The sequence below is a fragment of the Enhydra lutris genome, unplaced genomic scaffold (assembly GCF_002288905.1).
Source record: "Enhydra lutris kenyoni isolate GAN:26980312 unplaced genomic scaffold, ASM228890v2 scaffoldscaffold18, whole genome shotgun sequence".
In the NCBI taxonomy this organism is placed as follows: Eukaryota; Metazoa; Chordata; class Mammalia; order Carnivora; family Mustelidae; genus Enhydra; species Enhydra lutris.
Genome location: NW_019154102.1, coordinates 12,274,125 through 12,346,213, shown reverse-complemented (window position 1 = coordinate 12,346,213; position 72,089 = coordinate 12,274,125). Strand labels below are relative to the sequence as shown.

Below are 72,089 nucleotides of genomic sequence, written 5' to 3'. Positions count from 1 at the left end.
AAGCTGCACATTAGAATGTCCCTCCCCACTCCACCCCCAAATACTAATGACATAAGTGAAAATTTCTCAAATTGACTCAAGAAGTGAGTTGGCTCATTCAGAGGTAGCTGAGTTTTGTCTAATTCAGTGACTAAACTAGAACAAACAACAGCTTCATATCCCTCTAAGGGGGGAGCCAAAAGGGTTTAATGCCATAAACTTTCCAAGCAAATACTTCAAAGTGGTGAAGTTTATGAACAGTTCACCCAAGCATGGTGTATCTTGGTAAGACTTCTTAAGACCAGACAGTTTCTCATGGACAATTACCTACTAGTTAGATTAAATCTTGAGCCAGTGAGAAACCTAGCATTTGTTTATGACTGATTCTTCCTAGAATAAAAAGATTTCAGTTTGGAAAGGACTCTATACCACACTTCCTGAATCAAATGCCTACTTTTCCAGTTTCATCCCAGTTGCCTATTTCCTTCTCAAGAGAGTAGACAGAGATAGGTAATATTCTAGTTGCTAAGACTGGCTTGAGTTAAAATGCCCATCTTGGGGCACTTGTGTGGCTCAGTCAGTTAAGCATCCAGCTCTTGATTTTGGCTCAAGTCATAATCTCAAGGTTGTGGGATTGAGCCCAAGTGTTGGGCTCAGCGCAGAATCTGCTTGTCCCTTTCCCTCTACTTCTCTCTCTCTCTTTCTTTCTCTCTCCAAAAAATAAATAAGATCTTTAAAAAAAAATTCAGGAATGTCATTTATATGATTAACACTTTTTTCCCCCATAGGGACATAGGCTGTCCCTGCCTTTTAGATTTATATTATAATCAGAAACACAATCATGAGCAACAAACCTTTACCCTTGTTTGTTTCCCTGTTGCCTTTGGGTCTACTTGTCACCGTAGCTGGAAGAAGTATGATGTGGTGCTTCTGCCTTGGGGTCATTGAAAGAGTGATTGAGTGGAGGAGAGGGGAAGTGGATGACTATAGAAGCCCAACCCTGACCCAGCCGATGGTTTCAAGAACACTGGAACAATGATCATGCCATGGTGATTCTCATCCCATAAACAATTATTCATTCAAACAAATGGAGACTTTAATGAGCCACATATTAGGAAGATATAAGGTCTGACCTTGAGCATTCACATTTCAGACTCTTCCCAAAGTGGGCCCAGCAAAGGTGCTGAAAAGGCCTGAGGCTCATCTACAGTCAGCGTCTGCTTTCTCTTTTCACATGACAGAGCAGATGTGTTATTTTCCATACTCCTCAGGCCCAACTTGCCTATAGTAGTGAACTATAAAGGAACAGACTCCCAGTGACTTAGACAAAAGAGGGGATTTATTAGAAGGGTCATATAACAGGAAGTTCAACAGCTCGGTCGCAGGAAGGGCAGGGCATCAGTTATGAGGGAACCAGGGAATCCATGTCTCCCTTATCCCTCTTCCCCATCCTACAATCCTCCTTCTCCAGCTAAGTCTTTGCAAAGGAGGCTTTCTTCTTTCTTTCAGACAGGGGTCCTCCCCATGATGGTGGTACCATAGCCTCGCACTTCACAGCTTCCAACCTTCTCTTTCTCTGTCTCCCTGCCAGGCTCAGCCAGTGGTGGAGTTCAACGTTGTATCCACGGTACTTTTACTCCCTCATTCAGAGATCTCATTCATGCCCACAGCTTTGACCACCATCTCTCCTTAGAGGATTCGTTACTTTATTTTCCATCACACACCTTTCTCCAAGCTCTCCAGCGTACCCAAATGCCCACCCGGCGTCTACCCTTGGGTAACCCAAAGGCATCTGAAACTTTCCCCTTCTTTCTTGGTAACAGAATTTCCATGTTGTTGAAAGTGGCAGTGTACCCAGCTGAAAAGACTATATTTTCAAGCTTCCCCTGCAGTGTAGGATGGACAATGAGATGTATGCAGAAATCATGAAGTTGAGCTTCTTGGGAAAGTCCTTTACAAAAGGCTGACTCTGCTGGAAGTTTTGCCCTTAGGCCTTCTTCCTCCTGCTGCCTGGAATGAGGATAGGATTGCTGGCGCTACAGTGGTCATCTTGAGAGTATGAGGAAAATGTGAAGATGGAAACTAACACTACAAATGGCAGAGAAAATGGTGGAAGCGGCCTGGAATAAAGATGCCTACTGTCTATAGACAACTTTCTGGGGAGAAATGATACATTTCTCTTATTGAAGCCCCTCCTATTTCGGGTCTCTCTAAGTAGAACCAAACCCCATTCCTAGCAGATAGAATGCATTCCTTCTTATGTCTCCATACTTGTTGGGCACCAGACCCCATTTCACCCTTCTCCCCTTTCCCTTTCCCCACTGTCCCCTCTCTGTATACTTGCCATGCTCTCTCCTGCCACTTAGACTTCTAGCTTGCCATTCACAATGCCTTAACGTTCCTTCCTCCAGGGATTTACCCTGGATCTGCTTCACCAGGCCAATTCCCCTGTTAATGCTCAAAGCATCACCAGTCTTCCCTTTGTGGTAACTGTCCCCACTGTAAGTTTACAGTCTAGCAGGATGGATTCTCCTCTGTCCCTCCCACCAGGTTACAAGCTCTAGGGAGCCAGGGACTGTGTCCTTTGCTTTTATTACCAACGTATCCCTAATACCCAAGCACAGTTGTATAAGTGCTCACCCCTCAAAGAAAAACAACTAAGTGAAGGCACCAGAAAGGATTTCCTCAGCAACAGCCCCCATACCCCTGGCCATATTTTAAAAATCCTGGAGAAGAATTCTGATGGCTTAGCTTGGGCCAAATTTCCATCTCAGGACTCTGGCTGAGAGCAGGGTTTGGGGGAACAAGGCAGCCTCTGTTCAAATTACATGCTTGAAGTAGGGAAAGGAACAATCCCCAAAGAAAGGTGAGGAGATAGATACATGTAACAATAAATGCTTACCCCTTTGAGGCCATCCTTGATGCTTATGGTGGCCTAACTTTATCTGAAGGAGAAGGTGGAGGAAGGAAGGCTCACGATATAATTTGGCTCAGGTCTTGCATGTTCTGGGAGAGGGTTTGGTCCCCAAACTCTTGTATGTAGTGAGGGGATGACCTTGGTACATTCCCTCAGGGCCTATTCTCCACTTGCTTTCAATAGAAAATGACAATAAGAATGAAAAACTTTGTTTTATCCAGTCTTACGACTTCCATTCAAGTCAACAAACACTTAAAATAGAAGCTCCTCACTTAAAGCCCTTCTCCTCCTCCTGGGCCCTGCTGCCCTCTCTGACTCCTTTCTCTCTCTCTGAACAACCCCCTCCCATGGCCCCTCCTGCCTTCATTGAGTTCCAGACATTCTGGTCTCCTTTTTCTCAATGCCTGAGCTCAGTTCTGCTTCAGGGACTTTGCATTGCCATTTTGTCTGGAACTCTCTGGTCCTAGATCGTGGCAAGGCTGGCTCCTAGGGAGGCTGAACCAGCAGGGCTACTATGAACACCAAGCACTCTACCTGAGATGCCAGACTATGGTCAAAATTCAGTCCCACTGCTGCCCACCAAGCTGTGTGGTCTGAGAAGAGGTGCATTTTTCATCACCAAAGAGCATTCTGTAGCAAATCCAAGAGCCCTTGGGGTTGTGTCTGGCTAGAGGGGAGATCTTGGTTTACTTTGAACACAGCCATGTAAGGCTGGCTAGCAATGGCCCATGGAAAATTATCTGTAGTACATGATGACCCTGTGGCTGAATTGACCACCCCCCCAGAGCCCCAAACCTTCAAACTGACTGAAAGTGAAGGAGAGTGAATGCCATGGTATAACCCTGAAAGGTAGTTCTGACTCTGCCCAGTGTCTGTGCTCTTTGGATTAGCCACTTCTTCACATCACATCTTCATTGTCTCACAAGAGTATGTTGTTGAGTTTCTGTCACGTGCTAGGGAGGGCTTAGTGGTGACCAGCCTCTATCTGTTAGAGGGAAGTTAGTTAGTTAGTCTAGAGGGAAGGAGATACAAATCAAAAAGTCACATCAAGAAGATTTACCATCAAACTGTGATGAATCTTTGAGAGCTCAGGGTAGGAGGATCTGACCTAGGTTCAGGTGGGGTGTTGGAAAGACTTCCTTGAAGTGACTCAAGCCAACAATGGAAGGCTGAGTAGGAGCTGACCTGGCAGAGAAAGGACAGGACCTGAGGACCTGGGCCCAGCCCTGAGTGCAGGTCACTGTAGTGCCCATACAATGCTTTTGAGCTTGTAAGATGATGCTGTTACTGGGATGCCTGGCTGGTTCAGTCAGGGTTGTGAGTTTGAGCCCCACATTTCAGGTAGAGCTTATTAAAAAAAAAAGTTAAAAAAAATATATGCTGTTGTTCACCACTGGGCTAACATTTGCAGATATTCTGGTAAATTGTCTCAGGGTCAAGGTAGAGTGTGATGCAGTGGTGTGCCAGGGCCAGCTGCTCTCTGGTTGGCCAGCTGATGATACATGCCTCCCCCAGCTCTGTGTTCAGTGGCCTCACATTGGTACTTTGAAATTGGTCACAGTGGAAGTATTTACTAGAAAAATTGGGAAACACATCAAGACTTTAATTTTTTCTCCTGGAGAGCTGATTTTGAACATTTACCAGCATGCCATAGAGCATGAATGACCTCTCACAGCCCTCAAGAAGTTACCTAATTTCAAAGAGCCCTCCAAGTTTTCTCGAAAAGGTTGGGTTTATGACCAAGTGATATGATGGCCTTTGGATCCCGAGATAGCTGGAAAAAGATGCTGCTAACCCACCTGAGATGGGGTGCAATTTTGATTGTTCATGAATGTTTCCTGGAAGTTGGCTTTCAGAAGAGCAGGAGCTCCTAAATGCTGTAATCTGAGGGTGATGGAGGTGGTTGGAAGTGGCTGGTTAGCTCTGCTGGCTGACTCCCTCCATCATCAGAGACTGTCCCCAGAACCCTGGAGCAAATCGTCAAGGCACCCAGGACGTCTTCACTACCTTCTCAGGACTAGCTGTTGGTTAGTAACATAGGACAAATAGAAATTATGTGTAATTCTCATCCAATGCTTTGTACCACCTGAGTGGTTTGGGGAGGGCTTGATTCAGAGGATGAGCCTCCTGAGAGCATGGACTGTCTTAGTCATTCTCAAGTTTCTCACAGTATCTGATCTGTTGCCGGGCACATAAGCTCTCACTGGATGGTACAGTGTTGTAATAGTTGAGATATACCGATATATAATAACATCGGGGGGACAAAGGTGATTAGGGAAAAAAAAATATATCTGACAAGGCTCCTTAGGGAGTGATAATGAAAACAGCTTGGGCAACACTAGTCTAAACCTAGATGGTCTCCTGTCTCCAAAATCTGGAACCTCAGGGGGTCTCCTTGCTTTTTGGTCAAGGAGGGTAAGTCAGGAATAAGCAGCGCTGCTCGGAGACGCCCAGGGGAAAACAGCCCAGGGTCGGTGTGTGTGTTGGGAGGGGCGGGGCTTGGATGTAAGGACACAATTAGACTTGAAAGGACAAGTCAGTAACCAGAGTCCATAGAGCTCTTGCTGTGATCAATACAGGGGCCAACTGGCCCATGCTTGAGAGGAAAAGTTTCTTTTATTAGCACCTTTTGTTGAGGGCGGAAGTGATGAATGTCTCCATCAGCCCTGCTGGGCGTAATGTAAGATCAGATCTTGCCTGGAGGAAGCTAAGGAACCACAATACAGCCACCATGCTCACGGCTTCCTCAGCCCAGCACCCATTGTGCTCCTGGAACTCATGCATGATGTTTCCGCCCCAGCAGGCCTTCCCTTGTGAGCAAATGGAAAGAAAGTAAAAAATCTGGAAAGAATGAATGCATCGAAGAGAAAGCAGACACCATGAATTGAGCCAGGGGGAGATGCCAGGGGCCCCTGCACACCAATTGGGAAGGAGGGGGGCTTGCAGAGAAGCCTCTGCCCTTCTTCTTAACTTGTGGTCTCCATCACCAGGGTCACTTGCTCCTGAGGGGTGTGTGGTCAGTGGGACTCAAGTGCAACCTGCCAAGCCCCTGGGGCGGCCTGCAGCCCTGAATCACTCACACCCCCAGGCCGGGCGTGGGCTCCACCCACTGAGCTGTGTGGCCCTAGCCAGCTTCCTACCCTTTCTCAAGCTTTCTGCGCCTGGGTCTCCTCAGGTGCAGAATGGGGGTGGTTATGTACCTACCTCATAGCGCAGGTTATGTGGGGACACTAGTGAGTATGCATAAAGTGCTCCAAGCCAGAGGTTGGCCCTCCGTCTCTCCCACGTGAGCTCTGACCTTCGCTGTTACTCAGGGCAACTGATACCTGTCCTCAAGCTGCTCTCACACTAGGGAGGGTCTCACCCTCTTTTCTTTTCTTTCCTTTCCTTTCCTTTTTCTTTTCTTTTCTTCTCTTCCTTCCCTTTCTTCCATTCATCCATTTTATTTTTTTTTACAAGCTGAAATTATTTGTTAGAAGAATCAATACACATAGAACTCCTATATCACATTGCAGTATGTTTCTTTTTCTATATATTTATTTTTTAAAGTTTCATTCATTTTATTTTTAAATTCTCTCTACACCCAGGTGGGACTCAAGCTCACAACCTCGAGATCAAGAGTTGCAGGCTCTATGGACAGCCAACCAGACACCCCTAATTTCTTTTTTTTTCTTTTAGATTTTTATTTAAAAAATAATTTTAAGTGATCTTTACACCCAGTGTGGGGCTCGAACTCACAACCCTGAGATCAAGAGTTGCATGCTCCATCAACTGAGCCAGCCAGGCATTCCCCTAACTTATTCCTTCCTTCCTCCTTCCTTCCTTCCTATCTTTTTCTTTTTTGAAAGATTTTATTTATTTATTTGACAGAGAGAGATCACAAGTAGGCAGAGGCAGTCAGAGGAGGAAGCAGGCTCCCTGCTGACAGGCAAGTGTGATTTTAATAGTTCTTTAGACTTCAGGCAGAGATATTGCTGCCCCCTTGGGGTTGTCACTTCTTGATTGACTTGTTTCCCCCTTCCCACTTCTCCCCCACTCAGCAGCCGCTATCCAGAAGGGGAAGGTGGAGATAACCATTGGCCTTGGGGTGGGGGCGGGGTATGTAGCCCAGAGGAAATTTTGATTGAGCCTGATGACTTATGAGTCATCGTCCACTTGGCTCAGCAGGGTGAGGTCACAGCACACACAGCCGAAGCTCAGGTCTGCTTAACCAAGATGGGGCTGTTTTTCACGTGAGGGATGCTCCAGGCCTGTGGAGGGAAACCTGGGCTGTGTGTACCACATTCTCTTCCTTCCCATGTTATTGTGGTAAAAGGGATATGACAGCTGGGTTCTTGGGGATACGGGTAGGATTGGTTCATCTGGTTGTTCTGTGGCTTTCAGAGGCCCAGCTTATTTGTTCTGCGCCCAATTTCCCAAAGATCCTTCTGCCTTGCAAAAAAGCCATTGGATGATTTGTTCTGTGGATCACAGGTTGAGCTCCCCAGGAAGCAGGCTCTGTGAGACTGAGGTGCCCCAATCTTCCTGGGGAGTGCTCTCGAGATCAACACCCGCGGGGAGGCAAGGAAGCAGCATGGACACCGGGAAAGTGGAGCTTTGATGCTGTCACAATGGCTTCAGCTAATACTGCAAGAGCTCTGAAGCTGGGATGGCCTTTCTTTATTATTATTATTTTTCCTTTTGCATCTGGTTTATTTCACTTAACAAAAGGTTTTCAAGGTTCATCCATGTTGTGGTGTGTATCAAACTTCCATTCCTTTTTAAGGCTGAATAACATTCCATTGTGTATGTATAGCCCACATCTTAAAAAGTTTTTAACATACAGTATTAATTTCAGATGTACAATATAATGGTTCAACAATTCTGAACAGTGCTCAGTGTTCATCATGATAAGTATACTCTTTTTTTGGTGGGGGGGAGTGGGGGCAGAGAGAGAATCTTTTTTTTTTTTTTTTAGATTTTTTTTTTTTTTTTATTTGACAGATCACAAGTAGGCAGAGAGGCAGGCAGAGAGAGACAGGAGGAGGCAGGCTCCCTGCTGAGCAAAGAGCCCGACGCGGACTCGATCCCAGGACCCTGAGATCATGACCTGAGCCAAAGGCAGAGGCTTTAACCACTGAGCCACCCAGGCGTCCCGAGAGAGAGAATCTTAAGCAGGCTCCACACCCAGCACCGAGCCCTGTGAGGGGCTTGATCTCACAACCCTGAGATCAGACCTGAGCCAAAATCAAGAGTTAGAGGCTTAACCAACTGAGCCACCCAGGCACCTGATAAATATATTCTTAAATCCGCTTATTTCCCCCATTTCCCCCACCCACCTACCTTGGCAACCACCACGTCTCTGGTTTTTGTCTCCTTTTTCCTTTTGTTTCTTAGATTCCACATATGAGTGAAATCATATGGTATTTTTTTTTTACTTATTTCACTTAGCATAATACTCTCTAGGTCCACCCATGTTGTCCCAAATGGCAAGATTTCACTTTTTTTTTTTTAATGTCTGAATAATATTCTATTCTCTCTCTCTATTTCCATATATATATGTATGTATGTATATATATCAATCACATCTTTATTCATCTACCAACAGGCACTTGGGTTGCTCCCCATATCTTGGCTATTATAAATCATGCTGCAATAAACATATGGGTGTATATATTTCTTTTTAGTTTTAGTTGACTTTGGATAAATACCCAGTAGTGGAATTACTGGATCATATGGGACGGCCCTCTTTTTTTTTTTTTTAATTATTTATTTGACAGAGAGAGATCACAAGTAGGTAGAGAGGCAGGCTCCCTGCCGAGCAGAGAGCCCGATGTGGGGCTTGATCCCAGGACCCTGAGATCATTACCTGAGCCGAAGGCAGAGGCTTAACCCACTGAGCCACTCAGGTGCCCCTGGAATGGCCCTTTAAAAATGGCATTCAAGGCAGCCTGTAACCCCTACACCGACCACTGGGTACAGGCTGAGCTGGAAAGGGGAAGTGGTCTTGGGTGAGGCGGTCTCTTTAGGTCACAGTGAGCCCCGAGGGTGCAGCTGTGGGCTGCTGGCTGCCAGCATTCCCAGCAGCAGTGGTAAGGCATGCCTCATCCTGACGGGAAAGCCAGGCGACCTACCTCAGCATCCACCGCACTGACGTGCACCGTAGACCTTCTGCCTTGTCCACTTGCTCAGATCCTTGCCTTTCTCCAAGATCTGCAGAGTATATTATTTAAGGCTATAGATTTTGAAGACTGGCCGACTCTTGTTCAAATCCTATTTCTGCCATTCATTGGACAATATTTTTAGAGTGTATTTCCCATGCTGCTCAAGGCACTAAGGGTACAAAAGTGATAACATCCCTGCTTCTGGAATTTCTATTCCATGGGTGTCAGGGAGACATAATTTAAAAGTATATATCAAATAAGTGATATTTATAGTTATGATGTATACTGTGATATATATTACACGTAATTATTAGGGATGTGGAAAAAATTGAGTGTGGGAGGTATGGGAATGGTTAGAGGGCTGCTTTATGTGGAGGTCAGGGGAAGGCTTCCTTGAGGAGGTAGGTGGCCCTTGAGCAGAGACCTTTAGAGGGGAAGGTGTGGCTGCGCAGAGATCAGGGGAGCGTGGCTTTTAGGCACAGGAGCTGCTGTGCAAAGGCACTGAGAAAAAGAGGGTGCTGGGAGTGTTCAGGTGGGGCAGTGTGGGGGAGAAGTAGGGAGGAGATGTCTGCGGAAGGGGGGGCAGGAGTAGGAGATAAAAATCAGACACGTTTATAGGAAACATCACAGTAGGCGCATTTATGACAGAAAACAGGGTGCCAAGACCAGGGAGAGGAGAGACTGAGGAGTACAGGTACTAGAATAAAGAGTTCTCTTTGAAAGGACGAGAGTTATTCAAAATTCACTGAGAGGATGGCTGCACAGCTCTGTGGACAGGCTGCAAGCCACACAATTGTACATATTACGTAAATCGTATATATGTGTTATTAAAGCTGAAAAAGCTATTATAATGATCGGAACAGCAACTGACAGGAGGTGAGATTGTGCAGGGCCCGTGGGCCCTCGGGCAGATGGCTGCTTTTCCTCAGATGGGGAGCACTACTGGAAGGTTTTAAGCAGAAGGGTGAAGGGGTTGGAGTTACATTTGGAAGGATCCCCCTGCAGCTGTGTTGAGAAGAGGCTGAAGGGCACAGGTATGGAAGCAGGAAGACAGGCAGGAGCTTTAATAATCCAGGTGGGTGGGGCTGCAGGAGGGAGGGGGTGGTTGCAGTTAGACACCCTGCGGTGGTGGGGCCCACAGGCGCTGACGGGCTGGAGTGTGGGTGTGTGAAAGAGGAGTCTGCTTTTTAGTCCTGACAGAGGGAAGTCACTCACTGTTCACCAGGATGAAGACAACTGGGGGTGGGGGGGGCAACACATTTTGGGGAGGAATCAGGAGTTTGTTTGTGACCATGTTGACGATTGAGAAGTCCAGTAGAGATGCTGCCTCGGCAGTCTGGGAATTGTTTCTAGAGCTCAGCGTAGGCACTGTCTGGGCTGGAGAGGATATCTCAGGGTCGTCAGCATGACCATGCAACCTAGACTTGAGACTGGTTGAGAACCTAGGGAGGAGTGAAGACGCAAGTCATGGACAAGTGTCTGAACCTTTGAGCCTTAGTTTCCCAAACTGCAGAAGGTCTACCCTGGTCTACGGTCGCTACCGTGCTGAGTGGAGAGTGGCAGCCTCCCATCGCCTCTTTGACCTCACAGTTCCTCTGGCAGACTCACTGTCTGCTCAGGGTCTTCAGCCTTATAATTTAACTGCTTTAAGCAGTTCAGAGCTGAGCGCGGACTGTGAATCAGCAGCTCTGCTAAGAACATCAGTGACTTCAAGATCCTGGCTCATGTTTTCTACCCTCCAAGGACGGACTTTCCAGTGGAGAAAACTGAAAACCCCATCAACCGAAGGATAACGTCTGCTGAGCCGTAGGGCTATACTGGGTGCAGCGCCAGGCTGGGGGTTGATTCGGACTGGAGATATTTGTGAGGACTCACTAAGGAAGCAGAATGTGAGCTGGAGCTTGAGAGTTGAAAAGCAATGCACTGGGGAAAAATAAAAGGGCTATGTTGGGGGATAAATGGGGGAGGAATGGAGGGCGATCCAGGCAGACATGGAAGAGCAGAACCCTAGGTGTGCTTAGTGGGGGAAGCATGGCATTCAGGGGGACGGGGTGGCAGGAGCTTAGGCTGGCTTGAATTGGGTGGGAGTAGCTGACAGGGGGCATTCCCTGCACTCCTGGGCACATCCTGAGTCATCCGGTTACCTAGAACCGCTCCCCTCTGAACCCAAGCCTGGGGCCTTTTGGTTTTCTCAGTCTTTACTCTGTCCATCAGCTCATCAGCTTCCTTGAGACCACCATCTTCTGCCCGTCTAACCATGACCTTCCAACCAACTCTTGTCTCCCGCCCACCCCCAGCTCCTGTGGTTCCCTAACTGCAGTCCAGCTCTTGTTGGCACCTGCAACTCATTCGCCTCTTTGGCTTTCTTCTCCGCCTTCTTATAAACTCCCCATCCTGGCCTCTTTGACAACCTCTCTCTCTGCTCTTTCAGAGCACAGAGGTAGCCGGACAGCAGTTCCTTAACTGCCTATTGCAGTAGCTTCAACTCTGTAGTCCCCAGTCCCAGATGGGTTTTTAAGAGTAGTGGTCCATTCTCGCACGCGTCCTTAGCCAGCTAAGTTTTCCCATCTTCCACGGCGGTCACACCAAACCTTTGTTCCTTTTGTCAGCTTGTTCTCAGCACAGAACACAGAAAGGTTTTCGGGTTCGTGCTCCCTCAGACGTTTGTCTTCCCTACACACCAGCTGATCTCCTCCTCCTTCGTTATCTACTGCTGCACTCAAAACACAGTGGCTCAAAGTAACATTTATTATCTTACGGTTTGTGGACTCTGCTGTGGTTTAGTTGGCTGCCTCTCCTTCAGGGCTTCTCGCAAGACTGCAATCAAGTGATTGGCTGGGGCTGCAGTCGCCCTGAGGCTTGCCCGGGCGGAAGGAGCATCTTCTGAGGTCACCACTGTGGGCGTCTCCAGAGGACTGCCTGACAAGTTGGCAGCTGATCGCCCCCTGGGCGGGGGGTGACATGATCCGAGGGAGAGCGAGACAAGAGGGCACAAGACAGAGGCCACAGTCTTTTTGTAACCTGATATCATAAGTGGCAATCCATCCCCTCCATGGCATTCTGTGTGTTAGAAGTGAGTCAACCAGTTCAGCCCCTATTATAGGGGAGGGGGTGACACGAGGGCACGCGTACCAGGAGGCCGAGGTCACCAAGAAATGGCCTCCAAAACTGCCTACCATGGCTTCCCTACTCCTTCCCACGTTCCTCCCTCCTGCCTGAGCTAGTTCTCCGTGTGTGCAAATGCTCCTATCCTCTCCATCTGGCTCTGCCGTGGTTCCGTCGGCTCCTTTCCCTCAACAAGAGGGCAGGTTCAGAAAGCTCCCGAGTTAAAAATAAGCCTTTCCTCCACCTTCATCTGTGACCCCTAATCTCTCCTCCTTCTGCTGCTCTTCTTGAGAACGTGACCTTTCTTCCTTGCATTGATTTCCACCTCCACAGCCCTCTCTGCTAAGGTCATCCTAAATGCCACATCACAGGCCTACGTTTCCATCCTTTTCTTCGCTGACCTCCAGAGTATTTCATGCTGGTCACTCTCCTCTTCAGAGGCTCTGGCCTTGCCAACTGTTTATTCTCAGCCCCCCTCTTCACTGACCACCAAGTCTGAGATTGTCTGGGTTTTACCCACACCTCTTGACTTCGCTCCGGAATTCCCACGCTGAGCCCTCCCAGCTACCTCTGTATTCCGAAGTCGACGTTGGAGCCATGAATCCTGGTCGTCCAACCCTGAGGTGAAGGAAGCACACTTTTGGGCTTTTTGTGACTCAGCTTCAGCCTGCACGGAGCCCCCCTTCTACTGAGCTGGCAAGAAAGTAAACTCAGTAGTTGTGGAATGCCCGCCCTTCCACCCCTGGCCTCTTAGGAGGCCCCTCTAGGCAGGAACTTGCTCTTTGGTTCTGGCAGATCAGTGCTGAGATGTTCCCTGGTCCTGCCACATGGTCCCTTCAGGTCCAGTGCCCTTGCAGCTTGGAACAGAGGGATCTTTGGCCAAGGAGGTGCTCCTGGACCCGGAGTCCAGCCTTCCTAATGGCATTGATCAATCACCCTCTCTGGAGACTTGACACAGAGCAGCATCCAGACCCCAGCCTTCGGGGACCTGATATTTCCCCTCTTCTCAGCCCCAGCCCCAGGGTCCATTCTCTGCTCCCTTCTCAGGAAGCTGGCATAGCCTCCACCCCAGGACACCAAGCACAGACAACCAGCCTGCAAAAATGTGTCAGGAAAGGGAGCCCTAGAGGCCTGACCGCCTGCTTGGAATGCAGGCGATGAAAAAGGGCGGCAAACCAAACCCACATTAATATCGCTGAGAGCTTGGAAGTGGTTTCAACAATTAACACTCTCTCCCCCGTGAGTCTGTAGGAGACGGATGGAGATCAAAACACTCACTTTATTCCAAATAAAGGTGATCAGAGGCCGTGGGTTTGGGTTTGCTCCAAGGGGCTCTCTCTCCAGACCAAGCCGCTGCAGGCCCAGGGAAGCCCTTCAGCGAGCACGGCCAGACCGATCAAGAGGGTTTGAGTCCTGGGGAGCCAGGCGGCGCTCTGTTCCTTCCCCGTGTTGACTGAGCACATGAGCCGCCCCCTCCTTGTTTCTGTATTGGAGACCCCCTCTCACGAGACCAGCTGCCCCCTAACAAATATTTCTGAACACAACCCTGCCGCACCGTGAGATCTGGACATCCAGACAAGGCCTCCCTCCTGGGCTCCAGGCCAGTGTTTCTCACCGTCCACTCTACTGGTCCACTGTACCCTCCCAGGACCCATCTCCCTGCCTCTGCCTCTCCCATCCCCAGGTCGGGGGGGGGGGTGTTCTGCCCCCATCTCCAGCGTCTTCTACCTTTTCCTGAAAATGCACCCAACACTCCCTTCACACACCCTTACAACAACAGCTGATCTCCAGAACCTTCGTCCTTTGCACTTGAGGTTTTCTCCTGTGGCCCTCCCACCGCCCCCAGCTTGCTGCCTTCCCGAACAACTCCTAACTGCCCTGCAGCATTCATCCCCAAGGTCCTTCTTCCTGACCCCACCTGTGCTCCCACGGCACAGTGTAACCAAGACCTCAGCCAGCTTCCCTGCTAGTCTGCAGTGTCCTTCCGCATAGGGACAAGTTTAATTCTTGTGTGTGTCTCCTAGATGCCTAGTTTGATGCCTAGTGAATATCAGGGTCTCTGTAAATATTGAGAAATGAATGGCCTCCTGGCTACTGTCTCCCACTGGCCCCATCAGTTGAGCCTTGTCAAACCAATGTCCTCCTTTCTTCCCTCCTTCCCCCCTTCCCCATCCCCTTCACCTGGTGACCTTGTTGCCGCTAATGGGCTCAGAGCTCACAGGGAATTTAGTGGTGCTTTCCCTCTGGTGTGCTCCCCGGGAGGCAGGCCCAGCGGGTGTCTCGTCTCTGCAGGCAGTGAGTGGGCCTCGCTGGAGGAGCCGCAGCTTTGTGCAACCTCAGGGCCTCCTGCAAATCAGACTCACTCGCCTTCACTTCCTGCGCTCAGGGAGATTAGATACGGCCTAATCAACGACGATTGTTTCTTCTTGTCTTCATGTTTGAAACTACCAAGTACCAGTTGCCATCCTAGTGGGTGGCTTTCAGAAATCCCCTCTTTTCTGGTGTTTGACTTCTTGTGAGTTTCAAGAAACCAATCTATTTGGAAAGAACCTGCACTTAGAAGTTCTTTGAATTGCTGAGAAGCCCGGGCAGGAAGTGACTTGGGATCCGGCTTAGACGGGCTGGCCTCACTCTCTCCCCGAGGGAGGTGGGAGTAATAATGAGGGTTAGGGGCATCTGGGGTTGTGTGTGACTTTAGAGCCCTGCTGTGGCCGGCTTTACAGCCGCAGTCTGAGCTGAAGTCAGAGGAAGGCTGTTGAGGCCTTCCTCAACAGGGCCAGTGCCCCCACTCTGCTGGGCGCTCTGGGCCCTGGGCTGGCAGGGACGGCCTTAATGGGCTCTCTTCTCAACCTGACCTGTGCCCACCCGGAAGCAGACTGAAGGTCACGCGTGTAAAACTCCATCAGAATTAAATGTGTCTTACACACTTTCTCCGAATAAAACGGCTGTTGTGAGAAGTATTTTTGGAGATGGGCTTGGTGGCCCAGCAGGGACCACTTACCCCACATCCTTGCATGGGAGGTAGAGATCTAGTACCTTCGTTGGCTGGGGAGACCAGCAGTGGCTTTCTTCCTGGATTCTTCTGATGTGTTTTTAGGAGAAGGGGGTGCCCACTGGGGGGCCAGGCACCATGCATAGTGGCTCGTTGTGTTATTCTGTGTAACCCTCCCCACGCTTCACAGGTTTTTGTTTGTTCGTGTTACTGAACTCCTCTATGTGCCAGGAGCATCTGGTTTGTCTCTCTCAGTCCATTTAGGAACTCTTTGAGGTAGGTTCTATTATAATCCCCATTTTTTCAAAAGAGAGAATAGGCCCAGAGATATGATTTTCACAGCTATTCACACTTAAATCAGTGAGAGCTGGATTCTGAGCCGAGCGGTCTGACCACAGAGTCTCCTAACCGCTTCCCTCTACTTCATCTCCTGTAAAGTAGGTGCTGATATTCCCACCTCACCCATGAGTAACCTGGAACCCAGAGAGTTTTAGCAACTTGCCCAAGGTCCCACATACAGTCGGAGGCAGAGCTGAAGTCTGTTCCAAAGCCCACAACGTTCTCTTACTGCATGCAGGTTAGAAGGTCACCACGTTCTGTCCGTCTTCCTTTTAAAAAAAGAAAAAAGTCCTCCTTCTCCTTCTTCCCCATTCCTGATTTCTGCTCTCCAGAGGGAGCTGTTTTCAACTTTTTAAGACTTTTCTCCTGTTATTTCTAAATCCTATGCCTATGGTATTCTAGACTTTTCAGTTTTAGGAATTACCTACTTACTACCACCAAAGATGAGGATGTCACCGTCTTCCACCCCCTCCTCCCTACCTCACCCCGCTTCTCAGTGTAGATACAACTGGGGGCTAGTTCGTTGTTCTCTGTTGATACTATTATGACTGTGAATATTCACAACAGAGCCATGTGATATAGTCTAGTCACATTTCATTTTCATTTCCCTGAAACTAATGTGTCATTTTAAAAAGTTTACTTGATTGTGGGTGCCTGGGTGGCTCAGTGGGTTAAGCCGCTGCCTTCGGCTCAGGTCATGATCTCAGGGTCCTGGGCTCGAGTCCTGCATCGGGCTCTCTGCTCAGCAGGGAGCCTGCGTCCCTCCCTCTCTCTGCCTGCCTCTCTGTCCACTTGTGATCTCTGTCAAATAAATAAATAAAATCTTTAAAAAAAAAAAGTTTACTTGATTGTTCTCCACCTCTGAGAGCAATGTTTGCCTCCTCTATGTATGAGCCTATCAGATAAACCTTCATTTTCATTTTTTTCTTTTCTTACTGATAGTTCTCCTGGATCCCTTTTCTTTCTGTTCCAACGTAGACTGATGGCTTAGGAAGGCTACACGGATGTTATTCTGGGAGAACCTGTCCCTCTCTCCCATTGTAGAGCCTTGCCAGTCTGCTGAAATACTTTCATGTTGCAGCTTCCCTGTGCGGTTTGAAGGGCAAGTGTCTCAGATGGGAGAATACAAAGCAGATCAGGGTTGAGTGTCACTTATACAGATGGAAGTGGCTGAGCGGGGCTAGAACTGGGCTTTCCTGCCTTGGCCGTGGGTTCCCTGCAGCCTGGCACAGACGACCATTGTTGCTGCTGGCCAGGCAAACCTCAAAAGTTCCAGACTTGGGGTGCCTGGGGGGCTCAGTCGGGTAAGCGTCCAACTCTTGGTTTCATCTCAGGTCGTGATCTCAGGGTCTGGGGATGATTGAGCCCCAACTCAGGCTCTCTGCTCTGCAAGGAGGTGGAGAGTTGATCCATACCTCCACCTAACTTCTTCCGTAAGCAGGAGATAAAGTTGAACACTGGACTCTGAGTCATGCTTCCTGAGTCTGCCAATTAATAGTTAGGCAATTTGGAGCTGGCTGCATAATCTCTCGAAGCCTCAATTTCCTCATTTGTAAAATAATGAACAGTGCTACCTCATAGGATCACCATGAAGATTAAACTCCATTAATATTTTAAAAGGCATATCCTAAATGCTTACGAAATGTACAACACTTTCATAATAATGGTTTGGAATTTCTCAGGAGATAGTAATGCTTTTACTATTTAATCCCCAGTCTCTCATATCCTTGATTTCCTGGTCCGTGTTGGGATATTATATGACAGCTGTGTACAATAGAATGTATTTTTTTTTTCCTGCCGAAGGGGTATTTATTTTTACTGAAGTATAGTTTGACACACGATGTTACATTAGTTTCAGGTGTACAAGATAGTAATCGGACAAGCCTGTATGTTACACTACACAACACGTATAGCCACCATCTGTCACCACTCATCACTCCCTTACATTAACTATACTCCTTATGTTATACTTTTGATCTCTGTGACTTATTCATTTCATAACTGGAAGCCTGGACCTCCCACTCCCCTTCACCCACTTTTGCCCACTCCCACCCCTTCCCCTCTCACAACTACCAGTTCTCTGTAGTTATGGTTTCTTTCTTCTTTTCTCTGTTTTTTTTTTTTTTTTTTAAGATTCCACGTATAAGTGAAATCATGCGGTATTTGCCTCTCTCTGCCTGAGTTATTTTGTTTAACATAATACCCTCTAGATTCCATCCATGTTGTTATGAATGGCAAGATTTCATTAATTTTTATGGCTGAGTAATATTCCATTATCTATATCTGTGTGTGTATGTGTAATTTCACATCTTCTTCTTCCATCTATCAGTGGACACTTGGGTTGTTTCCAGAGTGGTTTATTGTAAATAATGCTACAGTAAACATAGGGGTGCATATACTGAACTAGTGTTTTCATTTTCTTTGGGTAAATGTACAGTAATGCAATTACTAGGTAGTTCTATTGGTATATGGTATATATAGTACCATATATATGGTAGTTCCATTTTATGTCTTTGAGGAATCTCCAACTGTTCTCTTCAGTGGCTGCACCAGTTTGCATTCCCACCAAGAGTACACAAGTGTTCCTTTCCCTGCCCACATTCTTGTCAACATTTGTTTCTTGTGTTTTTTGGTTTAGCCATTCTGATGGGTGTGAGGTGACATCTCATGGTAGTTTTGATTTGCAATTCTCTGATGATGAGTGATGTTGAGCATCTTTTCATGTGCCTGTGAAGTCTGTATGTCTTCTTTGGAAAAATGTCTCTTTGGGTCCTCTGCCCATTTTTTAATTGAATCCGTTTAGTTGTTGTTTTTTTTTTAAATACTTTATTTATTTGACAGAGAGAGAGAGAGCACAAGCAGAGGGAGAAGCAGACAGAGGAAGAGGGAGAAGCAGGCTCCCCACTGAGCAAGGGAGCCCACGTGGGGTTTGATCCTAGGACCCTGGGCCCATGACCTGAGCCCAAGGCAGACGCCTAATGACTGAGCCACCCAGGAGCCCTGAATTAGTTTTTCACCCCCCCTTTGGTGTTAAGTCTATAAATTCTTTATATATTTTGGATATTAACCCCTTATCAGATATATCATTTGCAAATAACTTCTCACATTTCATAGGCTGCCTTTTTGTTTTGTTGATGGTTTCCTGTGTAAAGACTTTAGTTTGGTGTGGTTCCCTTCGTTTATTTTTGCTTTTTTGTTTTTCTTGCCCAAGGAGACATATCTGAAAAATGTTGCTAAGGCTGACGTCCAAGAGATTTGACTGCTGACTACCTATGTTTTCTTCTAGATTTATGGCTTCAGGTCTCATATTTAGACTTTTTTTTTTTTTTAAGATTTTATTTATTTGACAGAGAGAGAGATCACAAGTAGGCAGAGAGGCAGGCAGAGAGAGAGAGAGGGAAGCAGGCTCCCCGCTGAGCAGAGAGCCTGATGCGGGGCTTGATCCCAGAACCCTGGGATCACGACCGGAGCTGAAGGCAGAGGCTCTAACCCACTGAGCCACCCAGGTGCCCCTCACATTTAGACTTTTAATCCATTTTGAGTTTATTTTTGTGTATCATGTAAGAAAGTGGTTCAGATTCAATTTTTTTGTATGTAGCTGTCCAGTTTTCCCAGCATCATATAACAGAATTTTTTAAACTAGTAACTTATACACCTTACTTGAGTGACTCTTGGTTTATAAAGTATGTTTGTCCTTCATTTTACCCCAGTCCACCCTCCAGGGACTGAGGGCAGTCCTTGGCCAGGTGAGGTCAACTGACCAATACCAACCAAATGTTTCAATTCTTACTCTGAGTTTTGGCTTCTATATTTTTTTCTTTATTATCAATTGGTATAAAGTTTTGGGGGAGGGTAAGATTTTTTTCCTTGGGAGAAATGAGTATCTGTACTTCACCTACTTCTCCCATATGACTTATGCTGTCCTTTCAGTACTATTTTGCTAGAACAGTTTGCATCCTAGTACAGATAGACTGAATAAAGAAAGTTGATACAAGTTTGAAGTAAACTTTTGGGGGTGCCTGGGTGGCTCAGTTGTTAAGCATCTGCCTTCAGCTCAGGTCATGATCTCAGTGTCCTGGGATCAAGCCCCGCGTTAGGCTCTTTGCTCAGCGGGAAGCCTGCTTCTCCCTCTCTCACCAACCCCCCCCTTTTGTTCCCTCTCTCGCTATCTCTCTCTGTCAAATAAATAAATAAAATCTTTAAAAAAAAAAAAAAGAAGTGTGTTTGGAGAGAGAAAACCTAATGCAATATATTTCAAACTGTAGATCTTGACTCAGGAGAGGTCATGAATCTTTAGTGAAATCACCATTAGCACTTCAAAATAACCGTGCCACACTTGGTAAGGAAAGCATTTTTGTGTGTGAAATTATAAATGTGCATACACACATATCAAAATTTTATATATATATATATATATATATACACACACACACACACACACACACACATTGATGTATGTATGTATACATGTGCTGGCTTGCAATATAAAATGTTATTTCTTACTAAGTGTTACAGTTGAAATGGTTTGTAAAATGTGTGTTAATGATTTTCACTGAATTTTGTTTGCCTCTGCAACTTAGATCATCAGGTCTCCTAGATAATCAAATTAAAAAACAAAACCAACCAAACAGGACCTTGTTCTCTTCTTGAACATCTTCTGAGCAACCACTACATAAAGATTCGTGGGTAAATGTTACTACTCTCAAACCTACAACCTCTTCAGGGGAAACAACTGAACAGTATGAAAGTTAGAATAAAAAATATTGAAAGGTGAAAGTAACATGTTAGGATGGTAGGGTGATTTACTCTGGCCAGGTTATCAGAAGGCTTTGTGCAGCCATTAGGCCCCAAAAGTCAGCAGTGGGAAGACTGGCAAGTAAGGTTTTAGAAGTATGCTATTTTGAGGACCATATAGTTGGAAAGATAATTTTTAGAACATGTGCTTTAAAAGCAGTAAATTTTATTTTGCCTTAATAGCTTCGTGCATTGGGATCCATAAAGCACCTGCTAATTTACTTTAAAACATTTCAGCATGGAAAAAAAAAAAAGTATTTCAGCATAGTGTGATAATTCTGTTAGAAGTTCTAGAACCCCTTCTGTTATCCATAGCTCAATATATACAGAAGGCTTTTCTAATTAGCTTAATGTCAAATGTGTTTCTATTGGAGCCATGAATGGCTAGCTAATAATCTAAATGATGTAGACACAGGTTATTTGCGAATTTAGTACTAGTATTCAAGATACGTGGATTGGCTAAAAAACACATCACTGTTAAATTAACAGGAATGTAATACTCTATAACTTGTACTTTTGTGGACAGTACCCAAGGCCTGCTTGCTAAATGCACCTCTGTTCAGCCATTAGTAGAGAATTCTGGTTGCCTTTTGTGGGCAAGTGAGATTTTGCCCCTGTACTCAAGGAAGATGACACCATGTGATACTGCTTGCTAATGTTTAATATTTGTGATACAAATTGAGTCTCTCTCTCTGATAAATAAATAAAATCTTTAAAAAAAAAATTGAGTATGAGCTTTGCTTTCATATTAAGCAGATACTGGATACCAGTATCTACTAAAAAGAGTCTGGGTGGTAAATGACCAAATTGGCTATCAGTTTTTTGAGAAATAACTAAGGTTATCTTGAGTTACTCCCCAATAATACCAATCAACACCTATTTAGCAAAGCAAGTTTATTTGATTACTTATTCCAGATAAGCGAGGCTTGTGTGTACAACTAAGACAATCCAAATAAAAGGCAGGAAATATTAATATGAACTACACACAGAACTATCTAGAAAGGAACAGCGGCTGCAGCATTCATTTTACATAATACTGTGGAGTGATGTAGCACCATGTACCTCAAAGATCTCCCAAGTACTTTATAAAGTAATTTCATAAGTCTTTGCTAAAACGCAGCAGTAGCTTAAAAACTGTAGTAAGTCTGATGATATTCTGTTTAACCTCAAATATAAAATCTTATCAGAAAAATCCAGAAAAATCTGGGAATTTGGGAAGGATCTGATCTTGTACAATTCTTTTAAAAAAATTCAAAGGAATTTATTAAGACCTGTTTTCTTTCATCATTTGCACTACTTACCACTATCATCATGACCTAAATTCTAAGTTCTGGGAGATTTAATAGGTAGTTATGTACACACACACACACACACACACACACACGCACCATTTTTTAAAACTAAAGTTCTATTTATTGGTCTGTTCAATCTGTTCTGCTCTAAACCATAAACATGAAGGAATAAGAGAGAACTTTAATGCTACTGAAATAAAAGGATTAAGATCCTTAATGATTCTAATTATCATTCTAAACTATTCTAGGCTGGTCAATCTTAGGCTGAAATTTGTTCAAGTTTGACCCTGTTAATCTAAGTAAACATGAGGACATTTACAAATTCAATAGTATTTTTTAAAATACTGATTAAGGTTCATCTGTAATATATAAAGAAACTCAAGAGAGAAATTTGGTGTTCCAGAATCCTCTAACAGCCCACTTTACTAGTTAGAGCCATAGTATATTTTTAGAAATGTACCACAGAAAAATCTTATGGAAAAAACCTCGGAGTCTGGGATTATTCAATCTTGCAAAGCTATGGAATCTAACAATGCCCCATCACCCCCACCCCTTTTTTTAAAGGGTCATGAACCACTTTGAAAAGCGGATGAAATTTATGAATCTCCCTCCCCACAAAAATGCATATAAACTAAAATTTCTTATATACATTTAAAAAAGATTCCTCCCAAAGGCCCATGATCCCCAAGTTAGGAATTCCTACTTCAAAGCTGAGGAACACAGAATAAGGTTAGCCCAAGTGGCCACTGTCCATCTTCACTTTATTGCTACTATAGTCAAGTAAGCATTTTTAATAATGTTACTAGTTTGTTGCCTTAAGACACTCATTGTAAGCACCAATAGTCTTTTAAAATTCATTCTGCTGTCCCAGTTTTACAAGGTTTTAAGCCAGGTACCCCCTCAAATGAGTTAAGTCCCTCAGATTTAAGCTAGCAGACAATTATTTTCCTCTGATATACACTATTCTTCAGAGCCAGTCCTGAACTCTAAGATTAAAATTTAATACCCTCATGAAAATGAACATGTCTACATATTGGAAATTATTTTGACTTTATAAAATATATTTCTAGGTATAGTTTCAAACTTGAAGTCACATTTATTTAGTGCCTCTGAACATAATATACAATCCCAGAGCCCCTTTATTTACTTGGAACCAATACAGTGGAGCTCTCCTACTACGGTCACAAAATGTACTGAAAGTCCTACCTCCTGTTTAGGATAGGAAACACTTCATTTCTGACCAAACCCACCATCTCAAAAGCCTCTCATCAACTCCCCAGTTACCAAACAGGTTGAAGAATGAGATCTTTGAGGTGTCTAACATAGAACCATTTGGCTAGGTTTCAAACCCATGCTGAATGGACCTTTAAAACAAGAGAAAATGGCGATACTGGGGTTTTGGGTTAGGCTTGTAGCTTTCTTATTAAACACTCTAAAGAATTTGTTAAAAAAAAAAAAAAAAAGGGAGGGTAAACATGAGAATTTCTTAGAGACCCTGAAGACTGATAATCAAAGGGGAAAATAGGTAGATGTTAAACACAGAAATGCAAACATATCACATATATAAAATTTACTCCAATCTTAAGAATTTTTCAAAGTCTGAAGTCAGGTGGCAGTTATTAGTCCTTTCATAACCATTTACTTTTGCTCAAGGAGTATTTATGGAATAAATATCAGAATATCTGAATAGAGGAAAAGAGTCAGCTAAAAGAGCTTTCCAAGTGAGCTACATTTTGACTTACAGGATTTCATTCTTGTCTTTTGCTATGTAAAAAGTGAATAATGGAACAATCATTACTTCTTCCTTGCTCTTCTAAGTTTTCCTTTTAAGAGTTAAAAGCTAGAATTTCCATTTCAGCAACCTAGGGATCAGGAACAGGTAAGGGGGAAGGCTATTGCTCTATCAGAATTCCAAGCATTTCAACTGAGTGGTAAGGGGCCTGCAAGAGATTACAGATTATTACTCCTTGGGCTAAGTGAGTCCCACAAATCCTATAAAATATATAACCAAGTAATTTCCCTGCACTATTCAAATGTACCATTTTGTGTCTTTCCTACCAGAACCTATTATTGCCGAGTGACAGCTGAAGAAGGTAATAAATACTAGCATTCCTGGCTGTGCAATCTATACATTTAAGAATAATTCAAGCATAATCCATATTTAAAAAATTAGACTAAAGAGAGACAGTAAAGGTTTTAAAGTTTTCTCTTTGAAAAGATGGTATCTTACAGTACATACAAAAATACTCTGAAAATACATACGACTTCATTTACAAAACACTGAATCAACATATTACAAGAATTACATGGTTATGGATTTTAATAAACTGAGCATGCGTTCATGAAACTTAAAAAATATTAAGAAATGCATTGAAAAAGCAGTGTAAAAAAAGACAACTCATATAGTTAAATAAAAATTACAAAGGTCCTGAGCCAATTAATGGTTGGTAACAATGTCATTCAAAAATGCCTTTAGGTTTCAGTAAAATCCACTGCTTATTTCTGCATGCCTAGTCCATGAAGAAACTGTTTGAAGTTGTGGGGTAAGTAATGGTCAAGAATTACCATGCCAAGTTATTTTTACACCTTAAAAATACAAGCTTGCCATACTTCAAGGTATCTTATTGTTGGTGCTGGAATGAGTTGCTCCTCAGTAAAAAATACCAGTCAACTAACAAGAATGGCATGAGCTAGGATATGTAACAATTTTACCATTCATATACTGACTTTCAGTATCTTGGTTATATTCTGATTCTTTATAAAGATGCATTTCAAAGGCCTCCATGGGAGGCAAAATATAGAGAATTTATGGTGCCCAACTCTTATGTAATCACTGGACTAATCCTCCCTGGTAACTATGCAACACTTGGACAGAAAGGCACAAAAAAAAAAAATAGAAATTTAAATATTCCATGTGCCATTCTGGAAAAAAAAATAATTTAAATCAACAGAATAGACAATAAGTACATCTACACAAACGAGAAAAGCAGAAAAGATACCTCACATTCATTTATCTCAGGTTTCACAAAGTGGCTTCAATGCTAAAGTAAATGTATTAACATTTGGAAAATTACAAGACAATTTTTTTTGTTTTGTTTTCAACTTTTTCAGTACTATACAATGATTATAACATAAGACTTAAAAAAAAAAAAAAAAAAGAAAGAAAGAAAGAAAGAAAAAGTTCAGGACTTGTTTTATCCGTGTCCAAAGAGCCAAGAACTGGTTCCCACAACAGAGAAACAAGCATCGAAAGTTAAGGCAGTAAAACCTCCAACGCAAAGCCGTAATATTGTAGATGACAATTTGATAGCAGGTGATCCTCACAGAAGTGCATGTAGCAATCAATGAGAGAATGCTACGGCATCTGCAGGTCAAAGTGTGAGAGTTCAAAAACCACTTCAAGGTCGTTAGTCCGATGACTGAAAATTTCACCTTATTTTATGTACGACAGCCACATCTATTTTAAAGAGTGGCTGCATCTATGCCACTAAATGATTGCATATTCACTTAAGTAAGGAGGCACTGCTTTTACCGATTAAGGGTCAGTCGAATGGAATTTTTGATGACTCGGATGTTATTTGCTGGAACCGGAGATGATGAATCTGGTAGTTCTTTACTGGGTAGTCTCTATTAGAAAAGGATAGAAACAAAGAAGAAAAAGCAAATATATATTATCAAGTCCCAACTAGTAAATCAGTCACAAAACTGAGTTTTCCTCCATATCCCTTAGGCTCTTAAACACTCACGTATGTGTTGGATATTTTCTTCCAACATTCACAGACACTTCCTTGTTTTGGGGACTTTTTTTTAATAGAGTTGGAGGTGAAGAGCAGATGTACAGAGAAAAGGTGCAAGTGGCAGGAGTGTATGTATAGGAAAAAGAACTTTGTTAAATTACTTGCCCCTTCTGGATTGAGAAATGCAAAAGAACATGATCCTCCTCAAAGAGCAGGGTCACTAAGCAGGAAACTCTTGGGGTGCTAAGTGAAATATGGGGTATTACAGAGGAAAACTGGATATCCAGTTAGTTTCTATAATACATTCATGGAGAAAAACACTGTAAACCCTACTTGTGAGATACTTAAGTTTTCAGGACTTTGTAGCCAGACCAGGTTTTTTCTGGGATGGTGAAATTCAGAGGCATCTAGATGAGGGGGTCGAGGATACTAAAGATGATTACACAATGAAGGCCAATGCTGAGAGACAGAGACCTCTAAATACAGAGTGTGTGATGGCAGCAATATGTGAGTTAATTCCCCTCCTATGTTACATTAGCTAAATCTACATCCTACCCACATCCATTCAAAAAACATGAAAAATGTCTGACATACATAAAAGAGAAGAGGACAATGAAGACTTCAATATCACAACCAAGACTCAGACATTAAGATTTTGCTACATTTGTTGGGTTTATATCCTTGCCCTTTATACTGGAAATATTTTAAAGCCAGACCGAGGCATGTTATTTCATGCTTTTGTACTTAATACCCACATCAAACTTTCTTCTTCCATTATATATAATTACACATCCATTTTTTTTGTAATCTACTCTTTATGTTAAAAGAAATTTTATGACTTCTACAACTATTAGGAAGTATGATACTTTGTTTGTTTTAAAATGGCCAATACATGGGGTGTCTGGATGGCTCAGTGGGTTACAGCCTCTGCCTTCCGCTCAGGTCATGATCCCAGGGTTCTGGGTTCGAGCCCCGCGTTGGGCTCTCTGCTCAGCAGGGAGCCTGCTTCCCTTCCTCTCTCTGCCTGCCTCTCTGTCTACTTGTAATCTCTGTCAAATAAATAAAATCTTAAAAAAAAATAAAAAATAAAAAAAATAAAATGGCCGATACATCGTGAGGTACCTGGCAGGGTGAAAGTTGACTGTTGCCAAATACTTTACTCTTTAACGGGGTGAAAACAAGCCATTTTTTTTTCACTGTAAACTCTCAGAGAAGGGCTGTTTCTGAATACATACACACACACGGCTGATTTTTGAGCACCTGCTTATTAACTTACCATGCTTAATAATAGCATGTTATTAGTTTCAGTGGTAATTCTTTGAAAAATAAGTTTTTAAATTGAGATTTAGGGACTCTTTAGCTCATGTTTTAAAGATACTTACTATGAATACTAATACATTTGGCTCTTCCAAAATATTAATAAGTACCAAGCCTAAGTTTTAATAGTAAGCAGTGATGTACAATAAAAATATACTATCAAGTGTTGGTAAGCAATTACTATGCTGAGCACTAAACTTCTTTAAAAAAACAAACAAAGGCTACACATAATCTGAGTAAGTAATAAAGTCTTAAACTACCTCCTCTTTTCCTCCCTTCTGAGATACATATATTTAATGACCAGACACTGTTTGCTACTTCCACCCCAACTCCCAACTATATGCTGATCTTTGAGGACAGGGACAAAATCTTATCCTGTTGTTTCACTCAGTACAAGGATCATAAGCTTTTTGTACCTGTAGATACATTACCTATGAATAAGACTTTGTTACCTTTTTGCGAGATGTATCAATTGTTGGAATAGGCATACATTCTCCTCCAATGGCATCCTAAAAACAGAATTATATTCAAATGTAAACTTTCTTTCCTTTGGACGCTTATTTCTACCCACAAAAAAACACAACCCAAACTTCACAGGCCTATCTGATCCACTTTCAAATACAGTACTTTTCCTGATACATAGCTCTCTGAAAGTAATATTTTGAGGCACATTAATACATTTACCATTGCTTTTCTTTTTCTATCTTCAGGAGCACGTGATTCCTTAAACGTTGATTCAAGCCGAATAAACTAGAATATAAACATTAAGATGAATTGCTATTATTACCTACAAAAACCATATAATCTATGTAAACTGAGAAACTAGTGATAAGGCTTTCGTCAAAAATATTGCAAACAAGGGTTGGTGAGGGAAAAGAATTTAAATTAGACTAAATTCAGCTGCTACCATTAACTTCTGGAGTGATATTTTTGGTTAACTCAAAGCAGATGGTAACATAGTAGTCTTACCACCACCTACTGGAGGCAGAAGACCTCAACATTTTAACACCTAATAAATATCATTAGTTACCAACAGTGGCCTCTGGGTAAGTCAAGGAGAAACTCAGACTAATCAGTCAAGTTTTCAGATCTATTACTAATTTCAATTTAGGACGAACAATCACTATTATTCCTTTAGGGTTTGGGCAAATATTCTTTTTAAACAGTCCTAAGGAGCACTAAGATATGGAGAATTGTGAATTTCTCTAGTGCTAGTTTAACTTCAAACAAACAATAAAAGAACTACAGAATTATCGTAACTAAGGTTGTAGCTTTACCTTTTCTATATCTTTCAACCTCTTAGAAGACCCATCTATGGATGGGGAATGGGATCTCTTGTGTGTAACATTCTTAGCTGACATTCCATTAAGATGTGGTTGTCCCTGGGCAGGGTTGTGGGGTGTCGGGATTCTAGGAATGACATTTCGTCCCACTACAGTAGGAATGGTGCACACAGCTGGGGGTGATACAGCTTTTACTGCAGAATCAACTTCTGAAAAGGAAAGAAAAATTCTAGTCATTAAATGTATATGTAGTAGTAAAATAATTACTAACACAAGTACAGATACCTACTTGCACCAATGACTGGGATAGATAGTCCTTGTGCTGGGGGGACACTCAGTGGCTTTTCCACAATGACAGCAGCAGGCTCAGCATTACTCCTATTAAAAGTTTTGAATTATTGAATAATCTGTTACTTATTGAAAACACTCAACATTCAGGATTATTTCTTCAAGTACTTGCACCTTAACATTTCATTGGAGGATGAGAAAAGGGGAAGAAAGGCAGAGGACCAAGTAAAAAGTGAGAAAAGAGAAAAACCTGTGCATTTCTGTGTACTGATAATCCTACATCTTCATAAGCCTACCCCATGTCCCAAGGATTACAACAAATTGCCAAGTATTTCTAGTTAGAAAATGACTAGCATTTGGTAAAATAAAATATATTAACAAGATATTTAGCTAAAGGTACAGAAAAGTTTACATCATCCCCAAACTGAAGACGGAAAATTCTGAAAGACAGACCTTTCTGTTTCTCCTGAAGGAGGAATGTCAGGCTTGGAAGGTTTGTTTGTAGACACTGGGGAATTAAAAGGTGTTCCATTATCAGTGTCCCTGGAGCTATCCAAACAATTGCTATCTAGAGATGATCTTTTGGATTGTGGTCCACTTGAACTTCGACTAACATCAGAAAGACTTTGCTGGAAGAGGGGAAAGCAGTTAGGATTTCAAAAAGCAAATGAAAATAATTAGTGGTTTCAATTCAGAAGTACATAAAATGAATTATCTTTTGTGACTAATAAAGGAGGGATTTTAGGTCTTGATTGAATAGTACCTTTCTTTCCTTTTTTCTCAATAGGTTTGGGAGGCTGTTATAAATGCAAATCTGGTCCTAGGATCATGCGTCTGAGTGGAACCATACACTGGAAAGTTAAGATTACAAACTCACCTTTTTCTTCTTTTGAAGAATCTCTGCTGGAAGGTAGTGATGAAGCTGCTTTTTTTTAACATGAGTTGCTTCAATTTTCATTCCTTCCTTTAGCATGTTTATATTATTTGCCTGTCTGTACACTGTAACAATGTTAATATGTTAAATGGGCAAGTTCTTCCTGAACCAAGAGGTTTCTTTCTCTAAAATGCATTTGGTATCTCCCCATTATCTCACAAACACACATACCCAACCTGCTTATAGAACAACTATTTCTCAAACATTTTCACCATATCCCAATCCTATTTAAGTACCAATTAGGGGCGCCTGGGTGGCTTAGCTGGTTAAGCATCCAATCTTTCAGCTTGGGTCATGATCTGAGGGTCCTAAGATTGAGCTTGTGTTGGGTGTGGAGCCTGCTTAAGATTCTCTCTCCCTCCCTGCTCCCTGCTAGTGCACATGTGCATGTAAGCGTGCTCTCTCTCTCTCTAAAGAAATAAAGTCTTAGAAAAAAAAAAGTACCAACTAGTTTTCTCATGTCCAACTTCTAAAATTTTCCAGTAATTCAATCTCATTAACAAAATAAACCCATGAATTTCTTCCAAATCCTGTTTTCTTTTTTCCCAAAAAGCAACCTCTTTCTCATAATTACTTGCCCAAGTCTAAGCTAATCCTTACACTAAATATCCAAGATGCAATTTGAGCTCTTCTCCTCCATGAAGCTTCTTTTACTACACTAATCAGGATGTCAGACTGTTAGGAACTACCTAGAAATACATCCTTATTATACAAGCAGGGAAATGAGGCTCAACAACCCTGAACAACTTACTGAGACTGAAACACACATTGACCTAGAGTGCCACTTCTAGTGCTTTTCAGATCTTGTAAGAAAAGTCAGTTTTACTAACACACAAATTATGTATGTATGTATGTATAATGTATGTTCAGCCATGAATACCAAATTAGATTATAAGCTTACTGAAGACACACATAAGAGGCTTCTTTTGCACAGTAACTACTGTGACATGTGGTAAATTATCTAATCTCTTGGGGGTCTCAGTTATCTTTAGTTTTCTAAATAAGAACATTCTATAAATCTATAATAAACAGAGCTTCCCAACCTCCTGCTTTTGGAAAAGTGAGCCCAAATTAGAATGGAAAATTTATGTTTGCATTCCAGATTGCGTATAAAAGCATCACCAGGAGTGCTTGTTCAACTTGAAGATTCTCTGGCTCCACTCCCAGAGTGGGGGACACAGTAGAGCTGATGTGATGTACAGGAATCTGCATTTTCATGATAAATGTGAAAGCTTTTAGAAGAATTTAGAAAACTCATATGAGCCAAGCCAAAAATATTAATAGTATGAATGTACACTATTCCAGATTAAGACAACTCCAAATTTATAACAGATACATTAAGATATTCCAGAAAGGTGTCATTAGGGAGCTACACGCGAAAGACACTCTTTCACTGATTCTGAAACATAATCAGCAAGCTGTACAACCATTAGTACATGTAATAAATACAAAAATCATCTTTATGATTGTGCTTCTATGTGTGCAGAATGAAAATAAAAATCACCTATATGGGGTTTTTTTTGTTGTTTGTTTTTAAATAGATAATACCATCATTTGGTACAAAACTCAAACAGTTCAGGGCACTGAGTGAAGTCTCCTCGCCCTATCCCCTAGACATACCTGGCCCCTTGACCTAAAGCAACCAGTTCTGCCAGCTTCTCTTTTAAAAACTATATATCCTTCCAGAGATATTCTATGTATTTATAAGCAAACATGCTCACACATATTTTTTTTTTTTTTTTTACTTATTTATAGAAATGGTAGTGCACCATACAGACTGTTTGGCAACATTCCCCCCACTTAATATCTTAGAGATAGTTTCACCATGCCTTTACTTTTTTAAATAGCAGCACAGGTTTTCATAATAGGGATGTACCATATTCACTTAACCAATGAAAAACAGAGCTAGCCAGGTCCATGGCAGATACAGCCGAGGTTGAGAACCACAGCTCCATGATGACAAAGTCTTACCTGTATCAGTAAATGACTGTATATCATAGGTCAAGTCTATGTTGACACTTTCTGCATTTTCTACTCTCCGAAAAATTATTCCAAGGAACCACATTGATATGTAATTGTTGCTATAAAATAAAAATTTTAAATTTGCATTAATTTTTTTTACAGTTTTGCAGATGTCATTTGGTAATTCAAACTTGGCACCATAAATACAAATTGTAATGGTTTGGCTAAATTCTTAAAACTGACCACAACAGCACCGATCAGTTATCCTGTGTTGTTATAAAGAGGATTAAACGGCTTTGTAAACTACATACTAAAATTCTACTTAAAGATGCTCCAAATTTTACGATGGAGTTTCTGCTGGGGTCTGTGGGCTATCAACACAGCATCTACTAGTTTTAATGCATGACCACTCATGGTCAAATAACGTATCATCCTCCCCCATCAATGCTTGTTAAATGACGATCTCACAACTGATCTTAAACAATGCATATTTTGTTAACATTATCTAAGAAATACAGTACTAAACAATAATTAATAATTAACTTACTCTTTATGATGTTCCTTATTTCCTGGGAATGACTGGGGATTTACATGGGCAAGAGTAATAAATTCATTTCGTTCCAAGTTTCCAACAAGCACACGAATTTTAGATTCCACTAATCCAACCCTGAAATAGAACAGTGAACAAAATTTTTCCTTTTAAATTTGGAAACTACATCTAAGTAACCCAAAAAGCATATTAGCTATGATGCTTTACATGTTCATTAAAAAAATTTAGTCCAATATATTATGGACTGTTTAAAATACCATTTAAGTAAATTACAAGTTACTTGGTCAATTTCTGTGTTTCCCCCTTCCACTTTTAAAAGAACTGCTCTATTCAGTGAATTCCCGATCTAAACTATCCTGCCTGTTAAGACCATAAAATAGTCATGATTGGAGCATGAACAAAAACTGTTGGTTAATCTGGCTCTAAATACTTTTTCACTTTCAAATTTTATGTCTATATGCTAAAACTAAGATATGTTTAAATAACATGGGGGGAAAAAAGCTCTAATAACTAGCACCTAATTCATGATACATGTGCACATATTTTCATAAAATTGGTACTAGATATTACACTTATAAAAGTTTCAGTAAAATCAGATCAGATACTACTAAAACATAGAAAGTTTCATCAGGTTTCTGCAACTTTGTTTCCTAAGTGGACTACTGTCAGTTATATTAATTTACAATGATTTCATTAATTAGAAAGAATAACTACAAGGACATTTTTACATTATTCAAACACTTGAAAAAGCCTATACATTGTAACTGTGTGTGCTTCAACAGCACATATATGGGATGTTGGGTTACTGCTCAGTGTTATCTAAATGAGAGGTTGGCAAACTTTCTAACAAGGGGCAGATAGTAAATATTTTAGGCTTTGTGGGCCAATTTCTGTTGCAACTATTCAACTCTGCCATATAGCAGGAAAGAGGCCAGACAATATACATATGAGTGAGCATGGCTCTATTTCAAGAAAACTTTAAAATTTTAAAAGTTCATTTATTTTTTATTTAGTGGTCTCTATACCTAACATGGGGCTCAAACTCACAACCCCAAAATCAAGAGTCACATGCTCATTCGACTGAGCCCTCTCAGGCGCCCCCTCAATAAAACTTTATTTTAAAAACATGTGGCAAACTAGATTTGGCCCAGACCATAGTTTCCCAATTTCCAATACAGACAAATGAAATATCCTTTTTTTTTTTTTTTTTAAGATTTTATTTATTTATTGAGAGTGAGAGCGCTGTATTCAAGTGGGGGAGAAGCAGAGGGAGAGAGATAAGCAGACTCCACACTGAGCATGGAGCCCAACCAGGGGCTTGATCCCATGACTCTGAGATCATGACCAGAGCCAAAACCAAGAATCAGAAGCTTAACCAACTAAGCCACCCAGGCACCCCTACAAATGAAATATTCCATTTTGGTGACAGGATTCTTTTCAGTGTCTCTTTAATTGCCAATAAAATAAGCACTAAACTTTGGAATCAAAAATAAAACAGTATCATGTTTCCCTTCCCAGAGGTCACACCTGAGGAAAGCAAAACCATTTCTGGTGGCCTAAAAGCTTCTGCCTGATGGAGTTAGGGATGTCAGTACACTGGAGGCAGAGGGAATGAATTTGGATTCACTAGAAATAATGCACTGCTGCTTGACCAAAAATGCTTCCCTTATCTGCTGACAGAAGTTTTCATGCCACTAATCTCCTAAATTAAAAGAATATAAAAAATGTATTTTCCTTCTAGTTTCGATGGGGAAATGTGATGGCAAGGATGGAAAAGTCAGTAAGAGGTAACAGATTCATTCGAAGTGCCTCACAATTTTGCTTAAATCTGACTGAGAAGTGGCAAAAGGCAAAGACTATACACATACCGTTATTTTATGTTACTTCTAAGTCTGAAACATTGATTTGACAGCATTTCTTAAACACTGATGCTGCACAGTCATGTAAACAATATGATTTAATAAGTTTAAGGATAAATGTTTTGTAAATGGTAAAACATCATAAAAATGTTATCACTACAAAGTAAGTACACAACTTGAATATCAGTCTTACCACTCTAGATGGTTTTCTTCTGTTGATGCACTGGCAGTCAATACTATATAATGTCTATGAAGAATTTTTAGCCATAATTGGAGGGGAAAAAAAGCCAGAAACATAGTTAGGGTCTGCTCTTCCATCATCACTTGTTCTTTCTTCCTCCCACTGAACAAAAGAACTAATGTACGCACACAGCTTATGAAAATTAGAACATGCTCTGATTTTCAAAAAATTAATTCTAGACCCTACAATTAAAAACGATTCACTAAAACAAACACCACTAATACTGGGTTAGATACTATTAGAATACACAAACTCAACATTTATGATTTCTGCTAACCTATTCTCTACCTCATTTGAAATATATGTGACCAAGTCACCCACCACATATTAACTTTGTAAGTTTAACATTCTTCTTTAAACACACACACACAAAATACAAAATTTCAAATACCTATACTTTTGAAAAAAATTTGGTGGCTCAAGTAGTTTGGACCAGTCTGATTTCCCTTGAAGGATTTCATCTGTGACTGCAAGACCTAAATTAAAAACAAGAGAGAGACTGATTTGGAAACGGGCTATTTTATTACCAGCTTCTGTATCACTCTATCCCAAAACCTCGAACTCTACCAGACTCTAAAGGGAAAAAAATATATATATATTTCTCAGAACACAAAAATCAATTTCAAACAGATTGGGCTGGCTCCATTTTGGACTTACTATATTTTGGAAAACCATTACTGGAAAAATAAATACATATTTGAAAGAATTTTTAGAAATAACAGGCATAACTGCACTTTAGAATAAAACTGTTGTAAATCAAAAACTTATGGGAAAGGGCCAACAGGTTTACCTTGTTTAAATTCTTCTACCATTACTGTTCGAGTTGAGGTGGACACATTATACGTAGAATTCTGCTGTGGGTAGGCAGGGGTGATTATGGGCATGAGATGATACCTATCTGATGGATTTACCTGTGAAATTAGAAGCAGAATAATTGATCTATTCTCCTATTTCAGTTGTCCTCACTTCATTTCCCCAAAAGTCTGAAGAATATGAAATATAAATTTAATACTACATTTCCCCAATTCTAAGAAGTACATTTTCCCTCCCCAACTACATTTATTTCTGAAGTCAGGTATGTCTGATATTCAAAGGCACCTCTGTAAAAGTGTATTTTTCCTCTGAAAAGCTGTTAAACTGATGGTGTATCTTATAAATAATGGTCTTTCAGAACCAAGAAAATACAGTATCATAGTTGCAAAAAGCATTATTAATCCAATGATTCTTAATCTTCTTTCTGCACCCACTCAATGGGCAACTCCCTATAAGTAACTCAGAGGAATGAGCACTCACTCTAAAAGCAAATGAAAATGCAAGGTGAGAGGTATGCTAGTTTAGAACCACGAGTCTGCTTTAAATTGCAGGGCAAAGTAAATCTTTTATATACTTCAGCACTTTATTAGTTATAACTAATTACTTATAAGAGTTTTTAACAATGGATTATGACATTTTGGTTGATACACCCACTCATCTACTTTTATATGGGTGATTTTTAATGACATAACATTTGGATCAGAATTTGAGATACAAATCACCTGCACCAAAAAACACAGCAGACAGAAAGAACTATAGCTATACAGAAGGAAGATGAGCAGGAATAAGAAGAATTATTTTTAGATTGCAATTTAGAGAATCATCCTTTACCTAGAAGGTTCAGTTTCAGTAATAAGTCACATACCCGAGGATCCCAAACAGGCAAATTTAAATTGCTTTCTTCTGGTTGCTTCAGCAGCACAGGATTTGGCCATTCCCTAACATAAATAAGACAAATTAATTCACACAGGATCTCACTTCAGGAACTCTATGAAATGTTAAAATCATCAGAATCGCTCTTAACTTCCATAGAGCAAACGGTGTGGATGGGTATTTGGTATTGAAAAAAAACAAACGGGCAAGGGAAGCAAGTATACAAAGTGGTTATATTTTAAATGTGTCTTCTGAAAGGGCAAATACTGTTTAGCTCATTAAGCTGTAATTAATTTGAATCTGAATTTTCCAGGGGCACCTCGGTGCCTCAGTCAATTAAGTGTCTGACTCTTGATTTTGGCTCAGGTCAGGTCATGATCTCAGGGTCATGAAATTGAGCCCATCAGGCTCTGCGCTGGGCATGGACACTGCTTAAGATTCCTTCTCTCCCTCTGCCCACTCCCCACTCTAAAATAGATAAATTAAAAAAAAAAAAATCTGAGTTTTCCCCTTCCTTCTATTTGCTCACATGGATTTAACTCTGATAACTTAATAGCAACAAGGACGAACTTTACTGAAAATACTAATAAATCCACATAGTAGCTATGATTATCACTTCCGTTTTACATATAAGACATTAATCTATATGTAGCTAGTCATCAGAGGCAAATAATTGCGACCACTCTCAAGCTAAAAGCCTACATTTACAGACCTCTCCCAACCCCAGGAGAAAGCGCCATGTGGTGTCTTATCATTGTCTCAAATTTGATGTCTTTAAACTTTTAACTTAAAAGGAATGGAAGACAAGAGAAAAAGTCTATGCATCTCTCTTAAATTGCTGAACAAATTTATGTAAAGGTAGAAACTAGTAATAAAGTATGCATATGAATACTTACCACTTAGAAAAAACTAAAAAGAACTTATGAACTAAAGTAGAAGCTGCTGCATTTGGGTATAATTGACAAGTTCTTGCAACTAGCATTGCCCAGGAGACACCACCAAGGAATCCCAGCATGTTGGAATAAATACCACGTCCTAGAAAATTAATATATTTGTTAATTATTGTTAGGATCTACCATCCATGACATTCAACTATAAGGAATGGGATAACTTAGTTCCTACAACTGTTCTTAGTTATCCTTTCCCCTCTGGAAATAACATTATACAATCAATAAGCAGACCTTTTATTAGTAAACTATAAGCTGCATCTTGTCCCCCTACTTCTCCAAAACAGACACCTCAGTTCCCTGCCTCAGTTCTGACTGCCGAACCAGGCTCTACTGATATAACACTGGAATTTCCCCCTTTTCAATAGCTATGGTTGAGAAAGAAATGAAAGGAAGGAGGAAAGATATCTAGAGGGTTTATAAGTAGAAAGAATAAACATTTCATTAGTAATCATATTCATGGGCATTTTAAAATCAAGTGTAAAGCTGGACTACAGTATTTTGCAGAATTTCAATCTCTCTCCATAAAGTACAATATACCATTGATATTAGTCATTTCTCTTAAATTGTTTCTTAGAGCAATCTATAAAAAAGTATTACCATATTTCATCAAACCTATTGGGTACTCAATTACATAATACAGCATTATTTTATGTCCCACTAGTCAAGAAAGAAAGATACAAAATGTCAATTTCAGATATGTTAAAGTATGTAAAATATGCATCTAAGAATTGACAAGACATGGTATTTAATCTAATCTGTAAGGGAAGAAAAATTGTGATATTCCTTTCTTGCAAATTACTTTATCCTGACTATGTAAGGTTAACTGAGCCCAAGGACAGATCCTACTTGCTTAAAGGTCTTTTTAGATATGTACTTCCAATATGGTAGCCACAAATCACATGTAGCATTTTTTTGGTTAATAGCTTTATGGAGTTATCATTCATATAGCATAGGTTTCATCAATGTAAAATGTTAAAAATTAATGGCTTTTAGTATATTCACAGAGTTGTGTACCCACCACCATAATCAATTCTGGAACACTTTCATCACCCCAAAGAGAAACCGTTAACAGTCACTCCTCTCAATCCTCCCAGACTGAGGCAAGGACTATTCTTCTATTTTTATAGATTTGCCTATTATGGACATTTCACATAAATGGGATTTAACTCAGTCCTTTTTATTGCCAAGTAATATTCCAACATTCCATATTATGGATATATCATCTTTTGTTTATCTATTCATCAGTTTATAAACATAAGGTTGTCTCTTTTTGAATTATGAGAATGCTAAAAATAATCTGTGCATAAATTTTTTTTAAAGATTTGAGAGTGTGTGTGTGTGTGAGAGTGGGGGTGGGGCACAGGCAGAGGGAAAGAAGCAGACTCCCCTGAGCATGGAGCCCAAAGCAGGGCTTGATTCTAAGACCTAGAGATCATGACCTGGGCCAAAATCAAGAGTCAGACGCTTGACTTAACAAAACTAAGCCACCCATAAGCCCTATGTGTGCACAAATTTTTGTGTGGACATACGCTTTTTCTTCTCTAAGATGCTGTTTAATTTTAAATTGTAAATTTAATTTTAAAATTCAGTTCCTTGGTTGCACATTTCAAGTGCTCAATAGCTACATGATTACTTTTGGATAGCATAGATATGAAGTATTTCCATCATCACAAAAAGTTTTATTAGAGAGTGTGGTTTTAGACTAGGTAAAACCTGGTGCCAGAAGTATAGCACTACTTAAATGTAGTTACAAATAATAGAAAATGTGCTATGCCAGCTCAGGATTGCGTCTTTTATGAACCATATCTTATGTGTATATATAAATTAGTTCCAGGCTTTATTAGAAAAATGTCGTAACATAAATAAAAAAGTTGAAACTATCACTGTAGGTTCTTCATTTAATAAATTTACGGCATACCTACTACAAACTACATGCTGCTGGTAATGGGAAGACAAAAATGAGTAAGATGGTCCTGCCCACAGAGGACTTGAAGAATAGTGAGGGTTTCACTCTTCCAGTTCTAACTCCTTCTGACTGCCTGGCTAAAACTGGAGATGAAAAGTCAGGAGGTTTTAGTTTTCAACCAAGGAACAGGAGGGTAAAGTCACCCCTCAGAGCACCATAACCACTGTACGTGAAAAACAGGATTCTCCAAAATCTACTGGACCTCAATTCCCAACAGTATAAAAAGACTCAGGAGTTTCCATATGTGCTTCTATCATTAGCAACTGAAAACTGTAATTTCATAATGCAAACTTAAAAAAGATGTGGGATACTTACGTTTTGCCCATAATTTGACTGCTCTCAGGGTGAGTCTAAAAGTTTCTTTATTTGGCACTAAATGCAAAATTTCATCAGTAACTCTACATCCTGAAAAAGATAAAGCATTCATTTATCATTATGCAACAAAATCTAGTTAATTCAGACACACTTCTAATTTCCAGATTCTCAAATGCTAAAACTACCAAAGATAATAAAATGTGGGCTTATTTTCTCTATGTATTTGAAATTTAGCACATATATGAGAAATTACTTTATTTTCAAAGAATTAAAAAGTACATGGCTAATGTAATTCAATATTAAAATAAGAGATGGATCTGAATAAGTTTAGCTTTTTTCACGACTTGTCTTTACTGCTAATCAAATGTCCCCAACTTATAAAACAAAACAATAAAGCAATAACAATTGCTTTAACATACACCTTATTTCACAAACACTGTGATTTACTGTTGTACTCTGAAAGTACAATAAAAATGCAGTGATAAAAGATGCTATGAGCCAGTGTTTTGTTCTCAGAGAGAAGTCTTGGACCCTTGGGAATGCTAGGTTAACCTATTTTTTTTTTTTTTAAGTTTGTCACACCTATTTTTATAATAACAATAAAGCTTTGCCTCTTTACTGTGTTAACATTTGCACTAGTGGTGCAAAAGCAGTGGTAGCTAAACTTACTGGTACCAAAGCTTTAGCAACAAACTGTACTAGTAAATAATTATTTTCACCACCACACATTTTAAGTTAGAAAACAGGAAAGGAACCCATCCAATGTTTGAGCAAGTTAAAGAAAGCTGAACTACCTGTTTTTTTTCAAGGAACACCCGTTTTACTTAGAAGAATCCTAAAAAATGAACAAAGTGAGCCCCTCACTTCAAGGAAAACAAATGACAAAACTTGTTACCAATAATAAAATTTGAGCTTTCAAGTAAAAATTAGAATTTTGGACAACTAGTATCTGCTACTGTGAGACTGACAGCTTTCCAATATTTAAAGACTTTTCTGATGAGACTGGGTGATATTAATGAATGTGATTTTCCTGGATATTTTATAATGAAATGTGTGTTAACATTTTGAAGATCCAAATAACCTTGTGAACCAGTAATTTCCTAATGACCAAGGCATGACAGTACAAAATCATGTATGGGTAAAAGATCTATTCAAAGAACAAGAGACCAATAGATTTTAATGTAAGAGTATAAAAAGTTAATTGATGTGGTTTTAGAGTCGTATTCAAATTAACCTTTAAAAAAACACTTTTACTCACCAATAAAAAGGAACAAACTTCTGATATATGCTACAAACATGGACAGACCTCACAAACACTATGTTAAGTGAAAGAAGCCAGACACAAAATACCACATATTGCATGATCCCATTTACATGAAATGTCCAGAAAAGGCAAATCTATAGACACAAAGTAGAACAGTGGTTGCCTAGGACTTGGGGTTGGAAAGGAGAATGTCTGTAAATGTGTAAGAGGGATCTTTTGAAGATAACAAAAATGTTCTAAAATTGCATTAGAGCGTACAACTCTGGGAATATGGTAAAGACTACAGAATTGTACTAAAAAGAACAAATTTTATGACATGTAATTATACCTCAATAAAGCTGTTGAAAAGAAAAAGGATACTGTCACTGGTCAAATTTTGCTGTATTATCAAAGAATATCCACAATTTTCTGAAAAGGCTATTAAAATTCTCCTCCCTTTTCCAATTATGTATCTTTAAGAGGTCAGATTCTACCTGTGCTTCAATCAAAACATTACAAGAAATTAATTGACTGAAAAGACAGATATGGAAATCTAGCTATCTTCCATTAAGTCAAAGAGTTTTGCAAATATGCCAAAAAAAAAAAAAAAGCCAGTTTCACACAAAAATATACTTATATTCACTTAGAATGGGTTATTTTGAAATAAATGCTTTAAAATTTTATTTTTATTTCTAATATGGTATATATTGACAGATATAACCCACATAAATGGAAGATCTTTGGGGTCTCTCAATAAACTTTTTAGAGTGCAAAGGCATCCTGAGACCATTTAGTCTGCGCACCATCACTATAAACATAAACATTTCAAATAAATGTATGTCTTTTAAAATGCCTAAATGTGCTCAGATTATCTATATAAAGAAAATCACATCATTTTTAACTGAGTTAATCCAATCCCTTAAAAAGTCCATTAATAGTTCTGCAAAAAAGATCTGTCTAATTGTTTTCAAGCAGATATCTGAGATTTCTTTTTAGAAGCTTACCATTTAGGCTGCGAATACACCTTATATCAAGGCTTCTCAGTCGAGAGTCGTCTCTTAGATCTAAATTATCTGATATGGTTTGAATTGCCAGTCTTGCAAAGACTAGATCAATCTTTGGAAAGATGCAAAAAAAGAGAAAAATATTACTTTTTCTCCTTCTAGTCCATTCTCCCCCCCACCCACCCAACCTCAAAAGTATAAAGTTCTAATTATTAGTTTGGGAAGTTCTACCAAAACTTCAAAAAGATTATGTAGGCAATCTCACATGGGAAAATCACTGCAAAGTTGTGTGAGGGTAATTAAAGTCACAAATTAAGGGAAAGCATTTTAATTTTAGCATATATGCCAAGCATTAAAAAGAACATCAAAATCTTATGAATGAATTTCTAGATAAAGATGGCAGATCCAACACACATTTACATTCACTCCCTCTTGAAACCCCACTAAAACACCAGTAAAATTTTTTTTTTTAATTTAATTTTGTTTTCTAAAGGCATAACCCACTAGGATGAAGGGAATAAAAGGAGACAACAGCAAAAACTATGGAAGAAGATGGATAAGTGGTAACAGACTTAGCAGATTTAAGAAAGCAGAGATAAAAAAATATTGTATCCAGGAAAGGATAGGTAGCTATAAATACATACATAAATAGAAAGGAACATTTAGAAAAATAAAAAAGTTATTCTTAGAAATTAAAAATATGACAGCAGAAATGGAAAATAGGAAGCTTGGAAGATGAGAAAACCCCCCAAAGCAGAAATATAGAGATGTGGCTGTCCAATATACAGAAAAAAGAGAAAACAAAGGCAGGAAATCCAATAGAATTCAATACAATTTCCATGACTGAAAGGACAGGAATTTCCAAAGTGGAAGAGGACTACTGAGTGCCTAGCATATTTGGTTGAAAAGACACATACCAAAGTACGTTACCATGAATTTTACAACTATGAAGCCCAGGAATAAAAAGATCATATTAAGTGTCCAAAGAGACGAAACAGGTCACAAAGGATGAGAAATCAATATGGCATCACACTTTTCCACACAGCATGAAAGGTAGAAGACAAGGAAGGCTTTCAAAATTCTGAGATACCTAGAACTCTATACTCAGCCAAACTATTATTTTGGTGTAAGAACAAAATGAAGACATTTTACTTAAACACACAGAATCTCAAAAATATGTGCTCTTTCACAGGAAGCTAGTGGATGAATGACACTAAAATGACAGTAAGTCAAAAAAGAAGAGAACTCTAGACAAAGGCAAAAAGAAATCCCAGGAATCCCAGGATGATAGTAAAGAAAGATCCAGGATGCCAGTAAAGAAAGATCCAGGATGCCAGCTGTTTCTCCTTCATGGAGAACAACTGGTGTGGAATCCAACATGTGAGAAGACTCACATTTTTTTTTTAAGATGAAAATGATGGAACACCTGAGAAATCTATTTAGAGGAGATTCAGACAGCTAGCAGAGACTGACTTTTAATTAGTGTTAAGTATAAAAACCAAACAAAAGGCAAAACAATTAACTCCCAAGAAACAAAATGCCACAAAGAATGATAATCTAGTATACTTTGCGCTCAGTTTCAAACATTATTTATAAGATAATAATGTAAACAGTGAATATTGATCCAATCAAAATTATAACACAATTATTTTAGATTATAGGAACAAGAAGGGTGTCTATAAAAATCATGGGGTAGGGATGGAAGTGGTTCATTTTCCATAGTGAGAAGTCAATAGATACAGGAGAAAAAAAGGTAAGGAACTATTTAAAAACAATTTGATTCCTTAAAATATGTGTCTTTGTTGGTCTGATTTAAAAAAACAAAACAAAACTGAAAAAAACCTTATGTATTAATTCAGTTGCAAAGTCAGAAAAAATATTAAACACTTACTTCAATTCCATCAAATTCAAATTTTATAACAGGTACAAAGGCATCTTCTACAGCCTACAAAAGAGGACAACAATTAAAACACATAAAGAATCCTCTAAAGGTGTAATCCTTTCTCTATCCTTCCTAACTGCCAATGATGTGAATACCTTTGCTAAAAAGTGAAAATGTTCTTGGTATCACATTCCAAGTAAGTAAGTGCTTTTACTCTGTGACTGTGTTATTTCAGATACAGAAAATGTCATGACAGTAATTATCTAATTTATTTATCCTCCTAAAGATACTCATCAGAAACTGGCAGACAGAACTGCTATCATTTGGGTACTCACTATTTGTTGAGATTAAATTGAAAACCGATTATTTACAAAAAACACTAGTGTTGGAAATTAAAATTAATCAGAGCTCATGATTAATCTATTAAAAAATACAATGTAATTTAGAATCAGTAGAAATGTCCTCTTTCTGAGCTTTCTTAATCCCCTAACCTAACAAATTCTTAACCTCCTTCTCCATTCCCAAATGCCCAAATAATGCAGATCCTTTCAACTTACCCTAGCACTTTAGACTGCATTAAAGCTATGTTTGTTTAGTTCCCCTAATCCCTCCCTCCCATAAACTATGTCTTGTTCACTACTGTATTTGTGGGACTAAGGATAGTATCTGACAAATCACTGGTGTTGAAATTTCATTTACTAAATGAATGGCTAGATATGCACACAGAGTGACTAACTGAATCTTACACATACTAACAGCTATCATTTGATATGCATCAACCACTTATCAAATATTAGTCAATGTTGGGGCACCTGGGTGGCTCAGTGGGTTAAGCCTCTGCCTTCGACTCAGGTCATGATCTCAGGGTCCTGGGATCGAGTCCCACATCGGGCTCTCCGCTCAGCGGAGAACCTGCTTCCTCCTCTATCTCTCTCTCTGCCTGCCTCTCTGCCTACTTGTGATCTCTCTCTGTGAAATAAATGAATAAAATCTTAAAAAAAAAAAAATTAGTCAATGTTAATGTCAATTATCTCACTGATCCTCAGAAAAACCTTTAAAAAAGTTTTCTCTATATCTCCATCTTACAGCTTTGAGGAAACTAGGCTCAAAGAACACAGGTAACTTACAATCTAAGAGCTAATATGTCATAGATTCTAGATTCAAACCCAGGTCTGTATTAACTATAAAGTCCATGTTCTTAACCCTCTGTTATTTTAAAAAGATATAGCAACTTCTTAAGTATTTCAACAATCATAAGCCCAAGTTTTTGTTAACGAGTTCAAAATATTAAATACCAGAGGATACTTACTCTTAAGTTTCTAATGCCATCTTGATGTTTCAGTTTTTCAAAAAAAGACTGAAAAAAATCAGATCTCTCCACATGTCTTGGAGCTACACAAAGTGCATCAATGTCAGCTCCTGCAAATCAAAGTATTTCTAATTAAGACTATATTAAGTATGCATTATATTTTTGTTAAAACATATAAAAACATTATGTTCAGAAGAAAATATGTAAGATGAATACAGGAAAATGTTAACAATGATTAGCTCTGAGTAGTGAGATAATGGGTTTTTCTTCTGTACTTCTAATTACGAATAACAAGTAAGAGTTTGTTACTGAAAGTTTTTATCAGAACACAGAAAAGCAGTTACCTTTGGTGTGTACTCCAAGCCTATAGGAGCCAAACGTGAAAATTTTACCACCAACAGTAGCCACAACAGAAGGTGGGAGATTCTAAAATTAAATTAAATTAAATTAAACAAATGGCATTTGATTATTGATATTATTTAGCATAAAAATTGCCTAAATACTACCAATATATAATATATTTGTCAACTTTGGGAAATTGAGATTTCTGAAAGTACTTCAGAGCTCTTTGGGCTGCAGCTTGAAGTAATGAGAGTATTCCCAGAGGGAAGACAAAACAAATTCATACCTACTATACATGCATACCTCTCTCATAAGAAAACCATTTTTTATCACTTGATCCTACTTGTCCCCTTCCAATTGCCTGTCTTTGACTCCATCCTTCTGAAGTCACCAAGGAACTCTTAACTACCAAACTAATGCACTTTCAGTTCTCTATAGTATCATACACTTAACTCATTCCACTTCCCCATTAGTTTCTGGGAAAAATACGCTTAATTTCTTGATTGAATTTATGCAACCTTTCTGCAAGAAAGTGGTCATCTTGAAAAGACCTCCTTATATGAGGTAATTTAACATCTTTAATGAAATTTTTTGGACTGTACCAGAACTATAAGGCTACTCTTCACCTTTCTCTGGAGCCAATTCTAACTTCCCGTCAGGTACTTTCTACTCATACATCCTGATCCACTTCAATATCCTGCTTAAAACAAAATATTCTTCCTATGATAAACCAGATATCCCTTCTGATTTCTCTCTTTCTGTTCCTCATTTTCCTTAATACCTGTACCTATAGTCATTATTCTTCTTGGCTTACCAATTCTTAGCTTATATCCCTACATGTCACCTCCTTTTTATTCAACTACTGTGCCCTTAATTCTAGGCTTTAACAGAATCTTAAGCTACCTTCTTGACCTCATTTATTTTCTCCTATTCCATTTTTCAGAAAATTCACTTGTTGTTCTTACTCTATTATATAACTCTTCTGCTCAAACATTGCTAATGAATTCTTCTCTGACTACTGAGGTAAGGATCCTTGGATCCTGAGAATCTCCACAATGTACTCTTACGGGATCTTTGTTGCCTTGTCTCCTGATACTCCCTTTTGAATGTCCAACTGCCGACATGTTACATAATCCAGTATCCTTTCCACCGCACTTGCCATTCTCCCCACCTCAAATGCTTGCCCATCTTCTCTGGGTATCTCAACACCATCTGTTTTTTCAAAGTTCAAGTTCTACCTTTTTCATGAAGCCTTCTCTGATGACCCACCCCTTCTTTAAGAAGCTCTTTTCCTTCTGTGCTCCTTCACTATTATCTTTAAATTTTTATTTAAAATTTAAAATTTTATTTATTTAAAATTTATTTAAAATTTTATTTAAAATTTATTACTGACCTTTTCCCCCTGAATACATGTTCCATCCTCTCAACTACATTTAAACTCATTGAAAATAAGAACTGTATCTACTATCTCTCTTATTTTTTTATAATTCCCAGTGCAAGCTTCAAAGAATAATATCCCTTAATTAACTTAATAAAACTATCTATGTAACAGGATATTATATTTGTTACTTCCTCTGTTGAATGGATATTAATGTTTATGACTACCATACATGATTTCAGAACTAGAAAGAAGTCAGTAAATTTATTAATATGAATCAAAAGGATAGAGAAGATAGGACCTTTTGGTTTACCTTCCTACTTTCTATCTTAGTTTACTTTCCTACTTTGAAAAGCAAGATTCTTGCATAATTAATGAGAAAGTGGTACACCAATCAAAGTAAAATATTTTTACCACAAACCAGTATTTAACTAAAATGATCTGTTTGAGTTCTAGATGGCTTATAGCTTAAATATCCCAATTGTACGTGGAACAGTCAAATGATCTTTGCTCTAACTCAAACCCTTCTGATATTTTCTGAACTAAAATATGCACAAATCAAAGGAATAGTTGATACAGAAAATGAAAAAAAAAAATCACTTTATCCACAGTGGAAGATGTAAAAAACAATTTTAAAAAATTTTTAATGAGATATTTTATTCACTTTGCTTAAAAAGAAAATCCAAATTATGGGGAAGTCTTAAATTTTTATGCCTAGAAACTAAATGTAAACCAGCAATTGCTTTCTGCAGATTAAAGTATTAATATGAGTAAAATGGGAGAAAAAGCAATTTAATAAAAACAAAAAACAAACAAAAAAACCGCCTTTTGACCTTGAAAAAGAATATTACCAGATTTTTCTGTTAAGTGTGAAAAAATCCTGAATAAAATTAGTTAGGTACATCTCTCAACAAATTAATATAGTCTCTTTTGTGAAAGATAATACTTCATTTATTTCAAATGCATTCTAGAATAGGGATGGAAGCAAAGACCGTGCTACAACCACAATAGTTGACATAAAGACCACACAAAGTCATAAAGCTTATGATTTTAAAATAATTCTAGCAATTTGAGTATTTGGTTTGCACACCTATAGTATTTATGGGCTGATCAGAGAGGGACAACAGATTTCTTTAACATTTATTTAATGCCTGAGCTCTGTCCTGAGATTATGTAGGTGACCAAGACAGGTTTTTTTCTTATGGAGCTGATTACCTAGTAGCAGAAAAACAAACATGAATTTTTTTTTGTTTCTCATGACTAGCATTTCACCTGCTCAGAATTCAACTTATCTGAAAATCTCAACTACTGATAACCCTGCTGAGAGTTCAGAAATGAGTCAGAGAGCTGTTTGGCAGCAAAAGTAAACAACATAAAGACCATTTATTTAAACCTGATGACTGCAGACTTAGCAGAGTCCCTCATGACCTTATTCTGTTGAAAAGAACCAATTTTAAACATGTGCCATAGGCACAGAAAGAAATACTATAATTTGCAAAAGAAAGAATTCTAACAGGTGTTTATCTAATTTCTAAATCCAGGCAGATTAAGGAGCAGAGAGTTTACAGAGAGACACATTGACTGCTGTGATATATTAACTTTCAGCTAACTGTTAAGGGAAAAAGATGGGAAAACTATAAAAATTATAAAAAGCAAACAAAACTTAAAATACAACAGTTTGGGTCACTCAGTGAAGGGGCAAATGGTATCACCCAGTTGCATACACCCTACTTTGATTAAGTACAGCCACTAAAATAATATTCAGTGATGATTCCCAAACATATGAAAATTCAATTACATCCAAAATACTCTTAAGAAAGCAAGAAATATGTAACCTGTTTTAGAAGAAAAATACGCTACTGGAGGGAAAAAAGGTCACATAATTATAAATTAGGATTTGCAAACTCCTATATCTCAGGGGTCAGGTAGGTATGCAAATGGAGGGTACACATAAGAAAACCAGAAACTGACTGATAAATGACAGGTGCTATGTCAGAGAGAGCAAGATGGTGGGGCCACAAGGGACTGGAGGGCAGAAGCCCAATTCCATTCAAGCCTATTCCTGCCTTGCACAAGGCAGGCCCAGTGTTGCCAGATCTGGTATTTCACAAGATGTCTGAAACCTGGCTTTTAAAGTAAAATCCCTTGATATTTAAATTTTGGTACACCACATGTAATTCAAGCAGGAAATCTATGTAGGATTGTAGCTAGACACTGGGGTAAATTCTCATTTATTTATCTCATTATCATTATTTAGAGACTCAATTGTCTAGACCAATTCTTTACCAAGTATACCAAAAAGTCTATTTCAGATTATTCTCAACTCCTGCATTTTATTACTAGGACTAATGATCAGGACATAATGAAACTGAATCCAATGAGTTTAGAGTCTTACCTTACTCTCACTGACATCAGAAATCCATTCTTTTACTAAATTGTTCAATTTACCAAGAACAACAAGCCTATAATAAAAAAATAACGTGCTTTAGATCAAAACTAAGAAAACCCAAAAACAATATTTAAAAAAGTAATTAAACTGTAGGCAGAATCTTTATGTTGGCGCCAGAGTAAAAGCACATTATAAATAGGCTAATGCTGTCACATCTGTCAATACCGGCACATCTCTTTGATGCTGTTAGGTCCCCAAGAGTTCCAAAGTATTGACGATTGTGATAGTATGTGGGTTTTTGAGCTACCCTGAAAATTCAAGAAGCTTAATAAAAAATCAAAATTACCTTCAGTAAGTCTGCGGAGGCCAACTGAATTGTCAACTTTCTTGCCCTTACTATGGAATAAAATAAACTCAATGTGGTGATAGAGGTTAGCATTCTCCCATCTACAGTCAGAGATCTTTGGATAATTAAAACAGGTAAATTTAGTATTGGCTAATTTTTAAAAAAAGATTTTATTTGTTTATTTAAGAGAGAGAAAGAGCAAGAATAGAGGGAGGGGTAGAAGGAGAGGGAGAAGCAGACTCCCTGCTGAGCAGGGAGCCTGATGTAGGACTGGATCCCAGGACCCTGGGATCATGACCTGAGCCAAAGGCAGACGCTTAATGGACTAAGCCACCCAGGCTTCAAATATTGACTAATTTTTAAGAAATAATATTACTTGGGTGCCTGGGTGGCTCAGTGGTCCTGGGATCGAGCCTTGCATCGGGCCTCTCTGCTCAGCAGGGAGCCTGCTTCCCCCGCTCTCTCTCTGCTTGCCTCTCTGCCTACTTGTGATCTATCAAATGAATAAATAAAATCTTAAAAAGAAAAATATTACTTAAAAACAGCAGTTTGATATTAAACCAAACTTTCAACCAATAGTATATCTAAATCCACATTAAAAAAAAGAAGAGAGAAGAAAAGTAGAGTTTAGACATCTCAAGGATAACATATGAAAAATGGAATTCCTGAGATGTCCAAACTTGCTTCTCCCTCAGCCTTCTCCGGGTAATGGAACTCTATCCTTTGAGGTGCTAAGACCCAAAACCTAGGCATCATCCTTAACCTCTGTCTCTCACATATATTCCTGTCATTAAACAACCTTACCTTACCTTTAAAATATATCCAGAATTCTACTTCTTATCACCTCCACTAATATCCCCCTTAGTTTAACCCTCCATCTTTCCTTCTTGGGTTCTTATCATAGCCTCCTAACCAGTCTCCTGACTTGTGCCCTTGATCCCTCTTCAGGCTATTCTCAATTTAGCAGCCAGAGTGACTGCATTAAAACATGAGTAAATCATGTTAATATTCTGCTCAAAAACCTAATGGCTTCTGATTTCACTCAGACTAAAAGCCAAAACTTTTACAGCAACTTACAAGGTCCTAAGTGACCTAGCTCTCCCTCCAAGCAACTTCCCACCTCAAGTTCTTTGAGCCTACATTCACCCGTTTACTTACTTTGCTCTGGATACCCAGGTTACTTTACTATTTAATTCTTTACATATAGCAGGTACACTCCCGCCTCTAATCTTCTGCTAGAGTGCTCTTCCCTCAGATATCTATATAGTTCCCTCTCTCACTTTGAAACTTTCCCCTACATGTCAATAAGGCCTTCCAGAAAACCTCCACTTCCAGCTTCATTTTTCTCAGCAGCGTATGTCATCTGTAACATTCTGTTTATTTTATTTATCTGGCTTATTGTCAGTCTTTTCCCCTAACCTCCACCTAAAATATAAGCTCTAAGTGGGCCAAAATTTCTCTTCATTTTGTCATTTTTTGCATCCCTAGGCAGGGGCATGGGAGGTACTTTACATTTGCAGAATTAATGATTAAATAACGTACTATAAAATATTTTGCATTTTTAAATGACATACCTGTGGTTCAATTCTTCCTCATCTTCAAACACTCCAAATGGTTTCATAGCATCAATTAATTTCTGTGTGTAAATATGATCAATTTCTTTAGGACATGCCAAACTAATTGGAGAAGTGATTCCATAATGCTTTTGTTGACGCTGGCTGTCCAGCATGGTGTTTCTGTTCAAGAAAAATGAAACAGCAGAAAAAAATTTAAAGTATCATATCATACTGATATAGTTAATCTCTCAATACACTCACTAATTTAGCTACCTTAAAAGTTTACTTAGTATTAACAGTTGCAGCAGGCGCTTTTTTTTTTTTTTAAGGGGAAAAAAGGGTATTTTGTGTTTATTTTGATGAAGGGCTATTCATACTGCCTCCAGCTTTCATGGTTAGGATGTCTTTTCAAGCCAAAAGCAGCATGTGTTGGCATCAGGACAACTGTGCCAGCACCACTTAGCTCAAATGCAAAAAGCCTGAATGGGAGCTGGGCCAGGGCCACCTCCACTACACCCTGTGGACTTAAGTCAAGTACCATCTATATTCAATCTTTGAAAAGCAGTCAGCCACTTGAAAGAAAGCTCTGAGTAAGAACAATGTTCTTTCCCCCTCAGGAAAGAAACAAAAACATCCCATTAGAAGGTCCTTGTAAAATATCCTGGCTTTTAAAAAGAAATCACGACTCTATTTGTCCTTGAGAAACTTATATTAACATCCTTTGCTCAAATCAGAATTTATAGTCCTAACATTTTGTGACTCTAGTTAATTGTCCTCTTCTGAGATTGGTACTCAGACCATTTTCACACGAAATAACTACGAAATTCTTTACACTTTTATCGGCACAATACAAGCCAACCTCCAAAAGATTCTAGCTATCAGAAAATTATAGTCTTGAATAAAGTACAATTGATTTCAGTAATTTCAAAATAAATTTGGGACCAACATGGGTTGGTGAAACTTTTTATTTTGCTAAGAAAGTAAAGTAAAAATAAACATACGCAATAACCAACTAAACCTACCACCTATCTTCACCATTCGATGTTGAGGACCATTAACAACGGTAAGAATGTAATCTCAAAATATAAAAGAAGTCTTTTAAATGAATAAATTAGCTCTGTAAACAGTAACACACAAAAATACAGTAGTGATTGTTTTTTAATTTTTAACTGGTCAAAAATCTTATTGCTACAAAGTTCTTAGGCATGCTCTTTAGCTAAAGATTTCATTAGGTAAGGAGGGAGAATCAAATGGAAGATAAAATAACCTATATATCCTCTGAAAGGATTCAAAGAAACAAAAGGGAAACACCAATACCAGTGACTTCAATTTCTTTCTGGTATTAATCTTCCTGTGGAACAAACAAAATTTCAATTAGCTATTGCAAGTAACTTTTTAAAGATTTAGCTTTTTGCCTCTAAGAGAGCTATTTTAGTATTGTCTGTGTGTGTTTAAATATGTATGGTAAATGGATGGGACAGACTGATTATAAGTGCCATTTTACAGGTAAGCACCCAAGATCCAAGAGATAGGAAGAGCCAAAATCTGAACTCCAAAACCCAAGATCTTTCTACCACTCCATTCTCCCTTCAACAAATACGTCTGTTCTGCTACTATGATCTTGGGTCCCCCTTTCTTATCTATGTGATGAAAAAATTGGCTATCAAGCTTCCTACCCTACCAGTACTAGATAGCACATAAATTCCAAATCTATAGTTCTGAACCTCCCATATCTGGAGGGGAATAGGAGGGAAAGCCAACCAAAAGAATCCCACATTCCCTTCAACTCATCGATTTCACTTGTAAGTAAACACCCTAGAGAAATTCTAGTACAAGTGTACAAGGAAACATTTACAAGATTGTTCACTGCCACACTGTAACAGTAAACACTCAGAAACAACCTCAAACAGTCATTAACAGAAAAGGGACTAAGCGAAGGTGTATCCCTACAATGGAATACAATACTGTCGTTAAGATGAATTAATGAGAGTTGAAAATATTAACACGGACAAAGTTCAAAGATATTATGTTGCACTATAGAAGTTGCAAAATGACAAGTATGATACCAGCTATAAAAAGCTTAAAAACAAGTAAAACAATGCCATTATTATGGACACTTACATATGTTGTAATAGCATTTTTAAAAAAGCAGTAATAAACATCAAGTTCAAGACTGTGTGGAACTCTGGGAAGAGAGGTAAATGGAATAGCAGGAGGTAAGAGAATCCTTAAGACGTATCTGTAATGCTTGATTTCTTTTAAATAAAGATATGTATGTACACACACACCCCACACACATAAAGAATTCTATGCTTTGGGAGAGATGAATGGTGGCTACACAAATGATGCTTATGTTATTCTCTGCATTTTTCTGTTTAAATTAAATTATTTCCTAATAAACCAAAATATTAGGAGCTACAACAAAATCCTGCCAAACACGGAAACCGTTTCTGACTTATCAAAGTGTGAGCAGGAGGTATAGACCGGTAGATATACGATGGGTCGGTGGGGGAAGCTTGGGAGGGCGAAAAGATCCTAGCTTTTTATTAAAAAGAAACGCATGAGCTGGGATAGGTCATTCACTCCTGAAGACCAGGAGACAGCCGGTCGGGAGGGAGGAGGGGGAGGTAGGGGGATGGTATTTGCGCCAATGCAGACAGGAGCAGAGACGGGCTCAGACAGTGCTGGGGGCAGGAGAGTGACCGACAATTTCTCCCCACGGACACCCGCGTCTCTCCAGCCGCTCCCCTGTCTGGGGGCGTCATCCGAGGTGGGACAGGAGAAGGCAGATGGGGACTCCAGGAGTCCCCGAGTCTGTGCAGAGGTGGCCAGGTGAGCTGCCGGGTGTAGGGGAGGTGCCCTTGCCGACCGGCCAGAAGCGGGGAAGGAGACCACTCGGGCGAGCTCCGGGCAGGGCGCGAGGGGAGGGAACGGACACCGGGTCCCGGGCCGACCACCCCAACCCACCCCTCTCCGCTTCGCCCCCAACCGCCGTCCCCCACCACTTACGCAGACATCTCTTTCATCGCTTCCTGCGTCTCCCACACCGGCGAGTATCTTTCTCTCTGGAGCCAAGTTCTTGCTCTTCCCTTCTCCTCTTGTCGACTTTCCCCCGGTCGCTTGTAGCTCGCTTGCTCGCTCACTTTCTCACTTACTACGGCCGAGGCATCCAACCGAGTAGTGAAAACACCACAAAACCGGCTCTATTTATGACAATACAGCGCGGCCGACGCCAATATGGCGCCGCTTCCCAGCCTGCCCCTCGCCCACTGCGGCCCCGCCCCTGGAGGCCTGGACCCGCCCTCGACCCCGCCCCCTCCTCCTTTGGGTCCCGGGAGGCTTCGGTGGCCCCGCCCACAGGGGGCGCGAGCTCTGGCTGCAAACGCCGGTAGAAAGGGAGCGTTTCGTCCCCTCCTTTGTCCGTGGGACTGTCAATCCAAGCAAACCGCTTGGAATGTGATTAGGAACATATTTTCCTTGTTTCACTAATGAAAGACTATGTTTTTAAAAAGATCACAACCTTGCCTAGCAAATACTAGTTTAACTCTTCCGTTATCTTTCACCTTTAATTAGTCATAATCATACGTAATCAATCAACTCGTGGAGATTTTGTCGTGATAGGGTCACACCAAGGAACGTGTGACTTTACAATCATCCCAGGGAAAACCAAGCTTGTAAATGGGAGGCTAATCTGTTCACTTCATCTCTACCTCCTCCTGATTTATGACATTCAGGCAGTTGAGGTGGGGGTTGAAAGGACAATCGCTAGCAGTTTACGATAGGAGGATTAATCCAAGAAATAATTTAATATACTAAATCATTACAAAGAAAAGGATGTCAAGAAGCTGCTTTTTTCTCGGAATGTGACTAAGAGCCATAGAGGCGATTACTTATAAAATTATTCATTCATTCATTCAAAAATATTTATTGAAAACCAAGCGTTATTAGGCACCAGTGGTTTAATGGTGTCTAAAACCAGATGTAATCTTTAACCTTATGAAGTTTGGAATTTAGTGAGGAAACAATCAAATATAAATGATATTCTTCTGTTGTAGAACTAAAAATACCTACTGTGTGTCCGGCACTAGGGATACTTAATTCCTGCCCTTCACAGTTCACAGTCTAGTGGAGGAGGACAAACATACACAGAGATCATTGAAATACAGTTGGGGCCAAGAGATTTGGGGAAGCTTAAAGAGGGCCACCTATTGGAAGCTGAATCTGAAGACTTGATTAGACTCAGGCTAAACACTGCATCACACCAAGAGTCACGTTATGAACCTCTGGTAATCTCATCATTGGTGATAGATTGACCACAGGGTTTATGTGCTGATAGTCATCTTGGAACTACATAGTAATCCGTGGGGTGATAACTTTGACACTAGGTGAATATCCAGATGTCCATCCACCATTCACCTAATGGTTTCATCATCTGTTGATAATATTGCCTTAATTATTTCCTTAGGGGTTGCAAATTGTGAGTTTCCAATTCTGTCTACATTTATAGGGGGCATTTTTCTGGAAAGAAGAGCTTTTCCTCATCGACTAGGACTATAAGGTTATTCTGCAATATGATTCCTAATGCAAAGGAAAAATAGTCCTTTCCCTTCCAGAGTTAAGAACTTGGTATAATGGCCACCTCCAAAGAAGTCCTTATTTGTTTGCTTGCTTATTTTATTCCTTTTTTGTTGTTGTTGTTTAATGGCCACCTTCAAAGAAGTTCTTATTTATTTGCTTCTTTATTTTATTCCTTTTTCTAATATGTTAGCATGTTTCAATCAATTACAGTCATGGTTTTTTTGATGCTAAAATTGGCCCAACTTTGCTCTTTGGGTTCCTCTGTCAAGCTGGTTCCTTGGCTAGTATTTAAAAAAATTTTTTGTTTAAATCAGTATGATAGGTTGGAAAGTGGTATTTCTTTGTGGTTTCACATATCCCTGATCAGTAGTATATCACTAGCCATTTATATTTCTTACTCAGGGAATTCAAATGTTTTGTCCATTTCCCTTGTAGCATAACTGTCTTTACACCAATAATCCAGACTCACCCCTACAAATGAAATATTCTCGTGACTTATTGCTGGTCTCTTTCAGCTGCAACCTCCCTTTGCTTGAGTTTTTCCTTCTGATCATCTCTTGCTCTAGAATGAGCTTAAAATAGCTTATTCAGAAAAGAGGTGCATTTTCCTAGTTCTGGTATATTTGAAAACATGTCCTTCAAAGCTTGGTAAATGGTGCTTTATTGGTACCTGGTGAGTCTTAAACACTTGTAAAATTCTTATTTTTGAAGTTTAAAAATTCTGTTCAGATAGGCCTTTGTATGATTGTCTTTTCCCTAAAATGTGTCTCGAACATAATAAACATCAAATTTTTTGAGTACTTTTAAAAAGATCAGATTAAGTCCTTTTTTTTTTTTTTACTTTAAAAATTGCTTCTGTTCCATCCATCAGTCAGCTCTTTTGTTTGTTTGTTCAGGTAAACAGAATTGCAACTTGGGAGAATGTTAACATGTTCATGCAAGTAATTCAGGGGAAAAATCTTTAAAAATTATTATTTTAGCTTTTTTTTTTTTTTTTTTTTTTTTTTATTAAATTTTTTTTAAGATTTTTTTTTTATTTATTTATTTTGACAGAGATCACAAGTAGGCAGAGAGTCAGGCAGAGAGAGAGAGGAGGAGGAAGCAGGCTCCCTGCAGAGTAGAAAGCCCGATGTGGGGCTCGATCCCAGGACCCTGGGATCATGACCTGAGCCGAAGGCAGAGGCTTAACCCACTGAGCCACCCAGGCGCCCCAAAAATTATTATTTTAGCTTTTTAAACATCTATTGGGCTGCCTGTAGAACAAGTAGGGCATATCTGTCTTCCTCACCAGCTCTTCCTCAGAACTTGTGTTTAATAAAGATTTGTTGAGGGAATTGATTTCCAGTATTATTTTCCCTTATGTCTTTATTCATCTCATCATCTCTTCATCTTTTTGTCCCAATTGGTAGACAATCTCCACTTTGCCTTCTGCCTCTAAGTTAATATTCTGACGTGTCTGAATGTTATTTAAGTATTCTGTTGGAACTCTTTCATCTCTGAACCACCTTTATTAACTCAAAGCATTTCCTTTATCTGGCAGATGGTTGTAGCAGAGTATTGTTCACACTGGTCATCGGCAGGTTATGACTAATACCTATTAAAATATGACTTAAAGAGTATGGTACTTCAGGTAGGATCATCCAAAAATGACCTTGGGGACTGAGGCTGGGGATGCCCATGTATTGTGCCGGAAAGAATTAGGGTTTACCCTTCTACCAGCAGGAGCAGCTGTGCCCACACTCAGCTTCCCAGGAGGGCTTTTACCCCTTGCAAAAGGGGCTACAACTTCTTAAGGGCTCCTGAGATCCCCAGATGTTGGGCAGCTAGCCCCTAACCTCAGTTACCCTGGCTCTGAATTCTGACGAGGCTGCTTTCTCACAAGTTCACTCTAAGAAGATACCATCTTGGGGGACATATTCTTCCATCAGAACACCCATAGCGCCTAGCCATGGCATCCCTCTCTCTGGGATGTTTGGAAAACCCTAGACTATGTTATCTTCTCTTTCTGACTCTTGGCTTGTAATTTCCCCCATTAAGGCCTGTTCCTTAACTTAAGCTGAATGACCATGTGGAATTCACCCTAAGCCCTGTCGTGTGGTAGGTAGTGACCACGCAGAGACTCCTACCCACGTTGAACAACAAAAATAAAGTAGGTGGTTGAATTTGTTATCAATGAATTCATGTGGAGTCCTGCTCAGTTGATTTTGAACAAATAGGAGTTGGAAGTTGTCAGAAATTGACATGCGTCATGTTACAAAGTGCCTTTTTGATTCCACTCCCCACCCTGACCTCCAATTCCAGAGATGGAGCCTTCAGGAGGTAATTAGATCGCAAGAGTAGAGCCTTCATGATGAGACTAGTGCTGTTAAAACTGGACAGGAGAGTGCTTGCTTCTGTCTTTGGTCCCTGCAATATAAGGTTACAGTGAGAAGACAGCCATCTGTAAAACCAGGAAGAGGGCTCTTATCAGACACTGAATCTGCCACTACCTTAATCTTGTACTTCCCAGATTCCAGAATTGTGAGATACAAATATCTGTGTTTTAAGCCTCCCAGTGTATGGTCTTGTTACAGCAGACCAAACTGATTAAGACAGATCCCAACCAAATTTTTAATAGTGGGACATCAGATCCTGATAAAGAGGAAAGAAGCTGGCAGTAATGATATCTCAAAAATGTAGAAACATTTTGTTATAGAATTGTGCGGGGGGTGGCAGAGAAGAATGGGGGAGGTAGTCCTAGTGAAGCTTCATCTCTACCACCGTGTGCAAGTTCTTTGGGAAAAGGACCTTACTCTTTAAGGTCTTGTGCTTGGATAGCTAATTGATGCCCTGTTGGGGCCTCAGCCCATCACTGAGGGTGTCTCAGAGGGACGGGCACCCAAGCATTGCCCTTTCTAACAGACCTCTCAAACTGCTTTGCTTTCAGCCTTCTGTCACAGAGTGACCTCTACTACTGCACGTTAGGGGTGTCAGAGGGCATCTTCTAGCATCTGCTTACAACCATAATTTGTTGCCTGCTTGTAGAAGAAAGATTGCTTTCTGTGGTTCCACTTTATTTTGCTACTAGTGTAAGTCCTCAGTGTTTTTAATGTGAAATATCTATTGCCAGTGCAGATATTTTGTTTGTACAATTTTTAAAGGAGATTTTATTCATTTATTTGACAGAGGGAGAGAGACCACAAACAGGGAGAACAACAGGCAGAGGGTGAGGGAGAAGCAGGCTCCCCACAGAGCAGGGAGCCCAATGCGGGGCTCAATCCCAGGACCCCGGGATCATGACCTGAGCGGAAGGCAGACGCTTAACCAACTGAGCCACCCTGGCACCTCTTGTTTGTACAATTTATTTTTTTTAATATGAATTTGATCCAAAGACAAGACAAGGCAGGTGCATATTCGTTTCTCTGTATCTAGAATAATATGTAAAGTCCTGGATATGCTTTAAGCAATTCAAGAGTCCATTGATTAGATGAGTTTGCTCTGGAGAGCAATTCCAATTCCAAGTATCTGGATTTTCATGGTTTATGTTTGTGGGGTGAGGCCCCCTGTGTCTCCAAGTTTTTTCTTGCATTTTAAAACCTGTTAGCTTCATTGGAAGAGCCTAAACTCTATGGGCTTAGGAGCGGCAAACCAAGCAAGGTAGCAATCAACAGCTTTCCTGGGTTGCGGCTTAACTGCCTGAAGTTAGGGACCTCAGCATCCCCTCCCAGCTGTTTCTCCCCTACATGTTCGGAAAGGCAGGAAAAGTCTTTACGCCAATTTAAAAACTTCTTCCCAGAGCTCGGGGGATTAACATATAAACTCAGTGGACAGAGCAGGTAGGTTTCCTGCTTCTCTCCAAATTGAAGGCAGGATTAATTACGGTCCTCACCTGTTCCTGAACCGGGCCGGTAATGGATCCTGGCTGTGCGCTCCTCGAAGCTGCTCTTATCCACAGTTCTCTGACGATTCCCCGGCTTTGATCAGCCCATTCCCTCTCAGCAGGCTAACACAGTAGCCACAGGACACAAGTGCTTAGTTTACAATCATGTTAATTTTGCTTTTTGTTTGTCTTTAGCAGTTGGAGATTAATGAGTAAAAAGGGTGTTTAAATTTTCAACCAGCCTTCTTTTAATCACTTGGCCGCATTGTTGCTGGCAGTTTTATTACTTTGATTTCCTGAATCGATCAGGTATATAGTTTCCTTGTCCAGTGTCAGGTACAATGCAGGAAAAGACAGTCCTACCAGGAATTGCTGCTGCTCTGGATTCCACGAAAGTCTCTGGTGACAATTCTTTAGGTTCTTTGTCATGATTTGTCATAGCATTTTGTTGCTGAATGCATTCCTTGCATTTTAAAAAAATTAGAAATGCTTCCAAAGTATTTTATTTTATTTATTTATTTATTTATTTTACAAAGGATGCTGCTATGCTCATTCTTCGTAGCTATGGAATCAAATTAGCCTTTATCCGATGGGATGGTGAAAATTAATTCAGATTTTGGAGTAAATTCTTTAGATGAGGTAGTTGCTATGCCAAGCTCTTAATTCTTTTTGTGTTTTTTTTTTTAAGATTTTATTTATTTATTCGGCAGAGAGAGAGAGAGAGATCACAAGTAGGCAGAGAGGCAGGCAGAGAGAGAGGGGAAGGCAGGCTCCCCCCTGAGCAGAGAGCCCAATTCGGGGATCGATCCCAGGACCCTGAGATCATGACCCGAGCTGAAGGCAGAGGCTTAACCCACTGAGCCACCCAGGTGCCCCCTAATTCTGTCTTCTGAACTGACGAACACAGACTCCATTCCACTGCAGCTTTTCTTCAATGTGTGCTTCTGGCATGTACACAAACATGCTGGACCTTGATGATTCTCTCTCAAAGAGGCTTCATATCAAAGAAATCCCCCTCAGGTCTAATACATTGCAATGCAGTTTCGTATACATAGCATTACTGAGTATGCCTCATTCCTGGCAGTAAGGGACATGATAGCTTTGCTTTAACATAGTGATGATATTTCTTGCTTTCCTTTTTAAAAAAAGATTTTATTTTATTTTTATTTAAATTAATTAATGTATAGTGTATTATTAGTTTCAGAGGTAGAGTTCAGTGATCTGTCAGTCTTATATAACACCCACTGCTCATCATATCCCATGACCTCCTTAACGTCCATCACCCAGTTACCCAGACCCCGGCTCTCCTCCCCTCCAGCAACCCTCAGCTTATTTCCTGTGATTAAGGGAGATGGTTTGTCTCCCTCTCTGATCTCATCACATTTTATTTTTCCCTCCCTTCCCCGGTGATCCTCTGTTTTGTTTCTTAATTTCCACACATGAGTGAAAGTGTATGATGATTGTCTTTTTCTGGTTGACTTATTTTGCTTCCCATAATACCCTCTAGTTCCAACCACGTTGTTGCAAATGGCAAGATTTCAATTTTTCAATGGCTGAATAGTATTCCATTGCGACATCTTCTTTATCCATTCATCTGTCAATAGACATCTGGGCTCTTTCCATAGTTTGGCTATTGTGGACATTGCTGCTATAAATTGAATCACTACATTTGTATTTTTGGGGTAAATATCCAGTGTGTAATTGCTGAGTCATAGGGTGGCTCTATTTTCAACTTTTTGAGGAACCTCCATGCTGTTTTCCAGAGTGACTGCACTAGCTTGCATTCCACCAACAGTGTAAGAGATGCATCCTTGCCAGCATCTGGCGTTTCCTGACTGTTATTTCTCTGCATCCTTGCCAACATCTGTCATTTCCTGATTTGTTAATTTTAGCCATTTTGACTGGGTGAGGTGGTATCTCATTGTGGTTCTGAGTTTATTTCCCTGATACCGAGTGATGTTGAGCATTTTCTCATGTATCTCTTCGCCATTTGCATGTCTTCTTTGGAGAAATGTCTGTTCATGGCTTCTACCCATTTCTTGATTTGATTATTTGTTCTTTGGATGTTGAGTTCGATAAGTTCTTTATAGATTTTGAATACTAGCCCTTTATCTGATAAGACATTTGCAAATATCTTCTCCCATTATGTCAGCTGTCTTTTGGTTTTGACGACTATTTCCACTGCTGTGCAAAAGCTTTTTATCTTGAAGTTTCCAAAGTTCATTTTTGCCTTTGTTTCCCTTGCCTTTAGAGATGTGTCTAGCAAGAAGTTCCAGCCTATGTTCTCCTCTAGGATTTTGATGGATTCCTGTCTCACACTGAGGTCTTTGATCCATTTTGAGTCCATTTTTGTGTGTGGTGTGAAGAAATGGTCTGGTTTCATTCTTCTGCATATGACTGTCCAAGTTCCCCAACACCATTTGTTGAAGAGACTGTCTTTTTTCCATTGGATATTCTTTCCTGCTTTGTCAAAGATTAGTTGACCATAAAGTTTGAGGGTCCATTCCTGGGTTCTCTTTTCTGTTCCACTGATCTATGTGTCTGTTTTTGGGTCAGTATCATACTGTCTTGATGATTACAGCTTTGTAATAGAATTTGAAATCTGAAATTGTTGTGCCTCCACCTTTGGTTTTCTTTTTTCAACATTCCTCTGGCTATTTGAGGTCTGGTTCTATACAAATTTTAGGATTATTTGTTCCAGCTCTGTGAAAAAAAATTGATGGTATTTTGATAGCGATTGCTTTGAATGTATAGATTGCTCTAGGCAGCATAGACGTTTTAATAATATTTGTTCTTCCAATCCATGAACGTGGAAAGTTTTGCCATTTCTTTATGTCTTCTTCAATTTCTTTTTTTTAAAAAAGATTTTATTTATTTATTTGACAGACAGAGATCATAAGTAGGCAGAGAAGCAGGCAGAGAGAGAGAGAAGAGGAAGCATGCTCCCCACCGAGCAGAGAGCCTGATGCGGGACTCATTTCCAGGACCCTGGGATCATGACCTGAGCCAAAGGCAGAGGCTTTAACCCACTGAGCCACCCAGGCACCCTTCAATTTCTTTCATAAGTGTTTTATAGTTTTCTGAGTTTACATCGTTTATCTCTTTGGTTAGGTTTATTCCTCGGCATCTTCTGGGTTTTGGTGCAATTGTAAATAGGATCGATTCGTTAATTTCTTTCTTCTGTCTCGTTGTTAGTGTATAGAAATGCAACTGATTTCTATGCATTGATTTATATCCTACCACTTTGCTGAATTCCTGTATGAATTCTAGCAATTTGGGGGTAGAGTCTTTTGGATTTTCCACACAGAGTATCATGTCTTCTGCAAAGAATGAGAGTTTGACTTCTTTGCCTTTTCGGGTGCCTTTTATTTCTTTTTGTTGTCTGACTGCTGACGCTAGGACTTCTAGTACTATATTGAACAACAGTGGCGAGAGTGGACATCCTTGTCATGTTCCTGAGCTTAGGGAAAGAGCTCTCAGACTTTCCCATTGAGGATAATATTTGCTGTGGGCTTTTCATATATGGCTTTTATAATATTGAGGTATGCTCCCTCTACCCTTACACTGTGGAGAATTTTAACCAAGAAAGGGTACTGTATTTTGTCACATGCTTTCCTGTATTTATTGAGAGGATCATATGGGTCTTATCCTTTCTTTCATTAATGTGGGGTATCACATTGATTGATTTGCAGATGTTGAACCACCCTTGCAGCCCAGGAATAAACCTACCTGGTTGTGGTGAAATCCTTTTAATGTACAGTTAGATCCTATTGACTAGTATTTTGGTGAGAATATTTTCATCCATGTTCCTTAGGAATATTGTTCTGTAATTCTCCTTTTCGGTGGAATCTTTGCCAGGTTTTGGGATCAAGGTAATGCTGGCCTCATAGGATGAGTTTGGAAGTTTTCCTCCCATTTCTATTTTTTGAAACAGCTTCAGAAGAATAGATATTAATTCTTCTTTAAATGTTTGGCAGAATTCCCCTGGGAAGCTGTCTGACCCTGGACTCTTGTTTGTTGGGAGATTTTTTTTTTTAAGATTTTATTTATTTATTTGACAGAGAGATCACAAGTAGGCAGAGAGGCAGGCAGAGAGAGAGGAAGGGAAGCAGGCTCCCCGCTGAGCAGAGAGACCGATGTGGGGCTCGATCCCAGGACCCTGGGATCATGACCTGGGCTGAAGGCAGAGGCTTTAACCCACTGAGCCACCCAGGTGCCCCTGTTGGGAGATTTTTGATTACTGCTTCAATTTCCTTGCTGGGTATGGGTCTGTTCAGGTTTTCTATTGCTTCCTATTTCAGTTTTGGTAGTTTAGACATTTCTAGGAATGCATCCATCTTCCAGATTGCCTTATTTGTTGGCATATAGTTGCACATAATATGTTCTTATAATTGTATTTCTTTGGTGTTGGTTATGATCTCCCCTCTATCATTCATGATTTTATTAATTTGGGTCCTTTCTCTTTTCTTTTTGATAAATCTGGTCAGGGGCTTATCAGTCTTATTCTTTCAAAGAGTCCGTTCCTAGTTTCCTTGATCTGTTCCCCTCATTGTTTTTTTGATTTCTATATCATTGATTTCTGCTTTAATCTTTATTAATTCTCTTCTCCTACTTGGTTTAGGCTTTATTTGTGTTCTTTCTCCAGCTCCTTTAGGTGTAGGGTTAGGCTGTGTATTTGAGAACTTTCTTGTTTTTTGAGAAAGGCTTGTATTGCTTGTTATATGCTTCCCTTTTAGGACTGCTTTTGCTGCATCCCAAAGGTTTTGAACAGTTGTGTTTTCATTTTCATTTGTTTCCATGATTTTTAAAAAATCTCCTTTCATTTCCTGGTTGACCCATTTATTCTTTAGTAGCATTTTTTTTTTAACCTCCATGCATTTGTATTCTTGCCAAATTTTCTCTTGTGACTCAGTTCAAGTTTTAAAGCATTGTAGTATGAAGATATGCAGGGAATAATTCCAGTCTTTTGGTATTAGTCGAGACCTGATTTGTGACCCAGTATGTGATCTATTCTGGAGAATGTTCCATATGCACTCAAGATAAATGTGTATCCTCCTGCTTTAGAACGGAATGCTCTGAATATATCTGTAAAGTCCATCTGGTCCAGTGTGTCATTCAAAGTCCTTGTTTCCTTGTTGATCTTCTGCTTTGATAATCTGTCCATTGCTATGACTGGGGTGTTAAAGTCCCCTATATTATTGTATTATTATTAATGTGTTTCTTTAATTTTGTTATTAATTGGTTTATATAATTAGCTGCTTCCATGTTAGGGGCATAAATATTTACAATTGTTAGATCTTCTTTTTGGATAGACACTTTAAGTACGAAGTAGTATCCTTCTTCATCTCTTATAACAGTCTTTGGTTTAAAATTGAATTTTTCTAATGTAAGGATGGCTACCCCAGCTTTCTACTGATGTCCATTAGCATGATAAATGGTTCTCCACTCCCTCACTTTGAATCTGGAGGTGTCTTTAGGTCTAAAATGAATCTCTTGTAGACAGCATATCAATGGGTCTTGCCTTTTTTTTTTTTTAATCCAATCTGATACCCTGTGTCTTTTGATTGGAGGAATTAGCCCATGTACATTCAGGGTAACTATTGAAAGATATGAATTTAGTACCATTATATTACCTGTAAAGTCACTGCTTTTGTATGTTGTCTCTGTTCCTTTATGGTTTATGTTACTTTTGGTCCCTCTCTTCACTTAAAGGATCCCCTTTAATATTTCTTGCAAGCCTGGTTTAGTGATCACAGATTCTTTTAGTTTCTGTTTGTTCTGTAAATTCTTAATCTCTCCTATTCTGGTATTCTTGGCTGCATATTTTTCTCGTTTAACACCCTGAATATATCATGCCAGTCCTTTCTGCTCTGCCAGGCCTCTGTGAATAGGTCTGCTGCCAGCTTTATGTTTCCATCTCTGTAGGTTAAGGACTTCTTATCCTGAGTTGTTTTCAGGATTTTCTTGTTGACACTGAAATTTGAAAGCTTTGCTATTATATATCTAGTTATTGACGTATTTTTATTGATATTTGAGAGGGATTCTCTGTGCCTCCTGGACTCGAATGTCTGTTTCCTTCCCCAGATTAGGGAAGTTACCAGTTATAATCTGTACAAATATACCATCTCCCCTCTTTTCTCTTTATCTGGGACCCCAGTTATTCTAATATTGTTTCCTTTATGGTATTTGTGATCTCTCGAATCCTCCCCTTGTGATCCAGTAGTTGTTTATCTCTCTTTTCTTCAGTGTCTTTATTCTCCATAATTTTATATGGAGATATAGAGTCTATATCTCTGATTCTTTCTTCTGCCTCATTTATCTTAGCAGTTAAGCCTCCAGTATTGATTGCATCTTCAGTAATACCCTTTTGCATTTCAACCTGATTAGATTTTAGTTCTTTTATTTCTCCAGAAAGGGATTCTCTAGTGTCTTCTCTGCTTTTTTCAAGCCCAGCTATTATCTTTATAATCATTATTCTGAACTCGAGTTCTGACGTCTTACTTATATCCATATTGATTAGGTCACTGGCAGTTAGTACTGTCTTTTGTTCTCTTTTTTGAGGTGCATTTTTCCATCTTGTCATTCTGTCCAGAGAAGAACAGATGAACGAGAAAACAAAATACTAAAATGGCAACAATGACCGCAGAGAAATATACCTCAGACAAATCAGAAGAAACCTGAAACCAAATAAATAAAATAAAATAAAATAAAATAAAATAAAAAGAATATAATCAGACAGGTGAACAGAACAGAGCAATACACTGGAGCCTGGGTGTATTTTGGTCTGTTTGTAAGAAGAAACTACACTTCAGAATTGTAAAGAAAGAAAAACATGTAAATACAAAAATAAAATTAGATACATTGAAAGGACAGAATGTACCTGTAAAAACGAAAATTAAAAAATATTTTAAAAAAGAGTTGATAAAATAAGAAATTTGTTGAAAAGGAAAGAGAAAAAGATTAAAATGAAAGCCTAAAGAATCATTAGAAAAAAACCCCATGAATTCTATATACTCTTTTCTCCTAACGCTGGAGTTTTGCAGTTCTCATTGATCAGTAAACTTGGTCTTGGCTGGATGTTCTTACTGATCTTCTGGGGGAGGGGCTTGTTGCATTGATTCTCAAGTGTATTTGCCCCAGGTGGAATTGCACCACCCTTGCCAGGGGCAAGGCTAAGTAATCTGCTGAGTTTGCTTTCTGTTGCTTTTGTTCCCTGAAGGTGCTTCTGCACAGCTTTAAAGGACTAGAATGAAAATGGTGGCCTCCCAGTCTCTCACCCTGGAGGAGCTGAGAATTTGGGACTCCACTCCTCAATGCCCCCTCAGGGAAAAGCAGTCCATCACTCCTCTCTCCTGGTCTCTGGCTGTGCTCCGTGCTCACCCAGCCTGTGACTGAGGGTTTCTATCTCAAGCGCTCGACCCTGCTTTGGTCTCCAAACCTTGCAGACTTCTGTGGTGTGCATTTGTGTGTGCCATTCCTTGTGGGGAGGAAAGGGGGTTCTGGAGGCAGCTCTGCTGCTTGTTGGGCACTTGCTCAAAGATAGGTTGCCTGACTGTGCTTTGATTTGCAATTTATGAGAACACCGAGCTGAGAGCCCTCTCCTGGGCTGTTTGTAGCTGGTTTCCCATGCCTCGGAACTCTGCCACACCCAGGCACCCCACGCCTGCCCCATTCTTTCTGTGACTCTGAGGATCCCGAGACCACACTGTCCCAGTGAGGGTTCCATCTGGCTTCACCCTGAGTGCCTTTCAGACAGGGACATCCTTTACTGGAGCAGACTTCGTGGTTTTTGTTTTTGTTTTTGTTTTTAATTCATTTGATGGACAGAGATCAGAAGTAGGCTGAGAGGCAGGCAGAGAGAGAGGAGGAAGCAGGCTCCCTGCTGAGCAGAGAGCCCGATGGATGATGGATGTGGGACCCTGGGATCCCAGGACCCTGGGATCATGACCTGAGCCGAAGGCGGAGGCTTTAACACACTGAGCCACCCAGGTGCCGCCCCCCCCCCCCCCCCCCAGCAGACTTCTAAAAGTTCTGATCTTGCACTCTGCTTCTGTATCACTTTCCAGTAGCTGGCTTACAGAGGCTCCCTCCCCTCCCCCATGGTTTATCTTCCCATATATTGCCTTGGATTCACTTCTCCACATCTCCTGCCTTGCAGAAAGTGGTCACATTTCTATTTGTAGAACTGCAGCAACTCTTCTCTTAGATCTCTGTTGAGCACACAGGTGTTCAGCATAATTTGATAGCTATCTAGCTGAATTCCCAGGACCAGACAAAACTGAGGACTTATACTCCTCTGCCATCTCGGACTCTCTCCTGAAAAAGATTTCTTAAATAGGACACAAAAAGTGCACTAACCATGAAAGAAAAGATTGATAAGATGGACCAAATTCATACTAATAACATCTGTTCACTAAAGATACCATTAAGAAGATGAAAAGGCAAGCCAAAGGATTTATATCCAGAATATATAGAGAACTGTTTCAGAGACACCTGGCTGGCTCAGTCAATAGAACATATGATTCTTAATCTCAGGCCATGAGTTTGAGCCCCAAGCTGGGTGTAGACTTCACCTAAAAAAGTTAAAAAAAAAATCATTCAGATCAGTAAGACAAAATACAGACCAGCTACTTTAAAAAGGGATAAATGTTTGGACAGGTTTCACAAAATGACTACTAATACATGAAAAAGTACTGAAACTCACTAGCAATCAATAAAATTCAAATGAAAACAATAAAATGCACTGTACATTTCTACCAGAATGACTAACATTACAAACACTGACAATATCAACTACTTGCAAGGGTGTGGGGCTAGTGGGAGCTCTCATACATTGAGAGGGGGGGGATGTAAGTTGGATGACTATGCCAGAAAACTCTTCCACAGCATATCCAATTGAATATACATGCACCCTGATATCCAGCAATGTTATTCCTAAATATATGCCCTGCAGGAATGTGTTCAAAAACAAACCAAAAGACATGTACAGAAATAGTATTCATCTTAGCCACTAACTGGATACATCTGAAAAGTAGAATGGATGAACTGTGGCATATTTGTACAATTGAACACTATTGACAAAAGTGAATGAATGGTAACTATATTCAACCACCTGGATGAATTTCCATACAAACATAATTTTGAGCAAGATACAAAAGAAAACACACAGTATGATTTTTATTTACATACTGTTCAAAAATAGGCAAAACTAATCCTTTAACATTTTTTATTTTTTATTGAATTATAACTTAGAGAAAATGCATGAATCTTAAATGTACAGGATAAATTTTACATGGTGATAACTATCACCTAGATCGAGATATAGAATGCTTTCAATACCCCAGCAGGCATATCCTTCACCCAGATAACAACTTCTACCATTCACCACTATTCTGAACTATTTGTACCAAGAACTAGTTTTTCATGTATTACTACTACCTTAAACTGATTGTTGATTACATAGGTGTGGTCACTTTTTATTATTCATCAATCTGTATACTTAGAATTTATGTCTTTGCTGTATGCATGTTATACTTGTTAAGAATTTTTAAAAACTTAATGATTCTGTGACCTGTGGTCCCTCAAACCCTGAATAGTGACTAGGATTTATTTAGACATGTTCTAAGCACTAGTTTCTTCTATTTCTGCTTCTATAGGCATATTTCATGATTTTATGACTATTATCATTTTATGAATCTGCCTATTTAAACTAAAGACTCACATTAACATCGAAAAGGGGACCATTTAGAAACTGCTGTACAGTACTATAAAAATCATTGCTTCTCTGTGAGGACAGATGAATGTATGAACTGTTTTTTCTTTCTCAGCTTTCCTGGTCTTTTCTCCCAAAGAACAACCTGGAGACACTCTGAAGATGTGGGGGAAGGGGCTTAATGTTGAGCAAACGAAAGCATCTTCTTCAGGCCCAGTTCCTTTAGATTAAGGTATGGCCCCAAGTTTGGTCTTCAGTATGAAAGTCTGACAATAATACCCCAAGGCAGAATCCCTTATCACATCTGGTGGTATTGTTTGTGTTGAGCTCATTAGCTTCCTGCTGGGACTACCTGTAATTCTTGTCTGCTGCTTTCTGAGATTTACAGAAGGAGTGGATACCAAAGATTATTAAAATTGGAGGTTTATGTAGGAACAGACTTTCTGTTGTTTTTATCTCTTCTCCCCTCCCTCCTCATGTTGCACAACTTTCTCATTAATATCAAGCTGTTGTTATGGCTAATATTAAAGAATATTTTTATATGAGTTAGTTCCAATTTTATCTCCATTTCATAAAATCAGCACAAAATGAATTGATGGCTTTAAAAAAATAATTGCTTGTAGAAACAATTAGTTTGGGATATTGTGTCTCCACTATTAGGTAGAATTTTATTTTTTGAAAAATTAGAAGCAGTTAATTGCACTCAAATTATGACCCTCCTGAGGAAAGTACTTTGCAGACTAGAATTATTAGTCCCACTTCATAAATGAAAAAGCAAACATTGGAGAAATTAAGTGCTATGTGTAGAATTAGAGCCAGGAATGAGGCTTAGGATTTCTGTATCTTTTTCTGGCACCAAACCATCTGACCACAGGCAACTCCTAGAAGTTAGCTGAGGATGTGGAAATTTGTCAAGATAAACTTAATAAATGAATAAGCAGTAGTAAAAGAGAATCTCCAATCTCTGCAATCCTCCTTTACTTTCAATTTATGAAATGCTATTTAATATATACTGTCACTAAGCTATGAAGCCTTACATTTCAGTCTCACCCCTGTCGCTTAAACTAGAAATCTGGGAGTCTTTCTTGTCTCCTGCCTTTCTCATGTCCAATTAAGCTTTACATTCCATCACTTACTTTTTTTTCCCTTTGAAATAATTTCAGGTTTGCAAGAATAGGGCAAAGATAGTTTTTACTTGAGCCATTTGAGTGCAAATTGCTGAGATAGTGTTCTAATGCCCACAACACCCCTGGAGATGCATTCGAGTTGCGTGTGTCCATAGTTAATTCCTTTTTTTTCCTGAGTAGACTTCCGCAGTGCCATAATTTGTTTGCCTGTTGAAAGACACTGTAGGTTTTGGCTATGGTAAATAAAGCTGCTATAACATTTGGGTACAGGTTTTTGTGTGAACATTAGTTTTCCTTCCTCTGGGGTAAAAATCCAGGAGGGAAGTTGCTGGGTTGAATGGTCGTTGCGTGTTTAATTTTATAAGAAACTGCCAAACTGTCTTCTAGAGTGGCTGTCATCATTTTATATTCCCACTGGCAATGTGTGAGTGATCCAGTTTCTCTGCATGCCTGCCAACATTTGGTGCTGTCACTATATTGTATTTTGGTTATTCTGAGAGGTGTGTAGTGACATTCCATTGTGGTTTCAGTCTGGATTCCTTTAATGGCTGATGATATTGACCCTCTCTTCATGTACTTATTTGCCTTCTGAATATTCTCTTTGATGAAATGTTTGTTCATGTCTTATGCCCCTTTCTGATCTATGCAGTCCTCTTTCACATTTTATTTATGAAATCACATTTAACATATACTTTAAGATATGAAACCTTAAATTCTCAGCCTCAGATGGTAACCCCTATTCACCTAAGCTAAGGAATCATTCTAGACTCCTGCCTCTCTCATGTGTCGCTCCTGCCTCATATTCTCTCTCTCTCTCTCTTTTTTTAAAATATTTTAAAAATTTATTTGAAAGAGTGAGCACCAGCAGTGGGAGGGACAGAGGGAAAAGCAGGCTTCTCACCGAGCAAGGAGCTCAACGCAGGACTCCATCCTAGGACCCTAGAATCATGACCTGAGCTGAGGGCAGATGCTTAAGCAACTGAGCCACCAGGTGCCCCCTGTCTCACGTGTTAATTGGATTGTTTGTATTTTTACTGTTGAGTCTTGAGTATGCTTTACACATTCCAGATTCAAGGCTTGGAAACATTTTCCTCCGGTCTGTAGTTTGTTTCTTCATCCTCTTAAGAGAGACTTAAAAAAAATTTTTTTTTTATTTTGATGAGGTGCAATTTATCAATTTTTCCTTTTTATAGATCACACTTTTGGTGTCAAGTCTAAGAACTTCTTTCCCTAGCCTGAGATCCCAAAAACTTCCATTTTTTTTTCTAAAAGTTTTATGTTTTTATATTTCATATTTAAGTCCAGGGTCGATTTTGTGTTAAATTTGGTAGAAGATGTGAGGTTTAGGTAAGTTAATTTTTGTGTGTGTGTGTGTGTTGGATGTCCAATTGCTCCAGCATTATTTGTCGAAAAGGTTATCCCTCCCCCACTGAACTGCTGTTATACTTTAACAAAATCAATTGGTCATACTTGTGTGGGTCTATTTTTGGGTTCTCAATTCTGTTTCATTGATCTATGTGAATATCCTTCCACCAGCATCTCATTCTCTAGATTGCCATCTAAATAGTAAAAGTTAATATTGGATACAGTGATTCCTCTATGTTGATTCTTATTTTTCAAGATTGTTTGAACTGTTCGAGGGCCTATATATTTCCATATAAATTTTAGAATAAGCTTGTCTATTTCTACAAAAAGCTTTGCTAGGATTCTTACAGAAATTGCATGGGTAAATTTAGGGAGTGTTTACCGTGCTTGCTGTATTAAGTTTCCAGTGCATGAACATGGTATGTCTCCCCTTCTATTTAGGTTTTTTCTTTCATCATCATTTTGTAATTTTCAGCATACAGATCCTGTACATGTTTTGTAAATTTATAGCTTTTTTTTTTTTAAAGATTTTATTTACTAATTTATTTGACAGAGAGAGAGAGACACAGTGAGAGAGGGAACGCCTGCAGGGGGAAAGGGAGAAGAAGGCTTCCTGCTGAGCAGGAGCCTGATGCGGGACTTGATCCCAGGAACCTGGGATCAGGACCTGAGCCGAAGGCAGATGCTTAACAACTGAGCCACCCAGGTGCCCCTGTAAATTTATATCTTTGTATTTCATTTTCTTTGGAGTGATTATAAATAGTGTTATGTTTTAAGTTTCAGTTTCCACATGGTTGTTGTTAGCATATAGAAATGCAATCAGTCTTCATGTGTTGATCTTGTATCCTGTGATCTTGCTGTACTTAGTTCTGGGAGGTTTTGTCTGTGTGTGTGTTGTTTTTGTTTGTATTTTGTAGATTCTTTGGGCTTTTCTATCTAGACAGTCATGTCATCTGCAGATTGGGACAGTTTTGGTTGTTTGTGGTGTTTAAACAATTTATTCCCTTTTTTCTGAGTTGTCAATCTTATAAAAGTACAGTATTTCTTTATCACCCTTTTAGTAGTTGCAGAATCTGTAGCGATATTCCCTGTTCCAGTCTTAATATTGGTAATTCATTTTTTTCTTCCCTTTTCCTTGTTAGTCTTGCTAAAGATTTATCAACTTTATTGATTCTTTCAAAGTTCCAACTTTTTTTGTTCATTAATTTTCTCCATTCTTTTTCTGTTTCAAATTTGTTGATCTATGCTCTTATTTTCTTGCTTCTGCATGCTTTTGGGTTTTTCTTTCTTCTTCTCTTTCTAGTTTCTTGATGTAGGAACTTAGATTATTGATTTGATAGGAAGTCTTTT

General features: G+C 39.6%; 1 protein-coding gene across 2 annotated transcripts; it reads right to left on the bottom strand.

The window, feature by feature from the left end:
* Positions 1–23,034: 23,034 nt before the first annotated feature.
* On the bottom strand, positions 23,035–53,349 carry LOC111148132 (poly(A) polymerase gamma). 2 transcript variants are annotated; one of them, XM_022504553.1, is made up of 23 exons: positions 53,108–53,349; positions 50,117–50,278; positions 48,203–48,269; positions 44,432–44,513; positions 44,088–44,197; positions 42,788–42,841; positions 40,897–41,008; positions 38,650–38,739; positions 36,315–36,453; positions 35,411–35,483; positions 34,523–34,643; positions 34,124–34,208; positions 33,685–33,738; positions 31,630–31,749; positions 31,092–31,201; positions 29,064–29,185; positions 28,640–28,815; positions 28,188–28,276; positions 27,893–28,107; positions 27,300–27,365; positions 27,068–27,124; positions 25,094–25,188; positions 23,035–24,925 (listed from the first exon to the last, which is right to left on the bottom strand). In XM_022504553.1, exons 1-23 carry the CDS (start codon positions 53,122–53,124, stop codon positions 24,700–24,702), a joined length of 2,442 nt encoding a protein of 813 aa, XP_022360261.1. In that variant the 5' UTR covers positions 53,125–53,349; the 3' UTR covers positions 23,035–24,699. The 2 variants fall into 2 exon arrangements, with proteins under 2 accessions (XP_022360261.1, XP_022360262.1); XM_022504554.1 differs by having other exon boundaries at positions 24,858–25,188.
* Between the last annotated feature and the right edge of the window lie 18,740 nt (positions 53,350–72,089).

Excerpts from the sequence above, each read along its gene's own strand:
- LOC111148132 (XM_022504553.1), bottom strand. Across the intron at positions 28,277-28,639 it reads CCTTCAGGAGAAACAGAAAG|GAGTAATGCTGAGCCTGCTG; the intron begins GTCTGTCTTTCA and ends AACTTTTAATAG. Across the intron at positions 27,125-27,299 it reads ATAGAAAAAGAAAAGCAATG|GATGCCATTGGAGGAGAATG; the intron begins GTAAATGTATTA and ends TTCTGTTTTTAG.